This window comes from Somniosus microcephalus, chromosome 1, assembly GCF_052327205.1.
Source record: "Somniosus microcephalus isolate GS21.2 chromosome 1, FLI_Smic_1.0, whole genome shotgun sequence".
NCBI lineage: Eukaryota > Metazoa > Chordata > Chondrichthyes > Squaliformes > Somniosidae > Somniosus > Somniosus microcephalus.
Genome location: NC_140987.1, coordinates 95,896,693 through 95,968,781, shown reverse-complemented (window position 1 = coordinate 95,968,781; position 72,089 = coordinate 95,896,693).

Here is a 72,089-nt window from a genome sequence, read left to right as displayed (position 1 = left end):
TCTGGCAAGAGTGTCATTAATAAATGCAAATTGGGGTCCCAAGGCGTATATGGACCCCAATGGAATTTTACCTCACTTGAGTGTGGCGCCCACCATGGCCACCCTGCCAGGTGAACCTGTTGGGAAGCTAGCGAGGCTCGAAAAACTAACTTTAAAAAAAAAACTTTCCATAGTGAGGCCCGGAGAAGCAAGCAAGCTTCTTCACAGTGCAGAATGGTTGGATGTAGATTTGCACCCATGACCTCCCATATCACTAAGCTCTCAATTTAAGTTGCACTGCTTAGGTATGGTCAAGTGCTTCCTCACAAAGGGAAGGATACTTGGAAGGACAGTTAACCCTGGGACATTCTTACACACCTCCTTGCAGGTGGCCCACAGAGGCAATGATCGAAACCTGGAAGCAGGTCACTCATCCTATTGGCAGCAGGACTATTTAACCAAAGGAGACCATGGGGGGGAAAAAAAGGTGACATCATTTCAAAAAGTGAGGAATTTGTACATTCACCCCCAAAAAAAATTCACAGCAGAAATCAGTAAAGCAGTTTTATGTACTTACATTGTGACCTCTGCTATTTACCTCTGGGTTCTGGCGCTAGAATTGGCAGAAACCTGGGGGAATAGATGGGGAATAAGAACGGATGTCAGCAATGGATGTGTACAAACTGCATTTTTACAACAAATAATAATGCTGAGCAGTAAACATTTTAATAAGTCTTATGACACATGCAATTATGTCATGTCCATCTGTCAAAGACTCTCAGCCAAAACATTAACCTGTGTTTTTATTCTACATATACTGAGAGACTTGTCATGTATTTCCAGCATTATCTATTTCATTTTTTCAGCCTTGAGGTTTTTTTTCATCAGCTCTTATTTAGAAGATATTAAAGGCATATACTTAAAAGGTAAAAAAGTGAATCACTCAAGGGGTTAATAATTTCAATACACAAAGATTTCAAAAATTCTCCCTCCTCACACTAAAAACCAGTAAATGCAGCTCTCAAGGTCATTAATCTCGAGAAATTATTGTACTAAAATCACTAGAGAACAATAAAGGATCGGGACCATTTTGGTTTTATTACATAATAGTTATTTATAACAATTTTTTTAAGCAATTTGCAATGCAATATACAGGATTGTTGGTAATGAAACGGTAGGTCAGGTAAGAAATTCTCATTGTATTATAGCATAAGACTCCCAAAACTGTCAGTTGAAATGCTTTATTTTTTTATTATTCCCAAAAGAGTTGGGGCTGGGTAGGGCGCATTCCGTAGGCACCGACTTCTCTCCATTACCTCACTCACGTGGGCATTCTTATCTTAGAAGCCTAGACAGCAAGTGTCATCAAGCCATCATGGACAAACCTGTATTGTCCTTCACAATATCCACACACATGCACAATATCCAACAAGTTAATGGGTAGTAATCTTTTCCCTAAACCAGAGACAGAGTAGTAGCAGCCCTACTGCTGACCCAGTTCATATCAGCTAACTGAGCAGAAACCAAAGACGAATCTAGAACCTGGAATATTCCTGGCCAGCAAGGCTCACTGCCACATTGCACAGTGCCTTATCCAACTGAGCCATCAGGAAAGCAGAAGCGTAAGTTACTGCTTGTCTACCAGCTTCTGGGTTGCCATTGTTCCTCTCTTCCTCTTCAAAACACAGTTTTTAATGTTTATTAATCCCTCTCCCTTCCCAGTTCATGGATCCACTCTTACACCCCCCCCCCCCCCCACCACGCTTCAGTTTACTCTGGTATTCCTCTTCCTCACTTTCCTCTAGTTCATACTGGCAGTATTCTCCCCTCTATCCTGCGTTCGTGTGTACATTTTTTCTTCTCTTTCTCCCCCAACTTCATGCTGGTTTCTTCTCTTCCTTTCCCCCTCCCCAGTTCACACAACTCTGCTCCCTCTCCCCAGTTTATGTTAGCACACATCCTCTTCCCAGTTCACACTAGCACTCTTCCTCCTCCTCCCCTCCACGCTGAAATTCACTCCTCCCCCCGTTCAGAATGGCATTAGTGTCCGGCTCCACCCAGTTCACATCAACACCGTCTGCGCTAGCACTCTTCCCACTCCTCCCCCAATCTCACTTGCAGATCTCTCACCTTTCCTCTCTCCCGAATTCATGGGCCAATTTTCCCTGATGCTCCCACTCACAGTTCCTTGCTCCTACCTGATGATAAAACTACCAGCCCATCTCCAACCTCTCTTTCATCTCCAAAGTCCTTGAACGCGCTGTCGCCCCCCAAATCCGTGTCCACGTTTGAATCCCTCCAACAGGTTTCCGTCCCTGCCACAGTACCGAAAAAGCTCTTATCAAAGACATAAATGACATCTTATGTGACTGTGACAGTGGTAAACTATCCCTCCTCGACCTGTCTGCAGCCTTTGACACGTTTGACCACACCATCCTTGCCCAATGCCTCTCATCCATCGAGCAGCTGGGTGGGACTGTCCTCGCCTGGTTCCATTCTTATCTATCCAGTTGTAGCTCGAGAATCACCTGCAATGGCTTCTCTTCCCGCTCCTGCACCGTTACCTCTGGTGTGCCCACAGGATCGATCCTTGGCCGCCTCCTATTTCTCATCTACAAGCTGCCCCTTGGCGATATCATCTGAAAACACAACGTCACTTCCCACATGTATACTGACAACATCCAGCCCTACCTCACCACCACCTCTCTCAACCCCTCCACTGTCTCTAAATTGTCTAACTGCTTGTCCAACATCCAGTACTGGATGAGTAGACATTACTTCCAACTAAATATTGGGAAGACCAAAGCCATTATCTTTGGTCCCCGCCATAAACTCCGTTCCCTAGCCACCGACTTTATCCCCCTCCCTGACAACTGTCTAAGGCTGAACCAGACTGTTCGCAACCCAAGTCGGTGATGAAAAGAAGTTTCCCCGAAGATCCGATGGCCTTCGCAGCCGCGGAGCGCCCGTTAGACCCGGTCCTCCTTCGCCAGGAACGCTGCAGGAGCTTTGGTTTTTTGGGGGCGAAAAGCTGCAGGGAGAGCTGGGTGGGAATGTAAGTTGTGAGGAGGATGCAAGGAGGCTTCAAGGGGATATAGACAAGCTAAGTGAGTGGGCAATAACATGGCAAATGGAAGATATTGTGAAGTTATCCACGTTGGTAGGAAAAATAGAAAAGCAGAATATTTTTTTAAATAGTGAGAGATTGGGAAATGTTGGTGTTCAGAGGGACCTGGGTGTCCTTGTACAAGAATCACTGCAAGTTAACATGCAGGTACAGCAAGCAATTAGGAAAGCAAATGGTATGTTGGCTTTTATTACAAAAGGATTTGAGCATAAGAGTAAAGACGTCTTACTTTGCGACACCGGGGCGCAGTGTAGCATCCTACCTTGCTTCGTGACCTGCGTCGAATCTCGATAGTCAAGCTGGGGGCCACGGCCTTTCCCTCGAGGCGGCTAATGGCGCAGCCATTCGAACTTTCGGAAAGCGGCGGGTCCAAATGTGTTTCGGTGGTCAGCGCTTCCATTGGGAATTCGTCACGGCCAAAGTCTCGCAGGCCATCCTAGGGGCGGATTTTCTGTGTGCCAACGGCCTCCTCGTCGAAGTCCGGCACCGCCGGTTGATTGACGCGGCCACCTTCCACTCGATCCGTGCCACCGCGGTAACGCCATGTCGCGCTCTGTCGCCTGCGCGTTCCCATCTCCGGATGACTTCACTCGGCTCCTCGGAGAGTTCCCGGAGCTGACCAGGCCCACTTTCTTCTCCTCGGCCACGAAGCAAGGTGTTGAACATCATATCACCACTACTGGCTCCCCGGTTTATGCACGGGCTAGAAGGCTTGAACCCGGCAAGCTCGCGGCTGCGAAAGCGGAGTTCGACACGATGAAGCGGCTGGGGATTATTCGCCGGTCGAATAGTCCCTGGTCTTCGCCTCTCCACATTGTTCCGAAACCGGGTGGCAGCTGGCGGCATGCGGCGACTACAGACGCCTGAACGACGCCACTACTCCTGATCGGTACCCAATCCCGCATATTCAGGATTTCTCGGCCCATTTGGAGGGAAATTCCATCTTTTCAAAAGTCTACCTTGTCCGTGGACATCACCAGGTTCCCGTGCACCCGCAAGACGTCCCGAAAACCGCAGTCATCACCCCGTTCGGCCTTTTTGAGTTCCTGCAGATGCCCTTTGGCTTAAAAACGCGGCACAGGCTTTCCAGCGCTTGATGGACTCCGTGCTCCGAGACCTAAACTTCATCTTCGTCTACCTCGACGACATCCTCATCGCCAGCGCTAGCAAGGAAGAGCACATCTGCCATTTGCGTACCCTCTTTACACGCCTGAGTCAACAAGGTTTGATCATCAACCCGGCCAAGTGCCAGTTCGGCCTGCAGTGGGTCGATTTCTTGGGACACCGCATCGCATCAGACGGCGCCGTCCCCTTACTGATGAAGGTGGAGGCTGTTACCTCTTTCCCGCGCCCGCCAACCGTCAAGGCCCTGCAAGAGTTCCTCGGGATGGTCAATTTCTATCACCGATTCGTCCCTAAGGCGGCTCTGCTTATGCAGCCTTTGTACGAGGCCCTCAAGGGCAAGTCCGGTAAGGATCCAAATCAGCTGGACGGCTGAGATGGACCAGGCGTTCGTCAACACCAAGAGCGCCTTGGCCAACGCAACCATGCTGGCGCACCCGCTTCCAGGTGCCACCATCGCCCTTACCACCGACGCATCAGACTACGCCATCGGCGCAGTGCAGGAGCAGTGGGTGAACGGCACGTGGCAACCGCTGGCGTTTTTCAGCCGTCAACTACGGAGAAATGAAAGAAAATACAGCACTTTCGATCGGGAGTTGCTGGCCCTTTTTCTAGCCATCCGCCATTTCTGGTTCTTATTAGAAGGACGTCTCTTCACGGCTTTTGTCGACCACAAGCCACTAACGTTCGCCATGGCCAAGACCGCCGAACCGTGGTCAGCTCGTCAACAACGTAACCTGACGTTTATTTCTGAATTCACCACGGACATTCAACATGTGTCTGGTAAAGACAACCTGGTAGCGGATCGCCTCTCCCGCGCGACGGTCCATGCGGTTCACCTTGGGATCGACTACGCCCTCATGGCTGCGGATCAGGCCTCGGACCCAGAGGTCCAATCATACAGATCCGCCCCCTCTAGTTTCCAAGCGGCCGACGTCAGTTTCCAGGCCGCAGGCACCACGCTCCTTTGCGACGTCTCCATGGGCGTTCCCCGACCTATCGTGCCAGTCGCATGGCGCCGGAAAGTGTTTGACGCCATACACGGGTTGTCGCACCCTGGTATGAAGGCTTCACAACGGCTAATGTCGGCGAAATTCGTCTGGAAGGGTATGCACCTGGATGTCTGTGACTGGGCCAACACCTGCGTGGTCTGCCAGAAGGCCAAGGTCCAGCGTCATGTAAAAGCTCCAGTGGCTACGTTCACTGTTCCGGAGCGTCATTTCGACCACGTGCATGTGGACCTTGTGGGGCCACTTCCGCCTTCCCATGGTTATACGCATCTCCTCACCATGGTGGACCGCACCACTAGGTGGCCAGAGGCAATTCCTTTGGTTTCCACCACTTCGGCAGACGTCGCTAGAGCTTTCATCGCCTGTTGGGTTGCTCGTTTCGGGGTACCAGCGGACATCTCTTCCGATCATGGGCCACAATTTTCCTCGGAGCTCTGGAACGCTGTAGCTCAGGGGCTCGGCACTAAACTTCATCGCACCACCGCCTATCATCCACAGGTGAATGGCCTGTGCGAGCGATTCCACAGGTCGCTTAAAGCCGCCCTACGGGCCAGTCTTCAAGGTGCGGGATGGGTGGACAGACTCCCGTGGGTCCTTTTGGGTCTTCGTACGGTGCCCAAAGAAGACCTCCAATCGTCCTCGGCGGAACTCATTTATGGCCAGCCTCTCCGAGTACCAGGTGATTTCCTCCCTTCTCCCACAGAGCCATGGTCCACCACCCAGCAACTCGTCAGCCACCAGGAAGCGGCCAGATGCTTCGCTCCGGTACCTACATGAAATCACGGCCTACACAGCTCCCACGTGCCGGCTGAGCTGAAGAGCGCCGAGTACGTATTTATCCGCCACGACGCTCACCGGGATCCGCTCAAGCCCCCTTACACTGGTCCTTTCCGCGTCATCGAATCGGGAGACAAATCCTTTTCGGTCAACATCGGAGGAAAGCCGGATCACATTTCGGTGGACTGGTTGAAGCCGGCTCACTTGGACCTGGACCGCCCAGTCGTCATCACTAAGCCGCCGAAACGTGGCCGACCGCCCACAGCCGCCGTGCCAGATCAACCACAGCCGCCCGCCAGCTCGACCACCGTCCATCAGCTTCCTCTGCAGGGTTACCGAAGTCACTCGGACAGACTTGTCAGGCCTCCTCGACGCCTCACTTTTGCTGTTAAAGACAATTCTGGGGGGGCGCATGTGGCGGAGCCACCAAAGGACTCAGATCGTTTGTATATAATTCCTTTAACAACATGTTAGCTACAGCCTGAGTCTGTACCTTTATTTATGCTGTTTAACTGTACAGAGCGTGGTTACTTTAACAGCGTGGTTAAAACGTGATGATATCACGCCGTTCATCATGTGATCCCCCACTGGCGGGAAAAACGTGATGACGTCAGTCACGGGACTGCCCGGCAGTCCTCGTGGAGCCTCCGAAGAGAGCAGACCTACATTCGATGTTATCCTGCAGTTTCTTGTTAAAACCTGTTTGTTTCATTAAAGTTCGTTTTGTTTGATCGCCTGAGTAGAACTCAGTCTTTTAGTTAGGAACCCACGTTCCTACAGGACCACCTTAATGTGTGCTCTTTGTGAGGAAACACTGATTAGCTTCCCAATCATTCCTCCAAGTTTTAACTGGTAATTCATATACAAGAGTTTTTTATTGAAGGCTCTAGTTAATGAATCAACTACCTGGTGACAACATGCTGCTGGAAATGTTAGTTTGCTCCCACAAGCCCCTCATCCAATGATCTAAACACTCCCTCACGGGAAACAAATATTCACAGCCTAGAGGCTTAAACTCCATCAAAGCAGACTCGTTATATCTGGATTCCAGGATAAGATTTGCTTGTGGGAGACGACTTGTAATTGGTAGAACTGAGGTCCAGATTGTGTACAAATATTTAACTAAGTGGACCAATTTGGACAAAAGCATGGAGTAACAGCATTTCAGAAATTTCTAAAAATGATGAAGAATATACTGGCAGTTTTATATTCAAATAACAATAACATGCATTTATATACAGTAGCACCTTCAACATAGGAAAATCTCTCAAGGTGCTTCACTGGAGTGTAATCAGACAAAAACTGACCAGACCAAAGTAGGATATATTAGATGGGGTGTATAAAAGTTTGGTTAAAGAGGTAGGTTTTAAGGAGGGTCTTAAAAGGAGGAGAGAGAGCTGGAGAGGAGGAGAGCTGGAGAGGAGGAGAGAGAGGTTCAGAGGCAGAGAGGCTCCTTCAGTTACTAGAGAATCATCAGTTAATTGGTTATACATTTTGGTGTTGGAGATTTCAACTCATCGGGCGTTCACATGCATTTTAGGCCACACATATTCTAAACTATGCTGCATGCACTTCTGCGTGACTGGCCACTAAAATGGCGAAATCTCAAAGAATTCACAATTCTCACGAGATCTGGCCATTGAAATACTATATGCCGGTTCAGTTCTCCCTTTCATGTACTGTTTAGCACAGCGCTGTCCAATACATTTGCCGCTAACCAAAATGTGGCTAATTGGGAATCCAGATGTGGCTTATGTTTTATTTACTAATCAGAAATGCATGAGTAATAAGCACCATTATTGGACACGTGATCTCAATACTCATTTGCACAGCGTATGCATGTGTACTTTAACCTTTTTGTGCTTTTTTTGGTAAAATGCCAAGACGAAAAGCAGAATGCAAGTGTCTTTTAATCATTGTGAGTGCTTTGCTTCTTTGGTTACTGAATGATAGTAGATGTTTGTTAAATAAATATACACGTGAAGTGCATTTACCTGCACTCCAACATACACTGTTAGAGTGTATGTAAGGCGTTTCCTGCTAAAATTAGTGCATGGAGCTAAAGCGCTGTTGCCGCACCCACACCTGTGGCTAGTTAGCAATTTCTATTGGACAACACTGGTTTAGGAGAACTCGCACGTGAACTTCCAACAGGTAAGCAAACTTGGCCTACTGCAACTGAATCCTGCTCTCCTACTATTTTGGTCAAAGGATCCCCCCCTCCCCGACCTAGAATCATAGAATGATACAGCACAGAAGGAGGCCATTCAGCCCAACGTGCCTGTGCCGGCTCTTTGGTAGAGCTATTCAATTAATCCCACTCCCCTGCTCGTTCCCCATAGTCAAAGTCATAACGGCACAGAAGGAGGCCATTCGGCCCATCGGGTCCATGCTGGCTCTCTGTAGAGCAATCCAGTCAGTCCCATTCCCCCGTTCTATCTCCGTAGCCCTGCAAGTTTATTTCCCTCAAGTGCCTATCCAATTTCCTTTTGAAATCATTGATCATCTCCTCTTCCACCACCCTCGTCGGCAGCGAGTTCCAGGTCATTACCACTCGCTGCGTAAAAAAGTTCTTCCTCACATCCCCCCTGTATCTCTTGCCTAAAACCTTAAATCTGGTGTCCCCTAGTCCTTGTACCATCAGCTAAGAGGAACAGCCTTTCTCCGTCCACCTTATCCAAACCCGTCATAATCTTGTACACCTCGATCAAATCTCCCCTCAACCTCCTTTGCTCCAAGGAGAACAGCTCCAGCTTCTCCAACCTAACTTTATAGCTAAAATCCCTCATCCTTGGAACCATTCTGGTAAATCCCATCTCCACCCTCTCAAGGACCTTCCTTCCTAAAGTGTGGTGACCAGAACTGGACGCAATACTCTAGTTGTGGCCTAACCAGAGCTTTATAAAGGTTCAGCACAACTTCCCTGCTTTTGTACTCAATACCTTTATTTATGAATGGTGTGGAGATGCCGGTGTTGGACTGGGGTGGACAAATGTAAGAAATCACACAACACCAGGTTATAGTCCAACAGATTTATTTGAAATCACAAGCTTTCGGAGCGCTGCTCCTTCGTCAGGTGAAGTGGAGAGATGCATAAAAACACAGCTTATATAGTCAGAGAATAATGTCAGATGTTTACAGGTAATCTTTCTAACTGCCATTTATCACACCACATTCTCTGACTATATAAGCTGTGTTTTTATGCATCTCTCCACTTCACCTGATGAAGGAGCAGTGCTCCAAAAGCTTGTGATTTCAAATAACGCTGTTGGACTATAACCTGATGTTGTGTGATTTCTTACATTTATTTATGAAGCCCAAGATCCCATATGCTTTGCGAACTACTCTCTCAATATGTCCTGCCACCTTCAAAGAGCTATGCACATGAACCCCCAGGTCCCTCTGTCCCTGCACACTCTTTAGAACTGTGCCATTAAGTCTATATTGCCTCTCCCTATCCCTTCTGTCAAAATGCATCACCTCACACTTTCCTGTATTAAATTCCATCTGCCACTTGTCTGCTAGCCTATCTATGTCCTGTTGCAGTCGATTGGTATCCTCCTCACTGTTTGCCATGCCTCCAAGTTTGGTATCATTGGCAAATTTTGAAATTTTACTCTGTATTCCAATATCCAAGTCATTTCTATATATCAAAAAAGCAGTGGCCCCAGCACTGACCCTTGGGTAAGACCGCTGTCTACCATCCGCCAGTCTGAAAAACAACCATTTACCACGACTTGCTGTTTTCTGCCCTTAAGCCAATTTCTTATCCAAGCTGACACTGACCCTCCTATTCCATGAGCTTCAATTTTGTAAACCAGCCTTTTATGTGGTACTTCGTCAAACGCTTTCTTAAAATCCATATAGACAACATCCATTGCATTCCCTTCATCAACCTTCTCTGTTACTTCATGAATAAATTCCTGTAAAAAATGTTTTTATTATTCGTTCATGGGACTTGGGCATCGCTGGCAAGGCCAGCATTTATTGCCCATCCCTAGTTGCCCTTGAGAAGGTGGTTGTGAGCCACCTTCTTGAATCGCTGCAGAACATTTGGTGAAGGTACTCCCAGCGCTGTTAGGGAGGGAGTTCCGAGGTCGATGCTGGGTGATCCATCCGATTTTATTCTTATTGTAAATTTATTCCCTTCAAGTATTTACCCAATTCTCTTTTGAAAGTTACTATTGAATCTGCTTCCACCACCCTTTTAGGCAGTGCATTCCAGATCACAACAACTCGCTGTGTAAAAAAATGTTTCCTCATGCTGCCTCTAGTCCTTTTGCCAATGACCTTAAATCTCCGTCCTCTGGTTACCAACCCTTCTGCCACTGGAAACTGTCTCTTTATTTACTATATCAAAACCGTTCATGATTTTGAACGCCTCCATCAAATCTCCTCTGAACCTTCTCTGCTCTAATGAGAACTCCAGCTTCTCCAGTCTCTCCACATAACGGAAGTCCCTCATCCCTGGTACCATTCTCTTTAGTCTCGTCTGCACCCTCTTCAAGGTCTTGACATCCTTCCTAAAGTGTGGTGCCCAGAATTGAACACAATATTCCAGCTGAGACCTAATCAGTGTTTTATAAATCACCAGGAAGCAAGTAAGTAATTGGTTGGTGAGTATTTCTCTCTTTTTTTAAACTTTAACTCTGGTTTATAGTTTCTAAGGTCTCTCTAGTGTAGCAGGGACTGTTGGTAAACCAGTTAACTGTAGTGTAATTAGTGGGATTGTGTGATTTAATTTAAACTCAATTAATTAAAGGGTAAGTCATGGCAGGACAGCCGGACCCCGTGATCTGCTCCTCCTGCGATATGTGGGAACTCAGGGACGCTTCCTGTGTCCCTGACAACTACATGTGCAGGAAGAGCATCCAGCTGCAGCTACTGACAGACCGCATTGCGGCACTGGAGCTGCGATTGGATACATACTGGAGCGTTCATGATGCTCAGGACATCGTGAATAGCACATTTACGGAGTTGGACACACCGCAGGTAGAGGTTGGACAGGAAGAAAGGGAACGGGTGACCAACAGGCAGAGTACTATGCGCAGGCAGGTAGTGCAGGGGTCCCCTGTGGCCATCCCCCTCTCCAACAGATACACCACTTTGACTACTGTTGGGGGGAATGGCTTATCAGAGGAAGGCAGCAGCAGCCAACTTCCTGGCACCAGGGGTGGCTCTGCTGCACAGAATGGGAGGAAAAAGAGGGTAGAGCTATAGTAATAGGGGATTCAATTGTAAGGGGAATAGCTAGGCGTTTCTGCGGCCGCAAACGAGACTCCAGGATGGTGTGTTGCCTCCCTGGTGCAAGGGTCAAGGATGTCTCCGAGCGGCTGCAGAACATCTTGGAAGGGGAGGGTGAACAGCCAGTTGTCGTGGTGCATATAGGCACCAACGATATAGGTAAAAAGCGGGATGAGGTCCTAAAAGCGGAATATAGGGAGTTAGGAGATAAATTAAAAAACAGGACCTCAAAGGTAGTAATCTCAGGATTGCTACCAGTGCCACGTGCTAGTCAGAGTAGAAATAGAAGGATACTTCAGATGAATACGTGGCTAGAGGAATGGTGCCAGGGGGAGGGATTCAAGTTCCTGGGACATTGGAACCGGTTCTGGGGGAGGTGGGACCAGTTCAAACCGGACGGTTTGCACCTGGGCAGGGCTGGAACCGATGTCCTAGGGGGAGTGTTTGCTAGTGCTGTGGGGGAGGGTTTAAACTAAAATGGCAGGGGGTTGGGAACCTGAGCAGAGAGACAGAGGAAAGGGAAACAAGGATAAAAGTAAAAGATAGGAAGGAGAAAAACAAAAGTGGCAGTCAGAGAAATCAACGGTTTAAATCAAACATGGCCACAGAAAATAATAATTCTAATAGGTCGAAGAGCGTTAAAAAAACAAGCCTGAAGGCTTTGTGTCTTAATGCGAGGAGCATTTGTAATAAGGTGGATGAATTGGCTGCGCAAATAGAAGTAAACAAATACGATTTGGTTGGGATTACGGAAACGTGGCTCAAGGAAGGCCAGGACTGGGAACGCAACATCCAGGGGTATTCGATATTCAGGAAAGATAGGCAAAAAGGAAAGGGAGGTGGGGTAGCATTACTGGTTAAAGAAGGGATTAACACAATTGTAATGAAGGATATTAGCTCTGATGAGGTGGAATCTGTATGGGTAGAATTGAGAAATACTAAGGGGAAAAAAACGTTAGTGGGACTGCTTTATAGACCTCCAAACAGTAAGGCGGAGGTTGGGGATGGCATTAAAAGGGAAATTAAAGAAGCATGCAATAAGGGCACAGCAGTCATCATGGGTGACTTTAATCTACATATAGATTGGGCCAACCAAATTAGTAACAATACTGTGGAGGAGGAATTCCTGGAGTGTTTACGGGATGGTTTCCTGGACCAATATGTCGAGGAACCAACCAGAGATCAGGCCATCTTAGACTGGGTATTATGTAACAAGGAAGGATTAATTAGCAATCTTGTTGTACGAGGCCCCTTGGGTCGGAGCGATCATAATATGATCGAATTCTTCATTAAGATGGAGAATGAAGTAGTTGACTCGGAGACTAGGGTCCTCAATTTAAATAAAGGAAACTACGATGGTCTGAGGAGCGAGTTGGGTAGGATTGATTGGGGAATGGCACTCAAAGGGTTGACGGTGGATAGGCAATGTCAAACATTCAAAGACCGAATGGATGAACTACAGAATTTGTTCATCCCAGTTTGGCATAAAAATAAAACAAAAAAGGTGACCCAACCATGGCTAACAAGGGAAATTAGGGATAGCATAAGGTCCAAGGAGAGGGCATATAAATTGGCCAGAAAAAGCAATAATCCTGAGGATTGGGAGCAGTTTAGGGTTGAATAAAGGAGGACAAAGGGATTAATTAAGAAAGGGAAAATAGAATATGAGAGTAAGCTTGCAGGGAACATAAAAACTGACTGTAAAAGCTTTTATAGATATGTGAAGAGAAAAAGATTGGTGAAGTCAAGCGTAGGTCCCTTGCAGTCAGAATCGGGGGAATTTATAATGGGGAACAAAGAAATGGCAGACCAACTAAATACATATTTTGGTTCTGTCTTCACAAAGGAGGACACAAATAACCTCCCAGAGATGCCGGGGAACATAGGGTCTGATGAAAGGGTGGAACTGAAAAAAATCAGTATTTGTAGGGAAATGGTGTTAGGAAAATTGATGGGACTGAAGGCCGATAAATCCCCAGGGCCTGATAATCTACATCCCAGGGTACTTAAGGAAGTGGCCCTAGAAATAGTAGATGCATTGTTGGTCATCTTCCAGAACTCGATAGACTCTGGAACGGTACCCATGGATTGGCGGGTAGCTAATGTTACCCCACTATTCAAAAAAGGTGGTAGAGAAAAGGCGGGGAATTATAGACCGGTAAGCTTGACATCGGTAGTGGGGAAAACGCTAGAGTCCATTATAAAAGATGTAATAGCAGAGCACTTGGAAAGCAGTGACTGGATCGGACAAAGTCAACATGGATTTACAAAAGGTAAATCATGCTTGACTAATCTACCGGAATTTTTTGAGGATGTAACTGGTAAAATAGATAAGGGAGAACCAGTGGATGTGGTGTATTTGGATTTTCAGAAGGCTTTCGATAAGGTCCTGCATAAGAGATTAGCGTGCAAAATTAAGGCACATGGGATTGGGGGCAAGGTATTGACTTGGATAGAGAACTGGTTGGCAGACAGAAAGCAAAGAGTTGGAATAAACGGGTTGTTTTCTGAGTGGCAGGCAGTGACTAGTGGGGTACCGCAAGGATCGGTTCTAGGACCCCAGCTGTTCACAATATATATTAATGATCTGGACGAGGGAATTGGATGGAATATCTCCAAATTTGCAGACGACACAAAGCTGGGTGGGAGGGTATGCTGTGAGGAGGATGTCGTGAAACTCCAGTACGATTTGGACAGGTTGGGTGATTGGGCAGAAACATGGCAAATGCACTATAATGTGGATAAATGTGAGGTTATCCACTTTGGTGGCAAAAACAGGAAGGCAGATTATTATTTGAATGGCAATAGATTGGGAGAAGGGGAAGTGCAAAGAGACCTGGGTGTTCTTGTGCACCAGTCGCTGAAGGTAAGCATGCAGGTGCAGCAGGCGGTTAAGAAGGCAAATGGTATGTTGGCCTTCGTAGCAAGAGGGTTCGAGTACAAGAACAAGGATGTCTTGCTGCAGTTGTACAGGGCCTTGGTGAGACCACACCTTGAGTATTGTGTGCAGTTTTGGTTGCCTTACCTGAGGAAGGACGTTCTTGCCATGGAAGGAGTGCAGCGAAGATTCACCAGGCTGATACCTGGGATGGCAGGAATGACGTATGAGGAGAGATTGTGTCGATTAGGCTTATACTCACTGGAGTTTAGAAGATTGAGAGGGGATCTCATCGAAACCTATAAAATTCTGTCAGGCCTGGACAGACTAGATGCAGGAAGGATGTTTCTGATGGCCGGGGAGTCCAGAACCAGGGGTCATAGTCTAAGGATAAGGGGTAAGCCATTTAGGACTGAAATGAGGAGGAATTTCTTCACCCAGAGAGTGGTGAACCTGTGGAATTCTCTGCCACAGAGGGCAGTGGAGGCCAGTTCATTAAGTATATTCAAGAAAGAGTTAGATATATTTCTTAAGGTTAAAGGGATCAAGGGATATGGGGAGAAGGCAGGGACAGGGTACTGAGTTTGCATGATCAGCCATGATCTCATTGAATGGCGGAGCAGGCTCGAAGGCCCTACTCCTGCTCCTATCTTCTATGTTTCTATGTTTAGCATAACTTCCTTGAGCTTTTGCACTCTATTCCTCTATTAATAAAGTTAAGATCCCATATTTTTTTTAAATCAGCCTTCTCAACTTGCCCTGCCACCATCAAAGATTTGTGTACATACACCCTATTTCTTTTTAATATTCAGCTGAAGCTCCACTTCTCGCTAGTTCAGATTCTTTCCGTATAGAGTTTTGCCTCATAGAAAAGTGCAATATTTTCACTTTGTACAATGGGTCCATGCAGGTCTCTAAAGGCAAGACTCTATTGAGTTATGAAAGCCATGATGCAACAGAGGCCAAACCAAAATGTGACCAAGCTCACAAATAAGGTCAATGAATTTATCATATATTAAATCTTTGTAATAAATTACAGACCTGATCTTCCTCAATGAATTCATACATACTTTATATCCCAAATCCATGCAATGGACTTAAAGATTGAGATACAGGTGGAAAATTTTAAATTATAAATACTCCTTTAAAATCGGTCCCCAGTGGCCACCATCAAAAGGTGTACATACTCCCCTGGAAAAACTCATTTTTAAAAAAATATTAAAAATGATGCATTCTGATTAATTTTACAATAGGCTGAATCATAACCCCCAAAAACAGGTGGGTTGGGGTCAGGTGAAATGTTAAAATTTTAAAAATCTCAAACCTGAGCCCAACCCGCCCACTTGCGGGTTTAACAGAGGCGGGAAGGTGGAGGGCAGCCAACCTACTCCCAGGAGGCGGGTTGGCCAATTAAATATTTTGAAGAGGCTGGGAGCCTCTGATGTAACCTGCTTTGCAGGTTTAACCCTGGCAGCCAGGTTTCCCAGGCCTTGGGAAACTTGGCAATTGAAGGGATGAGAGGACAGCTTTGGGGAGAAGGCAAGTGCTTCCCCCCCACTGACCCCCAAAGCTCCACCCTCATCACCCCACCACCAAGGGATTGGACCGCCTTCCCCCACCGCGCTCCCCCCCCCACCCGACACACCTCCGGAGTGCTTCCCGCCCGACTGGAAGTCAAGCCCGTCAATCAGACTGACTTCCCGGAGGAGCAGGGGGGACCTGTCAAAGCAAAACTACGCACGCTGTGGAGTCAAAACATGCAGGGAAACCCGAACTTTCGGGCTTCCTGACAGAAACTCCCCCACCAGTCAAGATTCCGCCCAATATATGTACTACATAGGTGATAAATGTTTAATGTGTGAAAAGACACATTTGTCAATTTATATAAGGTCGTCCATTTAGGGCTATAAGAACAGAGGGCATTTTTACTATGAAAGCTCATCACTTTTGAATTCAATCGTTTTTAATAAACAGTTCCAATATTTTATTGAGAAACCTTCAATATAACTATTCAACTTATGTAATTGTGACCAGTTGCAACTCCATTACACATAAAATTCACTCCATATAATTGAAACATATGTAAAGTTAGCAAAGTAAATTACCACATCTCCAAGAGGCTGCTCAACTAAAATGCCCTTGCTGCGCAGTTTTCTTCACATGGGCAAATACTGAAAATGACATGGTCATCGTACACGACGATCCACCATGACAGTTACCTGCAATTTAATCACCCATGACAGATTTGGCCCCAGCAAATCCAACCCTGTACAGAGCCTCAAAATAAACTCCGCCATTTCAATAAAATAAGGTTTCTGCCCCAAATGAAATGACCCCAGCACTAAAGCTTTAACATCTATTTCTGAGTCATGTTTCTATTGGCATGATCAGCAGATCACTGGTATTGAAACAGAGAGAAAATGCTCACTCAAAGAAGTGCACTAATCAACACACAGTTGCACTTGTGCATGTACCCTTCTTTCAGCTGATTTTTCCCTCAATTTCAAAATCTATAATCCACCTGATTGCACCAGCAAAAAGTACACACATGCTTATGCCCATAGTCCCAGAAATGTCTCAATTTACACCAGGAACCCCAAAACTCAGGACATAAAGGAGCCCTAGATCGACTGGTCAATTTGGTTGCACCTTGAGCGATATCTTCACTAAAATTTTTCCTATGGTTAGAAGATCGATACTATGAACTCAGTTTTCAAATTCAACACAATTGGGCAGTTATAATGCATATGCTGTGTTGGTGCAAAATGGTTTCCCCTTTGTACTGATACAAGATCAGTAACATAGCAAAGCATTCTCATGGTTCAATGGGTAAGTGCACCAGGTGGAATGGTACTGAGCCAAACAGAACCGTAATATCCCATGTCGGATTCCTGGTCTTGTTTGAGCTTACTGATCTCAAGGATGCTATAATTTTCTTCAGTAATCCTGGATTTGAGGAAGAGGTGCAGGGGAAATCAGACAAGGCTCTGACTCTTGATTGTGATCCAGTGAACTCTGCTAGAAAGCGCATGTGTATGGGTATCAGATGATGCCAGGACTGGGTTCAGCTTTGATGTGACCGATAAACAGCCTACCAACAATCTGTCTAGGCATAAAGAATGGCCACTTAGACAAGGTACTGGAGAGCTACTGACAACATGGAGCTGTACCCCAACACAAGTTAGCACTTTAAAATTAACGGGAGAAGTTATAGAGTTGAAATAACTGCAGTATAAATTAACTAGGCTGAAGTTACTTTGATTCAGCATTTTCTAGCAGTGTGAGACTACCTGATATTAGGAATGTTAGTACTGACAAATGGAACACTTTTCCACTTTTAGCACCAAGTGTCAGCACCAAGCACCCTGAATCAGACAACACACCAGATGCAGAACAAAGCTCCCTCTTTGCTTCAACAGCAAGTCTTAAACTAACCACAGAATTATATTCTTCACTGCACAATTGTCACAATCCCATTTTACACACCAGTCATCCTTGTAATGATCAGTAACCTGTCATTCTAGAATGGTACACTAGGTGGAGCTGTATGTTGCTGTATGTAGGAGCTGTATGTATATAAGAGTGGGACTACCTATGATGCACTAGGCTACCCACAAGGCAGTAGTCAAGATGGATGCTGTAGAAGTCCACATGGCATGAATAAAGTGACTAGCTCAAGCTAGCTGTTCATAATGAAAACGACTAGTTATTAATGAACATAACAATGGTACCAGGATTGGTAAAATCTGCTGAATATTGTGAAACGTGACATGGAGACTTTGAAGCCACCGGAGGGTTTAAAACTCACGGGGAATGTCGACTGCAATTGGCGGACTTTCAAACAACAATTCGAACTCTACATTGCTGCCATCGGGTTCGGTACGAAGCCAGACGCAAGGAAAATAGCGTTGCTGCTTACGGTTGCAGGCCCACAGGCGATAGAGGTATTTAATACGTTTGTATTTGATCAAGCGGAGGACAGAGAAAAACTGGACCATGTGCTGAAGAAATTTGATACACATTGTTCTCCCAAAAAGAATGAGACCTATGAGAGGTACGTGTTCTGTTCACGGACACAGCAGCAAAAATGAGATTTTTGATAGCTTTATGACCAATCTGAAACTGAAAGCACAGACATGTAATTTCTCTGAACTGACATCATCCATGATTCGTGACCAGGTTGTGTTTGGTATTCATGATAAAAAGGTCAGGGAACGTTTTGAGAGAAACCAAACTAACATTCGAAAATGCTGTGAAAATATGCCAAGCCAGTGAGCTAGCTCAAAAGCACGTGAAGACTTTCAGTGAAATTAATAATGATGCGACTGTAATGAGTGATAGTGCTGCTGTCGGTGCTGTGTCCTACAAAGGAAAGAAACGTGGGCAGAACAGAAATGAAAAGCAATCGGAGGATGGAATTTTTAATTGTAAACGCTGTGGTTACAAACACCAGTCACGACAATGCCCTGCGTTTGAAAAAATGTACACAAAATGTAATGGACAGAATCACTTTGCCAAACAATGCTTTTCAAAAGTAAAAACAAAGAAAGGGCAACAAGTCAATGTGATTGAGGACACTGATTTAAGTGAGACATTTTTTGTATGAATGGTGTAATTTGACAACATAGAAAAGGATACAGAAAATGTGCAGCCCTCAGGAATGGACAATGCTGAACATAAAGTTAATGCAGTAAAAGAGGACAAATGGATGATGCCACTGCAGGTAAATGGAGCATTAGTTAAATTGAAACTAGACACTGGGGCAAAAGCAAACTTAATCAGTATGAGTGACATTAACAATATGAAAGAAAAGCCCAAAATACAGAAAAAGTCAGTACTACTGAAGAACTATAATAGACAGAAAATAGATAGCTTCGGTGTATGCAGACTTAAAGTGACAGTCAAAGACAAAGTGCATCATCTCATGTTTTCTGTTGTGGCTGAAGGACTTGATTCACTACTAGGTGACAAAGCTTGTGAGGACTTAGAACTGGTCAAGAGAGTCTACCGTATAAACTGTGCCATAAGCAGACCAGATGACTCAGTGGATTCTGTAGTGAATAATTTCGGGTCTATGTTGATGACATCATCATCTGGGGCTCCACACTGAAAGAACACAATGAGAGACTGACTAAAGTGCTACAGCGCATACGCCGGAATGGACTGAAGCTCAACAAAGCCAAGTGCCAGTTTGGCGTCCAGGAAGTCACTTTCCTAGGAGATAATCTATCTGGTAAAGGGATAGAGCCAGATATGGAAAAAGTAAATGCCATACTCAACATGCCCCGACCCACTGACAAAAAAGGAGTGCTACGCATCATGGGGATGATAAAACTTCATTGGAAAGTTCATTCCTAACTTGTCAGCCAAGACAGCCTGTCTGTGAGACCTGCTACATAAAACAAATGAGTTCGCATGGACAGAAAGACATGAACAAGAGTGGATGATGAACCTCAAAACAGTGCTGACAACCACACCTGTACTCACCTTCTTTGACCCAACAAAGAGAATCAAAGTGTCAACGGATGCATCAAAAGATGGCCTAGGCGCGGTCTTGCTACAAGCAGAGGGTGAAGATTGGAAGCCTGTTGCCTATGCCCCCGTTTAGTTTCTCTCCGCTGCCCTGTTCTTGAGCACCGACCGCGCCCTGTGCGCTCCACCCCCTCTCTCTCTTGTTTTCTTTTCCCGGCGACGCTGCGCAGCCCGCTTTGTAGAGCCGCTCGATCGAGCTTGAGCCCGCCACAGTCCGGAAGGGTCAGCGCGCTACCTGCTACCAGCACGATTTGCTGGAACACCTTAACTGGGGAGCCAAGCACAGCTCTCCACAGTCTCTCCCGCAATTCTCCGAACACCGATGAATTCTTTGGGCGGTTGCCCTCGGTCGACGCCCGTTGCTCAGACTACGACCTTCCAGGACCCTCCTCTCAGGCGAGATCCCCGTGAGATGATGCCACACTGCAGGTGAGTTCGAACTTACTCGTCGCCACTGTAAAGTCCGCGCCTCAATAATACACGGACTTCGGGAGAACAGTTTAACAGGTACTTTACTGAACAGGAGGCAGCGTCAGACTGAAAATACAGAAGCCTGCTAGGGCCTTTTATACAGGGGTGGTCACTGCCGGTACTGCAGTCTAAGACCAATTATTCCCTTATAGGTACATACACAACAGTGATTGACTACTATTCTAACTATTCTGAGATGGCGCTGCTCTCAAGCACCACAGCAAGCAGTGTCATAATGCATGTGAAATCCATCTTCGCCAGACATGGAATTCCCAGGATTGCCGTTAGCGACAATGGTCTGTGCTTCAACTGTAAGGAGTGGCAACAGTTTGCAGCACATTATGACTTTCAGCACATCACAGCCAGTCCTTTGTATGCTCAGTCGAATGGTAAGGCAGAAAAAGGCGTTCAAGTTCTCAAACAGCTACTGAAGAAAGCGACAGAAAGCAAGTCTGATCCTTATCTCGCCCTGCTGAGCTACTGAGCCTCACCTTTAGACTCTGGTTCTTTACCTGCTGAACTCCTAATGAGTCGCAAGTTGCGCACCACGCTACCCTGCTGCGCAAAAGAAAAGCAGAGTAAGGAACTGAGACAGAGACTTCAACTGTTAAAGCTGAAACAGAAATCATACTATGACAAGTCATCCAAAACTCTGAAACCATTGACAAGGGATGATGTTGTCAGGATTGAGGATCCAGATGCATGGAACAGGAAAGCTACAGTTCTTGAGGAAGTAGGACCAAGGTCATACACTGTTAGAACTGAGGAAGGACAGATTCTCAGGAGGAACCGCCATTCCCTCCTAAAAACACAAGAGACTATCCAAGAGCAGATTGATGACAATGCCGCAACTGCATCTTGTCAATCACCACCAGAACAATCTAACACAAACACATGCAGGCTCTCATGAAAACACATCAGACTTACCCGTGCTGAGAAGATCCACACGTGAAGTAAAAAAGCCTGATAGACTTAATCTTTGAGTATAAAGTAAAGCTTTGAAAATGTGTTGACTGTTGTGAAAATGTTTATGTTTATAGAGCACTAACAAAAGTGTTACTGATATCATCTTTATCGTTTTTCTTGAAAGTTGATTGATATTGATTTTGTTTAACCTCAAAGAAAGGGGGATGTAATGATCAGTAACCTGTCATTCTAGAATGGTACACTAGGTGGAGCTGTATGTTGCTGTATGTAGGAGCTGTATGTATATAAGAGTGGGACTACCCACAATGCACTAGGCTACCCACAAGGCAGTAGTCAAGATGGATGCTGTAGAAGTCCACATGGCATGAATAAAGTGACTAGCTCAAGCTAGCTGTTCATAATGAAAACGACTAGTTATTAATGAACATAACAATCCTAATATCCTTTGAGTCAGAAGGCTAATTTATAACCAGATATACGCTGTCGACTAGTGGTTTTCAAACTTGTTAGTGTTCAGAACCTCCACCAAATATTGAAACACACCCAGGAATCCTTTATCCTAACCACCGAAAGAAAAAAAGTGGCATCATTACAGAAAATGTTTATTAGTATACAGCAACAAAAAGAAAATGCTGGTGAGTCAATGCAGAAATCTGATGTTGGACAGACAGAAATTCGATAACCATGAGGACTCCAGTTTAAAGGCTTATGCTGTGGACTCATTTCTTAACAACAGAGTTTAGGCTGCTGAAATTCATTACAGGCAAAGAGCAGATGTCTCAGAGGTGAAAGAACAGTGTGCTAATGCACTATGCCACCTTGTTCATCTGGTGTTTGTTTTTTAAACAAAAGAGATAGTAAATTAGAAAAAATTAAATGAAAGTTGCTATTTTTTCAATATTGATTCATTTACTAATAATTAAACATGATTTATAGTTATAATTTACTCAATAATACATAATACTGTATAGACTACACAGATCAGAAACTGGTTCATTGTTCAACTGCCAAAATACAAGATGGCCTATAACATCATGCTAAATACCTTCAGCTCCTATACCACAACTAACATTAATACCATGGCCGAAGATAGCAAGTTAATTTCTAGAGGAATAGAATTAAGGTCAGAGAAGTTATGTTCAACTTGTATAGCACCTTGGTTAGACCACACCTAGAGCACTCTGCACAGTTCTGGTCTCCATATTACTAAAAGGATATAGAGGCACTGGAGAAGGTGCAAAAAAGATCGACAAGGACGATACCAGAACTGAGGTGTTATAACTATCAGGAAATACTGAACAGGTTTGGGGTCTTTTCTCTAGAAAAAGAGAAAACTGAGGGGTGGCCGAATAGTGATCTTTAAAATTATGAAGGGGTTTGATAGGGTAGCCACAGGGAAGATGTTTCCACTTGTGGGAGAGTCCAAAACAATAGGACAGAAATATTAGATAGTCACTAATAAATCCAATAAGGAATTCAGGAGAAACTACTTTACCCAAAGAGTAGTTAGAATGTGGAACTTGCTACCACATGGAGTAGTTGAGGCAAATAATATAGATGCATTTAAGGGGCAGCTAGTTAAGTTCTATTTTTTTTAATTCGTTCCTGGGATGTGGGCATCGCTGGCAAGGCTAGCATTTATTGCCCATCCCTAATTGCCCTTGAGAAGGTGGTGGTGAGCCTCCTTCTTGAACCGCTGCAGTCCATGTGGTGAAGGTACTCCCATAGTGGTGTTAAGGAGTGAGTTTCAGGATTTTGACCCAGCGATGAAGGAACGGCAATATATTTACAACTCAGGATGGTGTGTGACTTGGAGGGGAACTTGGAGATGGTGTTCCCATGCGTCTACTGCCCTTGTCCTTCTAGGTGGTACAGGTTGTGGGTTTTGGAGCTGCTGCAGTGCATCTTGTAGATGGTACACACTGCAGCCACGGTGCACTGCTGGTGGAGGAAATTAATGTTTAAGGTGATGAATGGGGTGCCAATCAAGCGGGCTGCTTTGTCCTGGATGGTGTTGAGCTTCTTGAGTGTTGTTGCAGCTGCACTCATCCAGGCAAGTGGAGAGTATTCCATCATACTCCTTACTTGTGCCTTGTAGATGGTGGAAAGGCTTTGGGGAGTCAGGAGGTGAGACACTCGCCGCAGAATACCCAGCCTCTGACCTGCTCTTGTAGCCACAGTATTTATGTGGCTGGTCCAGTTAAGTTTCTGGTCAATGGTGACCCCCAGGATGTTGATGTTGCAGGATTCGGCGATAGTAATGCCGTTAAATGTCAAGGGCCGATGGTTAGGCTCTCTCTTGCTGGAGATCATCATTGCACGGCACTTGCATGGGGCGAATGTTACTTGCCACTTATCAGCCCAAGCCTGAATGTTATCCAGGTCTTGCTGCATGCGGGCACGGACTGCTTCATTATCTACAAGGCACAAGTAATAGCTCCAAATTTGCAGACGACACAAAGCTGGGTGGGCGTGTGTGCTATGAGGAGGATGCCGAGAAACTCCGGGATGATTTGGACAGGTTGGGTGATTGGGCAGAAGAATGGCAGATGCAATATAACGTGGATAAATGCGAGGTTATCCACTTTGGTGGCAAAAACAGGAAGGCAGATTATTATCTGAATGGCAATAGATTGGGAGAAGGGGAAGTGCAACGAGACCTGGGTGTCCTTGTGCACCAGTCGCTGAAGGTAAGCATGCAGGTGCAGCAGGCAGTTAAGGCGGCAAATGGTATGTTGGTCTTCGTAGCCAGAGGGTTTGAGTACAGGAACAAGGATGTCTTGCTGCAGTTGTACAGGGCCTTGGTGAGACCACATCTTGAGTATTGTGTGCAGTTCTGGTCGCCTTATCTGAGGAAGGATGTTCTTGCCATGGAAGGAGTTCAGCGAAGATTCACCAGGCTGATACCTGGGATGGCAGGAATGACGTATGAGGAGAGATTGGGTCGATTGGGCTTATACTCGCTGGAGTTTAGAAGAATGAGGGGGGATCTCATTGAAACTTATAAAATTCTAACAGGACTGGACAGACTAGATGTTCCCGATGGTCGGGGAGTCCAGAACCAGGGGTCACAGTCTAAGGATAAGGGGAAAGCCATTTAGGACAGAAATGAGGAGGAATTTCTTCACCCAGAGAGTGGTGAACCTGTGGAATTCTCTACCACAGAAGGCAGTAGAGGCCAATTCATTAAATATATTCAAGAAGGAGTTGGATATATTTCTTAAGGCTAAAGGGATCAAGGGGTATGGGGAGAAAGCAGGGACCAGGTACTGAATTTGGATGATCAGCCATGATCGCATTGAATGGCGGAGCAGGCTCGAGGGGCCGAATGGCCTACTCCTGCCTTCTATGTTTCTATCTGAGGAGTTGCGAATGGAACTGAACACTGTGCAGTCATCAGCGAACATTCCCACTTCTGACCTTATGATGGAGGGAAAGTCATTGATGAAGCAGCTGAAGGTGGTTGGGCCTAGGACACTGCCCTTAGGAACTCCTGCAGTGGTGTCCTGGGGCTGAGATGATTGGCCTCCAACCAGCACAACCATCTTCCTTTGTGCTAGGTATGATTCCAGCCAGTAGAGAGTTTTTCCCCGATTCCCATTAACTTCAATTTTAATAGGGCTCCTTGATGCCTCACTCGGTAAAATGCTGCCATGATGTCAAGGGCAGTCACTCTCAACTCACGTCTGGAATTCAGCTCTTTTGTCCATGTTTGGACCAAAGCTGTAATGAGGGCTGGAGCAGAGTGGTCCTGGCGGTACCCAAACTGGACATCAGTGAGCAGGTTATTGGTAAGTACCGCTTGATAGCACTGTCGACAACACCTTCCATCACTTTGCTGATGGGACGGCAATTGACCGGATTGGACTTGTCCTGCTTTTTGTGGACAGGACATACCTGGACAGTTTTCCACATTGTCGGATAGATGCCAGTGTTGTAGCTGTACTGGAACAGCTTGGGTAGAGGCGCAGCTAGTTCTGGAGCACAAGTCTTCAGCACGACAGCCGGGGTATTGTCGGGGCCTATAGCCTTTGCTGTATCCAGTGCGTTCAGCCGTTTCTTGATATGGAGTGAATCGAATTGCTCAAGATTGGCTTCTGTGATGGTGGGGACTTCAGGAGGAGGTCGAGATGGATCATCCACTCAGCACTTCTGGCTGAAAATGGCTGCAAACGCTTCAGCCTTGTCTTTTGCACACGCATGCTGGGCTCCGCCATCCTAGAGGATGGGGATGTTCATGGAGGCTCCTCCTCCCATCAGTTGTTCAGTGGTCCACTACCATTCATGACAGCATATGACAGGACTGCAGGCAGAGCTTTGATCTGATCCGTTGTTGTGGGATCGTTTCGCTCTGTCTCCAGCATGCTGCTTCCATTGTTTAGCATGCATGTAGTCCTGTGTTGCAGCTTCCCCAGGTTGGCACCATATTTTTAGGTACACCTGGTGCTGCACCTGGCATGCTCTTCTGCACTCATTGCACCAGGGTGGTCGCCTGGCTTAATGTTAATGGTAAAGTGAGGGATCTGACAGGCCATGAGGTTACAGATTGTGGTGGAATTCAATTCTGCTGCTGCTGATGGCCCACAGCGCCTCATGGATGCCCAGTTTTGAGTTGCTAGATCTGTTCTGAATCTATCCCATTTAGCACGGTGGTAGTGCCACACAACACGATGGAGGGTGTCCTCAGTGTGAAGATGGGGCTTCATCTCCACAAGGACTGTGCGGTGGTCACTACTACCAATACTGTCATGGACAGGTGCATCTGTGACCGGTAGATTGGTGAGGACAAGGTCAAATAGGTTTTTCCCTCATGTTGGTTCTCTCACCACCTGCTGCAGGCCCAGTCTGACAGCTATGTTCTTCAGGACTCAGCCAGCTCGGTCAGTAGTGACCAAGGGCGGTAGGTGGTAATCAGCAGGAGGTTTCCTTGCCCATGTTTGACCTGAAGCCATGAGACTTAATCCGGAGTCAATGTTGATGAGCCTCAGGGCCATTCCTCCCAACTGTATACCACTGTGCCGCCACCTTTGGTGGCTCTGTCCTGCCGGTGGGATAGGACATACCCAGGAATGGTGATGGAGGAGTCTGGGACATTGGCTGAAAGGTATGATTCTGTGAGTATGACTATGTCAGGCTATTGCTTGACTAGTCTGTGGGACAGCTCTCCCAATTTTGGCACAAGTCCCCAGATGTTAATGAGGAGGACTTTGCAGGGACGACTGGGCTGGGTGTGCCGTTGTCCTGTCCGAAGCCGGTGCTGAGGTCGAACTGGTTTTATTCTTATTATTGTTTCTTGTAGCGGTTTGTTACAACCGAGTGGCTTGCTAGGCTATTTCAGAGGGCAGTTAAGAGTCAACCACATTGCTGTGGTTCTGGAGTCATATAGGGCAGACCAGGCAAGGACAGCAGGTTTTCTTCCCTAAAAGACATTAGTGAACATTAGTGATATCCAAAATATAAAATAGCATAAGGTCAACCTAGAATATTACTTCAAATTAATCTAGGAATATGTTGTGTATTTTGAATGTTGTATTTGAATTGTCCCACATAGCTTATCGTAGTTGTGATGTGCAATACACTATGGGAAATAGAGTGCATTTAGTTGAGAAGATTCTCTGGAAAGGAGGGCTGTTAACTGAACTCTGCGTAACTTGGACGCAACGCTACAGAGACTGAGGGATTACGGACTCAGAGTTCGCAGGGATAAATGCGATTTTTTTCAGGCATCAGTTGAGTACCTCGGTCATGTGATCGATGCCACAGGCCTTCACAAGGCACCATCCAAGACCAAGGCAATCGTGGATGCCCCAGCACCTGAAAATATCAGCCAGCTGCGTTCTTTTCTAGGGTTACTGAACTACTATGGATGGTTCATACCGAACCTAGCCTCGATGCTGAGGCCGCTGCATTGGTTGCTATGTAAAGACAAGTGGGAATGGACTAACAAGTGCCAGGAGGCGTTCATGACAGCAAAGGACACGCTCCTGAAGTCAGAGGCTTTGATGCATTTTAACCCTTCATTACCAATACAGTTAGCTTAGCGGTTGTTTCTTATATCATGCCAAACGGAGAAGAGAAGCCGATAGCATTCGCATCTAGGACTTTGAACAGAGCTGAAACGAACTACGCCCAAATAGAACGAGAAGCACGGAGCATCATTTTTGGTGTTCGCAAGTTTCACCAATATTTGTACGGGAGACAGTTCACCCTACTAACAGATCACCGCCCTCTCACGACCATCTTCGGGCCACATACAGGGATTCCGTCACTTGCTGTGAGCAGAATGCAAAGGTGGGCGCTGTTGTTGTCTGCACACACATTTGACATTAGATATCGCAAGTCTGACCTGCATGGCAATGCCGACGGTCTTTCCAGGTTGCCGCTGCCTGTCACCAAGCCTATGACGCGTAGCATGGACATCTGCTATTTTATGCAGGTGGAGAACGCACCTGTTACTTCGACACAGGTCCGACGAAACACCAGAAACGACCCAGTGTTGTCTGCAGTGCTGAACATTATCGTCAGGGGCAAGCTTGACAGCGATGACCCAAACCTGAAACCATATCTCTTAAGGAGAAACGAACTGTCGGTGCAGTCTGGATGTTTGCTGTGGGGGAGGAGAGTGGTTATTCCACCATCACTACGGAAACCAGTGTTACAGCAACTACACTCCGGACACTGTGGAATGGTTCATATGAAAGAAATAGCGAGGAGCTACTTCTGGTGGCCGGGTATGGATGGACAGATTGAGGACAAAGCTAAAACCTGTTCCTCATGTCAGAGAGTTCGTAATGTGCCACAGCTTGCACCTCTTCACCCCTGGGACTTTCCGGAGGAAGCATGGCACCGCATTCATGTAGACTTTGCAGGTCCATTCGAGGAGAGAATGTTCCTGGTGGCTGTTGACGCGCACAGTAAGTGGCCAGAGGTTGTTATAATGAGGTCCACCACTGCTGAGAAGACCATCGAGAAGTTAGGTGAGGTATTCAGCCGATTTGGATCTCCGATGCAACTTGTCTCAGGCAATGGTCCACAGTGGGTGTCACAAGAAATGGCTACATTCCTGCAGGTGAATGGCGTACAACATATCAGGGCTGCACCATACCACCCTGCGACCAATGGTCTAGCTGAGAGGTTTGTTCAGACCATGAAACACTCTCTTAAGGCATCGCAAGGCCAGGGAACGCTTCATCAGCGCCGGAATAGTTTCCTGTTGAGTTACAGAAATACACCACATGCGACCACAAAAGCATCACCTGCCACTCTACTGCTCAAAAGAGAGCTACGAACCAACTTCGACCTGCTGAAACCGCCAAAGGTGAAAGACGTGGTACAGTATCAGCAGGACAAGCAGATCAAGCGACGTGAACAACGCTCCAAAGACAGAGTCTTCAGTCCAGATGAACATGTGTTGACATGGAACTACAGTGGTGGACCTAAGTGGGTTCCTGCTACTGTCATTGCACAGACTGGTCCAGTATCCTACACTGTACAGACACCCGAGGACATTGTCTGGAAGAGACACACCGATCAGCTTCTACGAAGTGCAGCAACACCCACTGAACCACCAACAGCAGTTTATCTGCCATTGGGTGACGCTGTGGGTCATCCGCCTTCTACACCGAGAGGCTCACCTTCTGAGGAAGCAGCCGCTTCAGCCCCCATCTCATCAGCAAGGGAGACCTGTATACAGGCACCTCAGCCACCTACACCTGTGTTGACGTCACCTGTGAGAGACAATGAACTGGAGAGCCAGGTTGACCGCCGGTATCCTACCAGAGAGCGGCGGGCCCCTATACGTTTGAACTTATAGTTCAGAGGCTTACCCTTTATCTGGGGCAGAATAATCCCCATGGGTATAGCTATGGTTGGAGGAAGTCTACCCTCGCTCCCAGGTTATTGTGTTTTTAAAATTTTGTGGTTTTATTGGGACATCTAATGTAAGAGGGGAGGAGATGTTGTGTATTTTGAATGTTGTATTTGAATTGTCCCACATAGCTTACCGTAGTTGTGATGTGCAATGCACTATGGGATTTAGTTGAGAAGATTCTCTGGAAAGGAGGGCTATTAACTGAACTCTGTCTCCTGCGTACTCTTAATTTTTATACAAGCAAGGTTATTAAACTTTTGGAATTTAACAGAATACACGACTGTAGGACTTTTAATTAGCGAAAAGCAAATTTAAAACAGATCAGAATTTCTTTACTCAAAGATTGCCAATTGTTTTGAAAAACATGTCAGACAGGATGGCAGAGGCAAAAATATTAAGAGTCCAAATGTATCCTATTGTGGGACAGTTGAGCAGCGAGACAGAGGAGCTTTATTGGGCCAAATGACCTTTCGTTATCATTGACTTTTTTTATATTCTTAAATGGTCATACTGTCCAACAGTCCATCTGTCTGCACCCACCCCACCCCAAGTCCAATGCAAAGGCAAGAACATATGCAAAGTGTTGTCTCACAATTTAAGAGGGCTTGTATGTAGGCCTTTGCTAACAGAACTGTTTTTTGACTTGTGGCTACCTTACACTAATGAAGTTGAAACACTTGGGGGGAGAAATTGGTCACCTTAGCGCCTCCTGTTTGCGCCTCCGGGGGGGAGCGATAACGGGCGCAAATGGGTTTGCGAGCGGGTGCGCCGAATTGAGCGACGCCCGCAAAATTCCCTGCTGCTTTTGTGCTGGCACGAAGACTAAACGCCTCGGTCCCTAGCACCCACCGCGGTGATCACGACTTCATCTGGTGCATAGCACCCTATATTCGCCCCGGATCTGAAATTTGCTTCCGCCCCCTGCAGCATCGCCGGGCGTCAACAACAGCAGCTGCAGGAGGCGTTGTCACCGTGGATGGCCGCTTGGGGAGCTGTAATTAAAGGCAGTGGTGGTCAGGTAGGCCAAAATGTTATCACCCCCACCTCAGTGTGCTGTTTTTTGAATTTTTTCCATCCCCGATTGATGCCTTGCACTCGGAGTGCTTGGGGCTGCTCTTCGCGGATTGCAGGTGCCATCGCTGACCATTCCTCAGCCTTACCTTGAAATGACCTCAGCACTGGCCCTTCCCTTTAAGAGGAAAGGAGCCTGTGAATCCAGCAGCACTGCACGGGACATTGTGCAGCGTTCTGCCGCTATTGCCCCTCTTGCTCTGTTTAGCGCTCTAAGGGAAGTGGTGGCGCTTGATTTCCCTCCTGGAGCACTAAACTGGAAGTTCGCATCCAGTTCAACTGTGTAGCACCCGGCGATACCTTTGCACTCCCGCAAAAGTTATCGTCTTAACGGGGCGCTACGCAATTCCTAACCCTAGGTGCCAAAATGCTCTACATTTGTTTCATTAATATAGCTTTTTCTATTTTGATTAAAGTAAAATGGATGGGCGGGGAAGGGGAAGGGGAAGTGGTAAGAGAGGTTTGTACCCTTGTTTTAAGAGGCTTAGGCCTAGAAATTCAATTAAGCCCAAAAATGGGCGGTGCCACCGCGGGCCAAGGTTAACGGCTGCCCGCTAAAAGAGCGCAGTGCTGCCTGCTGATTTAAATGAGCAGAGTGCAGAATATCCTGTGCAACATGCTCTTTCCGGTGGTAACATCAGCAGGAGGCAGAAGGTCGCATCTGAAGGATCGGTGCAGCATTCCTCGGGCAGTCACCTATTAACAGTGAATGTGCTGTTTGGGATAATTTAGTGGCGGTTCCTGGGTTTTGCTTGGTCAGGAGGTATCGAGTCCACTGATAGCCCTTGTAGGGTTGGAACATTGTCTGTTGTGGCACATTAGGAGGCTCCCCTTTTACTTACTCGGACATTTGTCTGTGTCTTGTGTGGATTTCACAATGGGTACCAGACTGCCTTTTAAAAAAAATTTGTTTATAGGATGGGGGCGTCGCTGGCAAGGCCAGAATTTATTGCCCATCCTTAGTTGCCCTTGAGAAGGTGGGTGAGCCGCCTTCTTGAACCGCTGCAGTCTGTGTGATAAAGGTACTCCCACAGTGCTGTTAGGTAGGGAGTTCCAGGATTTTGACCCAGCGACGATGAAGGATCGGCGATATACTTCTGAGTCAGGATGGTGTGTGACTTGGAGGGGAACTTGGAGGTGGTGGTGTTCCCATGCGCCTGCTGCCCTTGTCCTTCGAGGTGGAAGAGGTCTCGGGTTTGGGAGGTGCTGCCGAAGAAGCCTTGGCGAGTTGCTGCAGCGCATCTTGTAGATGGTACACACTGCAGCCACGGTACGCCATTGATGGAGGGAGTGAATGTTTAAGGTGGTGGATGGGGTGTCAATCAAGCGGGCTGCTTTGTCCTGGATGGTGTTGAGCTTTAAGTGTTGTTGGAGCTGCACTCATCCAGGCAAGTGGAGAGTATTCCATCACACTCCTTACTTGTGCCTTGTAGATGGTGGAAAGGCTTTGGGGAGTCCGGAGGTGAGACACTTGCCGCAGAATATCTAGCCACTGACCTGGTACTCCTACCTTTGCTGGCTGCTATAGGCCCACAGATGTTTGCTGTGTGGGGGTTTGTGCTCCACCATGGTGCTGGAAGGGGATAGGGATGCACTGTCTTGCAGCTAGCAGTGTCAGTGCAGCGGCAGTGGCGAGAGGATAGAGAGCGGCCCGAGAGTGGGCCTGAATTAAAGTAGCGGCGAGAGGATAAAGAGCGGCCAGAGAGCGGAGCTGAATTAAAGCAGCGGCGAGAGGATAAAGAGCGGCCCGAGAGCAGACCTGAATTAAAGCAGCGATGGCACGAGGCTCCGATTCAAAAACAACATCAAAGAGTGATGTCACAGGAGAGCAGGTAGGTGATTGGTTGGTGAGCATTACAGCTCATTTTGCTCTTGAAGTTAGGGAAGGGGGTTAAATTAAGAGCGGAGAAACTGTAACTTGCTAGTACTTATTAAATTAATAACTTATAATCAAACAATAAACCTAAAATATCAATTGAATAAAATCTTTAACTAATTAATTAATAAATAAAACAAGGTTAGAGCTGGCAGAGCAGGTGGTGTGTTGTAACTGCAGCATGTGGGAGTCTGTGGAGAGCATCGCAATCCCGAGCAACCACATCTGCAGTAAGTGTCTGCAACTCGAGAAACTTCGGCTCATCATTGTTGAGCTGGAGTACGAGCTGCAGACATTGCGATGCATCAGGGAGAGGGAGAGTTACTTGAACACTTGTTCCAGGAGGCAGTCACACCCTTTAGGTTAAGTAATACTTTAAAGTTTGTCAGTAGTCAGGGACAGGAGGGTGTGACTGCGAGTCAGGAAGGTATGGAGACCCACGATGTAGTGATGGAGGAGCCTCAGCCCTGGACCTTGTCCAACAGGTACGAGGTACTTTCTACCTGTATGGATGAAGAAAAGGGCTGCAGGGAGGATGGGTAAACTGACCACGGCACTGTGGTACAGGGGGCCATCCAAGTGGGGGGAGAAGGAAGGAATGTGGTAGTAGTAGGGGACAGTATAGTCAGGGGAATAGATACTGTTCTCTGCAGCCGCGAAAGAGAGTCCTGAAGGCTGTGTTGCCTGCCCAGTGCCAGGGTTAAGGATATTTCCTCGCGACTGGAGAAGAACTTGGAATGGGAGGGGGAGGATGCAGTTGTCGTGGTCCATGTAGGAACCAACAACATAGGTAGAACTACGAATGAGGTTCTGCTGAGGGAGTTTGAGGAGCTAGGGTCTAAATTAATAAGCAGAACCACAAGGGTAATAATCTCTGGATTAGTACCTGAGCCACGCACAAATTGGCATAGGGTCAAGCAGATCAGAGAGTTAAATGCGTGGTGTGGGGAAAATGGGGTTTCGATTCATGGGGCACTGGCGCCAGTACTGGGGAAAGAGGGAGCTGTTCCGTCTGGACATGCTCCACTTAAACCGGGCTGGGACCAGTGTCTTGGCGAATCGAATAACTGGGGCTGTAGATAGGGCTTTAAACAAAATAAAGAGGGGGGGTGGGCAGAATTTAGAAATCTAAAAAGAAAGGTCAAGGCAATGGAGCAGTGTAGCGATTTGGGTAAAAATAAGCAGAGTGTGACAGGAAGGGAGAGAGAGCTTAATGGTAGCAGTGCAGCAGAGAATAAGGTCAAAGCAAGGAATAATGGTAAAAAAATTAAATTAAAGGCTCTTTATCTGAAATCACAAAGCATTCGTAACAAGATAAATGAACTAGTGGCACAAAGAGAGATAAATGGGTTTGATCTAATAGCCAGTACAGAAACATGGTTGCAAGGTGGCCAAGGTTGGGAACGAAATGTTTCAGGGTGCTGGACGTTTCAAAAAGACAGGCAGAATGGAAAAGGAGGAGGAGTAGCCCTGATAATAAAGGATGACATAAGAAAGGATCTCGGCTCGGAAGATCAGGAAGTAGAATCAGTATGGGTGGAGATAAGGAATAACAAGGGGCAGAAAACGCTGGTAGGAGTAGTATATAGGCCAGCTAACAGTAGCTATACCGTTGGACAGAATATTAATCAACAAATAGTAGGAGCTTGCAACAAAGGTAATGCAATAATCTTGGGGGACTCTAATCTTCATATAGACTGGACAAATCAAATTGGCAAAGGTAGTCTGGAGGACGAGTTCGTGGAATGCATTTGGGACAGTTTCCTAGAACAATATGTCTTGGAACTAACCAGGGAACAGGCTATTTTAGATCTTGTATTGTGCAATGAGACAGGGTTATTTAGCAATCTCATATTAAAGGATCCTCTGGGGTAGAGTGATCATAATATGATAGAATTTCACGTTAAGTTTGAGAGTGACTTGCGTAAGTCCGAAACTAGAGTCTTAAACTTAAATAAAGCCAATTACATAGCTATGAGGGGTGAGTTGGCTAAGGCAGATTGGAAAAATAGATTAAAAGGTATGGCGGTAGATAAGCAATGGCTAGCATTTAAAGAAATATTTCATATTTCTCAGCAAAAATACATTCTATTGAGAAACATAAACTCTACGGGAAAAGTGATCCAACCGTGGCTAACTAAAGAAGTTAAGGATAGCATTAAATTGAAAGAAGCTTATAATGTTGCAAAGAATAATAGTAAACCTGAGGATTGGGACAGTTTCAGAAACCAGTCAAGATTGACCAAAAATTTTAAAAAAAGGGAAAAAATAGAATGAGAGAAAACTAGCAAGAAATATAAAAGCAGATTGTAAGAGTTTCTACAAGTATGTAAAAAGGAAAAAAAGAGTAGCAAAAGTAAACGTTGGTCCCTTAGAGGCTGAGACAGGAGAAATTATTATGGGGAATAAGGAAATGGCAAAAACGTTAAACAAATATTTTGTATCTGACTTCACAGTAGAAGACACAAAAGCATACCAAAAATGGTGGGGAACCAAGGGTCTAATGAGGATAAGTAACTTAATGTAATTAATATAAGTAGAGAAAAAGTACTAGAGAAACTAATGGGACTAAAAGCCGACAAACCCCCTGGACCTGATGGCTTACATCCTAGGGTTCTAAAAGAGGTGGCTGCAGAGTTAGTGGATGCATTGATTTTGATCTTCCAAAATTCCCTAGATTCTGGAATGGTCCCAGCGGATTGGAAGGTCACAAATGTAACACCGCTATTCAAGAAAGGAGGGAGAGAAAAAACAGGGAACTACAGGCCAATTAGCCTGACATCAGTCATCAGGAAAATACTGGAATCCATTGTTAAGGAAGTGGTATCAAGTCACTTAGAAAATCATAACTTGATTAGGCAGAGTCGACATGGTTTTATGAAAGGGAAATCGTGTTTGAAAAATTTATGAAGAGTTTTTTGAGGATGTAACTAGCAGGGTAGATAAAGGGGAACCAGTGGATGTAGTATATTTGGATTTCCAAAAGGCATTCGATAAGGTGCCACATCAAAGGTTATTACACAAGATTAGGGCTCATGGGGTTGGGGGTAATATAGTAGCATGGATAGAGGATTGGTTAATGGACAGAAACCAGAGAGTAGGGATAAACGGATCTTTTACAGATTGGCAGGCTGTAACTAGTGTGGTGCCGCAAGGATCAGTGTTGGGGCCTCAGCTTTTTACAATCTATATTAATGACCTAGATGAAGGGACCGAGTGTAATGTATCCAAGTTTGCTTATGATACAAAGCTAGGTGGGGGGCAGGAAGCTCTGAGGAGAACACAAAGGCCCCGATTTTCTGGCCGCCGTTGGACGGCTTTTCATGCGGCCGGGGGCCAAAAATCGGCGACAAAGCGGGTCGGGACCCCCCCCACCTAATTCCCCGCCCTGTCCGACTTTCGGACCGCCGTTTCCCCGCACCCTGCTTCAGTCCCGGCCGCCGCTGGCGGGACTGGTCATCGGCACACTAATTACCAATAATTACCTCGTTGAGGTAGATTTTCCGGGGCCGTTGTGACTTTGGGGCTTTCCCCACATGAAACCCGCCTGCGGGGAACCCCGCTGCTGAGAACTGGTGTGAAGCTTGCCGGCTTGCTAGCTGTCAGCTGCAGGTCAATGAAGAAGCTGCAATTTAAAGGGACAGCACTTGTATGTTGAAGGACCTTGTTGCTGAAGGTTTGGGGCTACTTCTTCAAGGCTTAGGCACAGCTGTGGAAGGTTGGAGCCTCACACACTTCCCCAATGTGATCTCCTGGGAAGCCCCTCTCTCCACCCTCACTCAGCGCTTCCTCAGCGGAGGCATCTACGAGAAGCATGGGACGCCTTTTTTTCCTTCCCTTCTTGCCATTAGAGGATCTCCAGCAGCAGAGGCAGCAGCAGCAGAACCAGGAACAGCAGGATGAGCACCAGGAGCATCAGGCTGCTGCTCACTCACCTGAAGCTGCACAGGCCAGAAGGGGCCAGCGCTTGGAAGTGGCTTGAGAGCACCTTGCTGCGCTTTAGGGGGCCATGGGGACCCCTTTCTGCACTGGCAGTCCTGCTCAGAAGGACTTCCATGAAGATCTGGTTTCTCTGTTCAACAGATGGCCAACGCTCCTCAAGAGATGTCATTCTCTTATGAGCACTCACCATGTTTTCCGTACCCTGGCGAGTTATCTCCTCCATGGAGGTTGCCAACCTTTCCATGGTGATGCGTTCATGCGCCAATGACTCCACAAAGGCTCTGCTCATGGTCGCTATGGACTCCTCCATTCGCTCCACACTCGCAGCGACCCTGGAGACAAAACCTGCCAGAGACTCCTGCATCTGTGCATGGAGATCCATCACCTCTTCTCTTGCAGATGGACCCAGAGGCAGAGGGTCAACATGCAGCTGAGCTGAGCTGAGCTGGCAGAGTCCTGCGCCCTCCGACGAGGACTCTCCACTGCTGTCCCTGTCTCCAGAATCTGCTGAGGCTCACTTGTGAGCTGTGAAACACCAGGAGACAACACTACTCTATGTCCCGAAGGTCCCCCCGAGGTGTGAGTGTCTGCGCTGGTGCTGGGTGCGCTTACTTCTGCTGACGCTGCGCCCTCAGAGGTTGGAGCTTCCTCTGAGGAGTCTGGCTGCACAGCCTCTTCCTCCTCCACAGTGAGGACGGGGGCTCTGGATGGTACTGTAGGGGAGTTAAGGAAGGAGTTAGAGATGTAATGCCAAGGTTCTTCTGGTGACTCCCAGCGAGTTGGCATCTGCTGACACCTGCATCCATGCAGCATTGGTCTCAGTGAGAGGCCTCTTCCTTCCTGACCTAGGGAAGAGGACCTCCCTGTGGGCCCTAACCCCATCCAATAATGCCTGCAGTGAAGCCTCGTTGAATTTGAAGGCAGCTCGGAGTCTGGCACTGCCCACAGCTGCTGCAGGCTCCTCTGCCATCCTGTATGGTTCGTTTGGAAGCCTTCAGAGGATGCAGTGCTTGCTATGGGCCTTGAAAGCACCATGAATGATGACATCATACTGTGGGGATTTCTGACTCGAATTGGACAATTAGCAAAGCTTCCCACGTGCTGGGAATTAATTGGCCACTTGAGGGAAAATTGCGTGGAGCTGGCTGACACTTTATGTGCGTCAGAAACCCCACATTCGGGGAAATCCAACCATTCCCCACACAAGCCGAAAATCGGGGCCAAAGAGTCTGCAAAGGGATAAAGATAGACTAAGTGAGTGGGCAGTAAGGTGGCAGATGGAGTATAATGTAGGGAAATGTGAGGTTATTCACTTTGGTAGGAAGAATAGAACAGCAGAATGTTTTTTAAATGGTGAGAAACTTTCAAATGTTGGTGTTGAGAGAGATTTGGGTGTCCTCGTGCAAGAAACACAGAAAGCTAGCATGCAGGTACAGCAAGCAATAAGGAAGGCAAATGGCATGTTGGCCTTTATTGCAAGGGGGTTGGAGTACAAGAGTAAGGAAGTCTTGCTAAAATTGTACAGGGCCTTGGTGAGATCACACGAGTACTGTGCACAGTTTTGGTCTCCTTATCTAAGGAAGGATATACTTGCCTTGGAGGCAGTGCAACAAAGGTTCACTAGATTGAATCCTGGAATGAGAGGGCTGTTCTATGATGCGAGATTGTGTAGAATGGGCCTATACTCTCTGGAGTTTAGAAGAATGAGAGGTGATCTCATTGAAACATACAAGATTCTGAAGGGGATTGACAGGATAGATGCCGAGACATAGAAACATAGAAAAATAAGAGCAGGAGTAGGCCATTCGGCCCTTTGAGCCTGCTCCACCATTCAATATGATCATGGCTGATCCTCAATCTCAATACCATATTCCTGCTCTCTCCCCATACCCCTTGATGCCTTTCGTGTCCAGAAACTTATCTATATCCTTCTTAAATATATTCAGTGACTTGGCCTCCACAGCGTTCTGTGGTAGAGAATTCCACAGGTTCACCACCCTCTGAGTGAAGAAATTTATCCTCATCTCAGTCCTAAGAGAGCTTGTTTCCCCTGGCTGGAGCGTCTAGAACTAGGGGGCATAGTCTCAGGATAAGGGGTAAACCATTTAAGACTCAGCTGAGGAGGAATTTCTTCACTCAGAGGGTTGTGAATCTTTGGAATTCTCTGCCCCAGAGGGCTGTGAATGCTGAGTCTTTGAGTATATTCAAGGCTGAGCTAGATAGATTTTTGGACTCTAGGGGAATGTAGGGATATGGAGATCGGGCGGGAAAGTGGAGTTGAGTTCGATGATCAGCCAAGATCTTATTGGCCCAGAAATTCCAGAACGGGGCTTGCAGCGCGTGCAAGCCCCGTATTTACACTTACCCCGCGCTACTGACGATCAGCTCCAGGGACGCCTGGACTTGGTGAATGAAAAAGAAGAATCCCGGGCAGCGTATGACGTCACGCCGCCCAGGAGTGCAGCCAGCGCGAAGCCAGGAGCGTGCAGTGTAAGTGAGACATGCCCCTTGAGGTCTCAGTTTCACTGGACACGCCCCCAATGTTTCTGTCAAGCTGCTAAGGATTTTTACATGCAAAGCAGCAGTTTAAATAGGTTTTTGGAAGTTTTTTGAAGATTTTGGTAACTTTTATAAACTTTTTTAAATGTTTACATTATTTTGAGTAATCTGAAGTAGTTTTAAAGAGAATTAAAGCAATTTAAAGACTTTTAAAAGCCCTAAAAGAATTTTTTTAATTCCATTTATTTATTTAGCAATGTCGTCGTCATACGTGTCTTCACACTGTTCCCTTTGGGGAACTGTATGAAGCGGTGGAAGGATTTATGGCCGTGATTAACGCTCATTCCGTGACCGTAACCATCTTTGAACCAGCCATTAGGGCGGTTAGTCCTATGGCGGGAGGGTTTTACGGGCTCCCACAAGCTATACAAGGAGGGGGGGCCACCCACACCCACGGACGCAAATATCCCACTGGATGTCAACCCAGAATTTAGAGCCGGAGCTCCGACTCCACTTGCCGGGACTGTCTGGAGCGGGGTTCGAAACCCTACCCTGATCTGGCCCAGCGGCGGGGATCCTACCGCTATGACAAAGGCCCAATCCGATTAGCAACGTGAAATGGCAGCATAGGGCTCCAGTCACGGGGAGGGAAAAGGCGCAGGAAACGCATGGGTGTCACCTTTTGTGCGGAGTGGGCCTTTTGCGTAGCAGTAAGCATCCCCGCCGCTGGGCCAGAAGGAGTAGGGTTTTGAACCCCACTCCAGACAGTCCCGGCAAGTGGAGTTGGAGTTCCAACTTTAAATTCTGGGTGGACATCCAGCGGGATACTTGCGTCCGTGGGTGTTGGTGGCCCCCCCCCCCCCCTCAGATGGGTTGTGGGAGCCCGTAAAACCCTCCCGCCATAGGACTAACCACCCTAATGGCTGGTTCAAAGATGGTTACGGTCACGGAATGAGCGTTAATCACGGCCATAAATCCTTCCACCACTTCATACAGTTCCCCAAAGGGAACAGTGTGAGGATACGTACGATGATGACCTCTTGCGCAATGCACCTCCTTGGACCCTCAGTCGCAGATGCGAGGGGGCAAGTCGTGCAATTGTTAAATTTTTCATTTTATTGACATGTAAAACGTTGGCCCAGTAATTCCCTTCCAACTGCGCGAGTACGGTCGGGGTACTTACGCATCTGGCCGGATGAAATGCCGGTTTTCAGCATGCACAGTGCTTTTGGGGAAAACCGGCATTTCCTGTCCTCTGAACGAAGGGGTTCAGAGGCAGAACGCGTGCGACTGCACAGGCAGCGCGTGCGCAGTATAATTCGCCGCTTTCATTACTGCTTTCAGTGAGGTCAAGTCCTTACAACTTACACATGAAAAAAGCATGGGTACAGTTGCTCCAGAAGCTGCGGAGGAAGATATTTCTTATCGTGGAGCTTCTGAAAGTATGTATGTCTGTATATATTCCTTTGCGTGTTATGTATATATTCCTTTACTTATGTGTATGAATGTATTATTTAGTTATGATTTTCGGAGAAAGTAACTTATTTGAAAATCATAATTAAAAACATACATACATATACGTAAAGGAATATATGTGGACATACATACATAACTCATTCTCACATTCCATTCACACAGCCACAATTGCTCCTTCTACCTACCGTTCTGAAAACCCTTTATAAAAAATTAAAAAAAAATTTAACTTTAAAACTTAATTTCTTAAAATAACTTCCCTCCCTTTCCCAAACAAAAATATTGCATTTCAGAAGCTCCACGATAAAATGTTTCTTCCTCCGCAGCCAATGAACCACTTTACACTTGCTTTTTTCAAGTGTAACTTCTGAGGACTTACCCTCACGGATTTCATGAATGAAATCTACGAAGTTCACTGCGCAAGCGCTGCCTGTGCAGTCGCACGCGCTCGAGGTCTGGAAATGCCGGTGTTCCCCGCATGCGCTGTTCATGCTGAACGCCGGCATTTCCAACGGCCAGATGCGCGAGTACCCCGAGCGCACTCACGCCTTTGGCCGCGAATTTCTGGCCCATTGAATGGCAGGGCAGGCTCAAGGGGCCGTATGGCTTACTCCTGCTCTTATTTCTTATGTTCTTATGTTCTTATCACATAGGGGATTTCACTCCCTGGTGAGTGGGTCTTAAAGCACAGGCTCAGGTCTGGAGGGACTCTGACTATAAACACCACAAAGACTGGCATAGATTTCGTTAAACCGTTGCCTGAGAAATCAAATGAAATAAATTTTTAAAAAGGGAAATATGAACCTCTTGGTCACGAATTTACTCGTATAAATCGTGCAGAACAAAGTTCAATTAAATTTTTAACAACAAGACTTTTGAAGGACTCTTGGTGAGAATATGGTGTTAAAATCTTCCTTAATTCTTGGTATTTTAAAAACAGACTTCAAAACTTTGCATATTATTTCATCAGTTCCTAAACTAGAAACCCAATGTATAAAATTTAAGAAAATGCTGCTTTGATTTTTTTCCTGAGATTCTTACAACTGTAGTACAGTATAGTTTATTTTAAAAGTATTTACCACCTGTAATGTTTGACTGACATGGGGGGGGGGGGGTGAATGCATCTCATTGGAAGCAATTTTCACTAGGGTTGCAAAGGGGTGGAAAGTTTCCGGGAAATTTTCCACAGGAAGTTTAGCTTGGGAATTTTGCCCAAAAAAGCACATGCTAGCATAATGTTGTTTTTTTTGTATTTCTTTTTTTTTTCCCCCACAGGTCCTCTCTTAAAATTACTAACAGAGATGGAATCTTAATTATTAAGGAATTTCTTAATCAATATATGTTTATCTTCTTACTTGGCTTGTTTTAATAATTACAAGTTTTGTGTGTGACTGTGAACAAATGTGTCCTGATTGGTTGGATGAGTGGATGAGCGATTAGCTCCCTCTATTTGTAATATTTGCATATCGAATTGTGATTGGCCTGCAGGCATCTGTAAGACTGCTATAGTTTTTTTAAGATCCAGGTTAGGGGTCCTGAGGGAAGTCATCTTGTTTTCTGCTGATGTTGTGATGATGCAGTAAGTAAATCAGACTTTATACCAAATAAACCAGTAACTTGTTGAACTCTGTTGTCCTTCAATTTAAAATATACAAAATAATACACTATTGGTGATGTAGCGTCGTGTGTGTACAGGTCATGCTTCCATCACATGGAGCATCAGCAAAAATGTACTCACCCTGTTGCAATCGTGCTGATCGACCGCAGTTCGACACAGAGATGAATGCCCTTTATTTCTCTGCATAGAACAATGCCACGTTTACCGTCGGATGTGTGGAAGCATTTTACCCCAGGCATTAAAGATGGAAAGACTGTGTACATGTGCAAACACTGTAGAAAGCCATATGTAAAGAATGCCACAAAGATGCAGCAGCATTTATCCAAATGCAACAACTTCACTCAAAGCTCACAGCAGTCAGCCCAGAGTTCCTCTGCTTCCATTCAAGAAGATGATGGTTCTCATTCAGCATCAGGCTCCTTATCATCAGCAACTCCTGGCCCACTTGGAAGGTTCTTTGATACAATGGATAACCATAGCCAGAAGAATGCAGATGAGTGCCTTGCTCGAGCTGTATATGCAACAGGCTCACCCCTCATGCTCACAGCCAATGTGTACTGGAAGAGATTTTTCAATGTTATTCGCCCTGCATACTGTCCTCCCACCAGACATGCTTTGTCTACTTATTTGCTGGAGGCTGAGTATAACAGAGTCCAAGGAAAGCTCAAAGAAACGATAGCGATGGCAGACTGTGTTGCAGTTATCTCAGATGGGTGGTCAAATGTACGAGGGGAGGGCATCATAAACTACATCGTCTCCACTCCTCTCCCAGTGTTCTTCAAGAGCACAGACACGAAGGACAACAGGCACACAGGCACATACATTGATGATGAGCTGAAAGCGGTCATCAACGATCTTGGATCACAAAACGTCTTTGCAGTAGTTACTGACAATGCTGCGAATATGAAGGCTGCTTGGGCTCAAGTGGAGGAGGCTTACCCTCATATTACGTCTATTGGGTGCGCAGCTCATGGGCTTAAACTGCTCCTCAAGGACATCATGGGTTTGAGAACCATGGAAGCACTGTACAAGAGAGCCAAGCAAGTTGTTAAGTATGTCAGGGGAAAACAGGTAGTTGCAGCAACCTACAACTCCAAGCAAATGACAAAGAACAAGAACACCACACTGAAGCTGCCCAACAACACTAGATGGGGTGGTGTTGTCATAATGTACAACAGCCTTCTGGAGGGTAAGGAGTCGCTGCAAGAAATGGCAATATCCCAGTCTGGGGATATGGAAACCACCATCAAGAAAATACTGCTGGATGATGTGTTTTGGGAGAGAGTGGTTAGCAGCCTTAAACTACTCTCACCAGTTGCATCTGCACTTGCTCAGATTGAAGGAGATGACACTGTCTTGTCAGATGTTCTCAGGCTTTTTACTGATTTAAAAGAACAAATCAGCATTGCCCTACCCACATCCCTGCTGCTCAAAGCAGAGGAGAAGGCAATTGTTCAATTCATACAGACGCGTCAAGAATTTTGTGTCAAGCCGATTCATGCTGCAGCATACATGCTGGACCCAAAGCATGTTGGGAGACCAAAACTTTCTGGAGAACAGATCAACAGCGCTTACAGTGTGATTTCTACCCTCTCACACCATCTCAATCTGGATGTGGGCAAAGTTCTGGGAAGTCTGGCAAAGTTCTCTACCAAGCAAGGTCTTTGGAATGGGGATGGGATATGGGAATCATGCAAGCATATCAGTGCACATACCTGGTGGAAGGGACTTTGTGCATCTGAGGCCCTGTCACCTATTGCATCGGTGATACTCCAAATCCCACCTTCATCAGCGGCCTCTGAACGAAACTGGTCACTTTTTGGGAATACGCATACAAAGGTGCGCAACAGGCTGACTAACAAGAGAGTGGAGAAACTGGTGGCTATCCGGGCGAACCTACAACTTATTGAGCCAGATACAGAAGTGTCCACCACACAGCTAGACACTGACACAGAGGAGGAAATGGACACGTCAGAGCCAGATAATCAGGAGGAGCAATGAGGAGTAGAAGACTCAAGAGTAGAAGACTCAAAGGGACAAAATAAGGACAAATTACAGGCTAAATAAGCTGACGCTCTTTTTATTTTATTTTAGATGGGTCTTTTTTGTGGGGGTTCAATAAAGTTCAAAATTATAACCTAAATAAAGTTTTGAAAGCCTGTTTTTATTTGTATGGAACAGTATGTCTATTTTGAAGACAAAGATAATATAAGGGTCAGAGACAAAAACCATCAGTGTGCAAAAAAACTCAAAATTCCCAAAATTTCCCATGGAAAGTTTCCTCTTTTAAAAATTCCCAGAATTTTGCAACCCTAATTTTCACGCCAATTACATAGTTTGTGCTCTCCGTAGTTACCAGTTATCTCAGCAGCTGTTTACTGTAACTTTATAGCTTACCGCCACGTTCTGCCGGCTCTACACGCTGTCAACGACTGCGCGCATGGGCAGTAAGGGCGTTAAGAGGAGCGGCAACATCCAAAATCAATGAATGTGTGTCAACTTGCGGTGAGCGCAGGCAACTGCAGCACTGCCGACCTGCCCATTATGGAGGCCGCCGTGTTCCACACCTGAAGTGGGCGGAAGCAAGACGGATGCCATTATTCTTCAAAACCAGCCTTAACGGCCGGCATTAAAGGTTTGAATTTCTCTGCCTCACTCTCTTCCTCTCCTAACAGGTCACCCACAGGTTATACATATCCTGCGGTAGATAGATAACTTGCTTCCAGATCAATTGCTCATGATATTTTTTGCTGGCTGCCTGAAGGCATATAATAGTCCAGTGAGGAGTCCTTCTCCCCTTTCCCCAAATGGTGCCTGGTATCTGTTCTGTGCCTCTCCACATGATATAGATCAAATTGGGAACTAAATAAAATGGGCATCAAACTTACATGCCACTCTACTGCCCCACACATTAATTCTCCAAATTGCACTACTACCATGTTCATCCTCCCTGAATGCTTATTTATCCAAGAACTATTACCCATAATTCTCAATGGATTCCTCTCTTGCCAAAGGCAATCAGATGCTTTGTTCAAATAAAGCACATAAAGCCCATTATTCTGAATTTCACAAACTCAGCCTTAGAGTATCAACTTCCATCTGATCTTACTTCTGTCTACTTATGCCACTAGACTGAGACAATCATGAAGTGGTTTAACAAATCCCACGCCCTATATATTTTGACATCTCGGCATCCTTCCACCCCCTCCCACAATCAATGGATTCTAATGATAGCTTCTAGCCACTGATACATGAATAAAGAAGGATACTGCAAGCTTAGCGGTAACTCTCTCTTGTACTCCAGTGCGTACTATGGTAGCTTCAAGTAAAAATTGGGATCAAGGTGTTTAAATATTTACCTCGCTTCTGTACTTAAAAATAGTTTTGAGTCAATTCTGCCTAATTTCTGAAAGGCTGAACTGACTGAAAGCAGCTTTTCAAACATAGTTTACTTATGCTCACTTCTGTACAGACATTTTCAAAGAGGCCCGTAGCTAGCCAAGACCCTTAAATTATGCCTTACCAATCTTGCAATAGTGTGTGTCTCAAGTTAGTTTGTTTCTAACGGCAATTGAAATGCTCAGAAGTCATACATGGTATCACATCATTTCAAATATTGTGGTAGTCATCAAATCCTCAATCATTTTGAAGTTACATTTTCAATCATGGATTCATGTCACAAAATTCAAGTCTCTGGAATGTTATCATGCATTGCAGAACTGTTAGTGCACTGAGGAGGCATGTTTTAAAATCTCTGTACGCCACACTTTTATTAAATAATAGAAGAGTCCTGATATTAAAATGAATTTTGACATAAATATTGATTACTGAAAAAACATTATGCCACTCCTAAAAATGATGCGCTTTACACGGGTTTCAAACAGAATAAAAGCACTGAGAATTGTTGCCGGTATTACTATTACATTGCCAACACAAAATAGTGAGCGATCTCTGCTCCTGTTATTGATATACTCAGCATAGTTGCTAGGGGTGATCCAATGTTCTATTACTGCTGGAGTCAGTTGCTATGCAACACACAGAATATGCTACAGAGCTAAACATGACTGTTGGGCCCTTGTGCCTCAATTGTTCCTCACAACCATCACTGGGTAGAGTTTCCGTTTGGTTGCGCTGGTTTTTTCGGCACAATTCGCACGAAATCGCAAAAGATCGTGGTATATTAAGCACAAATTACGTTCAGCGCAAAACGAATTTCCACGATCTTTTGTGCTAGTTTAACAAACATCACGCTAGAAGCCGGCGCCACCCCACCCACTAAACTGGCCAGCCTCCTGGATGATTTAATCAATATTGGGAGTTTCTGTTAATTGCACTCATTTGCAGGCCTTAGAGGAGGCTCTAAAATTAAGCTGGTTCTTTTGGGCGCAAGGACACGAATAGGCACGTTTTAAAAGCTTCTGAATTTTTTAAAAATTTATTAAGAAACAGACTACTGTACCCCAATTTAAATAGCAAATTTTAAGTCATTTTCACTCATTTAAAATTGTGTTAATCACAGATGGTGGACTGACACTGTGATTAACCCATTTTCAGCTGTGTTGATCAAATTGCACCAAGTTACCACTCTTAAATATATCGAGGAATATTTTTAAAGCAACATTTAAACAAAATGTTTTAAAGCACTCTGGTTCAGGCAGATTGGGGAGCAAAATTCAGTTGCTTTGCGCCTCAGGGCGCTAATGGGGCGCAAAGCAACTAGCACCAGGACGCAGCGGCACTAACGCCTCCCGCAAAATTCAGCGGGAGGTTAGTGGCGGAGGCAGCCGGTAGTGCCCTGCAGCGCTGTGCCTCTGGCGATGATGTCATCATTATGCGCAGCACCCCGCTCGCAAACTTGGGTTGCGCCCCGACGTACTACCGGACGCTATGTGCGGCGATATTTTAAGGGGTGGTGCCAGGCGGACATTTTTTTGCTGGCCGCGTGCCAGCACCTGCCCTCCTCCCACGGGGTGCCAACCGCGATCTTTTACATAAGAACATAAGACGTAGGAAACATAGAAACATAGAAGATAGGAGCAGGAGTAGGTCATTCGGCCCCTCGAGCCTGCTCCGCCATTCAATGTGATCATGGCTGATCATCCAAATTCAGTACCCTGTCCCTGCTTTCTCCCCATAACCCTTGATCCCTTTAGCCTTAAGAAATATATCCAACTCCTTCTTGAATATATTTAATGAATAGGCCTCTACTGCCTTCTGTGGTAGAGAATTCCACAGGTTCACCACTCTCTGGGTGAAGAAATTCCTCCTCATCTCCGTCCTAAATGGCTTACCCCTTATCCTTAGATTGTGACCCCTGGTTCTGGAGCAGGAGTAGGTCATTTGGCCCCTCGAGTCTGCTCTGTCATTCAATAATATCATGGCTGATCTGAGCTTGGCCTCAACTCCACTTCCCTGCCCGCTCCCCAATAACCCTCGACTCCCTTATCGTTCAAAAATCTGTCTATCTCCACCTTAAATATATTCAATGACCCAGCCTCCACAGCTCTCTGGGGAAGAGAATTCCAAAGATTCACGACACTCTGAGAAGAAACTCCTCATTTCCGATTTTAAAATTTCCCCTTATTCTGAAATTATGTCCCCTAGTTCTAGAATCCCCCACGAGGGGAAACATCCTCTCTGCATCTACCCTGTCAAGCCCCTTCAGAATCTTATATGTTTCAATAAGATCACCTCTCATTCTTCTAAACTCCAATGAGTATAGACCCAACCTTTCTTCATAAGACAACCCCTTCATCTCCGGAATCAACCTCGTGAACCTTCTCTGAACTGCCTCCAATGCAAGTATATCCTTCCTTAAAAAGGTGACCAAAACTGTACGCAGTACTCCAGGTGTGGTCTCACCAACGCCCTGTACAATTGTAACAGGTCTTCCCTACTTTTATACTCCATTCCCTTTGCAATAAAGGCCAACAGGAGCCGGCACCTCACTCCCTGGTGGCCCAGCTGGGCCCCGGTTCGCGCTGCGCAAGACCCCTCCCCTTTAATAAGGGGAAGGCCTGCAGTACTGCGGCGCGACGTGCTGGTGTGCGTGGCGCTGTGGCACGTAGCACTGGGCTATTGAGCTGGAGCGCCCCAAGAGGGAGGAGGAGCGCTTCCAGTAGCACCCCGCCTCCTGCTTGGGGCGCTACCATCCAATTTTGGCCACGGGGGCGCTAACATTTCGGGGGCGCTACTTTTAGCACCCCAGCGAAGTTAGCGCCCCAACCCAATTTTTCCCCCTTTGTGTTTAGCAATATGCAAATAAGTTTAAGCAGAAACTCGAGAGAGAAAAAAAAACTTCAACGCCTTCCACCATCATCCCTTTTGTCATTTAAACTTTCCTGCCTTCCACCCTATCACGGACCTTCCCTTTTGTTCTTTCCTCCCCCCCTTCTCAGATCACCGACTGTGGCCAAAGCGAAAACTCTACCCCCATAAATGGCCTACTCCTGTTCCTATGTTCGTTGGTACATCCAATCCACCTTCCTGCTATCCTAGCAGCTGTAACCAATGAACATAGGAACAGGAGTAGGCCATTTAGCCCCTCGAGCCTGTTCTGCCATTCAATGAAATCATGGCTGATCTGTGACCCAACTCCATGTACCTGCCTTTGCCCCATATACCTTTGGTTAACAAAAATCTATCACTCTCAGATTTAAAATTAACAATTCCTCTAGCATTAATTGCCCTTTGTAGAAGAGGGTTTCAAGCTTTTATCACCCTTTCCGTGTAGAAATGTTTCCTAACTTCACTCCTGAAAGACCTGGCTCTAATTTTTAGACTTCCCAACCAATGGAAATAGTTTCTCTCTCTCTACACTATCGGTTACCCTCAATATCTTGAAAACTTCGATTAACTCACCACTCACCACTTAACTTTCTCAATTCCAGGGAATACAACCCTAGTTTGTGCAATCTCTCCTCATAATTTAACCCTTAAAGTCCAGGTATCATTCTGGTAAATCTACACTGCACTCCCTCCAACCTTCCTAAGGTGTGGTGTCCAGAACTGCTCACAGTACTCCAGTAGACCATTACCATCTCCTTTTGCTTTGTACAATCATACCTTTTGTCACTTAATCATTCCTGCCTTCCACCCTATCACAGACCTTCCCTTTGTTCTTTTCTCTCCTCCCCTCCCCCCTTTCCCTGCCCTTGCTTAAAAACTGTTAAATTTCTAACTTTTTCCAGTTCTGATGCTGCCTGACCTGCTGAGTATCCGAGGTAATATAGGCCTGATACCTTTAACTATCTTATGTACCTCTTCTGTTTTTATTTTTATCAGTGCTTTGTTTATCTATAGAATAACTTCTACTGCCTTTTGTTCTAATCCTCTAGATATAAAGGCCAGCATTCCATTAGTCTTTTCGATTATTTTCTGCACCTATCCATGACATTTTAATAATCTATGTAAATGGACCTCCAAGTCTCCTTGGACCTTCACTGTTTCTAGCTTTTCAGCATTTAGAAAGTACTCTGTTCTATCGTTTTTAGGTCCAAAGTAGATGACCTCACATTTGCCTACATTGAAATCCATTTTCCACAGTTTTGCCCATTCGCTTAATCTATTAATGGCCCAGATATTCCGATCCTTACGGGTGGGTACACGCTGTGTACCCACCCGTAAGGACATCGGAAATGCCGGTTTCAGGCATGCACAGCGGCATTTCCGATCTGTCAAGTCCCTCCGGCTGCCCTGGAGAAGGGCCTCTGCGGGCGGATAGTTCCGCTTTTTGGAGACCCTCCGCCCGCAGAAAACACTTACAATTCTTACGCTGGGTAAAAGCAGGTGTAAGGCCTGCTTTTACCAGGATAAGAGTTCAAAAAAGTTAACAAAATACTTTTTAAAAAGTTTTTTTTCAAAAAATTAAATTTTTTGTTTAAACTACTTAATTTATTGTAATTTCAAATCATTTTAAAAATGTCATTAAAAAAAAATGTATTTAAAGTTTTACTATATTTTTGAGGTGATCTCCATTCATATATTTTACAGGTCTTTCTGTCAAGTGTATGATGGGAGATTCCCTTCTTTGATTGGCTCCCCATGGCCCACGTGATGCCAGGGACGCTGCGAACTACCTGCGTCTCTGGGATACGTGGGCCCTGCGCACTTGGAGTTTGGAGAGGCCCAGGAACGGGAGCCCTCAGGTAAGGGTGTAGATTTTTCCAGATCGCAAGCCTCCGCCCGCGGGGGGCCTGCGATCGGAAAATACGGGCCAATATCTTTTTGTAATTTTATGCTTCCATCTACACTGCTTACAATGCCGCCTAGCTTTCCGTCACCGGCAAACTTGGATATGTGGCTTTCTATCTCATCATCTAAGTTGTTAATAAATACAGTGAACAGTTGAGGCCCCAACACAGATCCCTGCGGGACACCACTAGTCACATCCTGCCAACTAGAGTACCTGCCTATTATCCCTACTCACCGTCAACTGCCGCTCAGCCAATTTCCTAACGAGGTAAATAATTTGCCTTCAATTCAGAAACTTAACTGGACCAGCCACATAAATACTGTGGCAACAAGAGCAAGTCAGAGGCTGGGTATTCTGCGGCAAGTGTCTCACCTCCTGACTCCCCAAAAGCCTTTCCACCATCTACAAGGCACAAGTCAGGAGTGTGATGGAATATTCTCCACTTGCCTGGATGAGTGCAACTCCAACAACACTCAAGAAGCTCGACACCATCCAGGACAAAGCAGCCCACCTGATTGGCACCTCACCCACCACCTTAAACATTCACTCCCTGCACCACCGGCGCATCGTGGCTGCAGTGTGAACCATCTACAAGATGCACTGCAGCAACTCGCCAAGGCTTCTTCGGCAGCACCTCCCGAACCCACGACCTCTACCACCTAGAAGGACAAAGGCAGCAGGCGCATGGGAACACCATCATCTGCAAGTTCCCCTCCTGACTTGGAAATATATCGCAGTCCCTTCATCGTCGCTGGGTCAAAATCCTGGAACTCCCTCCCTAACAGCACTGTGGGAGTACCTTCACCGCACGGACTGCAGCGTTCAAGGCGGCGGCTCACCACCACCTTCTCAAGGGCAATTAGGGATGGGTAATGAATACTGGCCTTGCCAGCGAAGCCCACATCCCAGGAACGAATATTTTAAAAAAGCTTCAACTTTAGCTAACAGTCTTTTGAGGGACTTTATAAAATGCCTTCTGGAAGTCCAAGTAAATAACATCCATAGACATTCCCCTGTCCACTACTTTACTCACCTCTTCAAAAAATTCAATCAGGTTTGTCCGCCATGACCTACCGTTTACAAATCCATGCTGGCTCTCTCTGATCAGTTGAAAATTTTCAAGATGTTCAGTCACACTATCCTTAATTATTGGCTCTCTTAATTTCCCAACAACACGTTAGGCTAACTGGTCTATAATTCCATGCTTTCCCTCTCTCGCCTTTCTTAAATGGCAGAGTGACATGCACAATTTTCCAATCTAAAGGAACGGTTCCTGAATTGAGAGAACTTTGGAAAATTATAGTTAGAGCATCTGCAATAGTCTCACCTACTTCCTTTAAAACCCTGGGACGGAAACTATCTGGTCTGGGTACTTATCACTCTTTAGTGCCATTATTTTCTTCATTACTGTTATTTTGCTTATGTTAATTTTGGTGAGTTCCCTCCTTGATTCAATATTCCTTGGGATGTCAGGCCTGCTATCCTCGTCCTCTACTAATTATTCAGTAATTTTTAATTTTTTCGTTCACGGAATGTGGGCATCGCTGGCAAGGCCAGCATTTATTGCACATCCCTAATTGCCCTCGAGAAGGTGGTGGTGAGCTGCCTTCTTGAACCGCTGCAGTCCGTGTGGTGAGGGTACTCCCACATTGCTGTTAGGGAGGGAGGTCCAGGATTTTGACTCAGCGGCGATGAAGGAATGGCGATATACTTCCAAGTCAGGATGGTGAGTGACTTGGAGGTGGTGGTGTTCCCATGCGCCTGCTGCCCTTGTCCTTCTAGGTGGTAGAGGTCGCTGGTTTGGGAGGTGCTGCCAAAGAAGCTTGGCAAGTTACTGCAGTGCTTCTTGTAGATGGTACACACTGCAGCCACGGTACGTCGGTGGTAGAGGAAGTTAATGTTTAAGGTGGTCGATGGGGTGCCAATCAAACGGGCTGCTTTGTCCCAGATGGTGTCAAGCTTCTTGAGTGTTGATGGAGCTGCAATCATCCAGGCAAGTGGAGAGTATTCCATCACACTCCTTACTTGTGCCTTGTAGATGGTGGAAAGACTTTGGGGAGTCAGGAGATGAGACACTTGCCGCAGAATACCGAGCCTCTGACCTGGTCTTGTTGCCACAGTATTTATCTGACTGGTCCAGTTAAGTTTCTGGTCAATGGTGACCCCCAGGATGTTGATGGTGGTGGATTTGGCGATGGTAATGCCATTGAATGTCAAGGGGCAGTGGTTAGACTCTCGCTTGTTGGAGATAGTCATTGTCTGACACTTGTGTGGCACGAATGCTGCCTGCAACTTATCAGCCCAAGCCTGAACGTCGTCCAGGTCTTGCAACGCTTCATTATCTGAGGAGTTATGAATGGCACTGAACACTGTGCAGTCATCAGCGAACATCCCCATTTCTGACCTTATTTTGGAGGGAAGGTCATTGGTGAAGCAGCTGAAGATGGTTGGGCCTAGGACACTGCCCTGAGGAACTCCTGCAGCGATGTCCTGGAGCTGTGATGATTGACCTCCAACCACCACAACCATCTTCTTTTGTGCTAGGTATGACTCCAGCCAGTGGAGAGTTCCCACCCCACCCCCCCCCCCCCGATTCCCATTGACTTCAGTTTTACTAGGGCTCCTTGATGCCACACTCGGTCAAATGCTGCCTTGATGTCAAGGGCAGTCACTCTCACCTCACCTCTGGAATTCAGCTCCTTTGTCCATGTTTGGACCAAGGCTGTAATGAGGTCGGGAGCCGAATGGCCCTGGCGGAACCCAAACTGGGCATCAGTGAGTAGGTTATTGGTAAGTGCCACTTGATAACACTGTCAATAACACGTTCCATCACTTTGCTGATGAGTAGACTGATAGGACGGTAATTGGCTGGATTGGATTTGTCCTGCTTTTGTGGACAGGACATACCTGGGCAGTTTTCCACTTTGCTGGAACAGCTTGGCTAGAGGTATGGCTAGTTCTGGAGCACAAGTCTTCAACACGGCAGCCGGGATGTTGTCAGGGCCCATAGCCTTTGCTGTATCCAGTGCGCTCAGCTGTTTCTTGATATCATGTGGGGTGAATCGAATTGGCTGAAGACTGGCTTCTGTAATGGTGGGCACCTCAGGAGGAGGGAGATATGGATCATCCACTCGGCACTTCTGGCTGAAGATGGTTGTGATATACCTATCAATTCATCCAATGAAAAGCGACGAGTTAAGAAAGTAACTATAGGTTTTTATTGGCTAAATAACAGAGCCCGCCCTCGTGGGTGACTGGATCCAACAAGGAGGAATACCAGCCAGTCGACCACCTTTATACCTGGGCAGGTAGGTGGAGCCATGGGCGGGGTCAGCAGTGGTCAGCCCAGGTATAACAGCGTGACAAGAGGCGACCTCGTATAGTGATACAACAGTGTGAACAGTGATAACGATATAACAGTGATAACTATAGTGTAACGATAGTGAACGATAAAAGTGGTTTACCAAAATGTGGTAAACCACTTTTATCGTTCACTATCGTTACACTATAGTTATCACTGTTATATCGTTATCACTGTTCACACTGTTGTATCACTATACGAGGTCGCCTCTTGTCACGCTGTTATACCTGGGCTGACCACTGCTGACTCCGCCCATGGCTCCACCTACCTGCCCAGGTATAAAGGTGGTCGACTGGCTGGTATTCCTCCTTGTTGGATCCGATCACCCACGAGGGCGGGCTCTGTTATTTAGCCAATAAAAACCTATAGTTACTTTCTTAACTCGTCGCTTTTCATTGGATGAATTGATAGGTATATCAATTTTATTGGCTAAATTTTAAAATGTCGACACCTGGACAGTCAAACGACCAGCCAAGCGACCAGCCAGACGCCCAGCTACAACAGCCACAGCAGCCTGCCTGGCTGCGAGCCCTCAGACCACCGTACCTGGATCTAAATCCACAGGCAGCAAACTCAGCCCTCGACTTTGAACACTGGCTGAGCTGCTTCGAAGCCTACCTGGGAGAATCCGGCGTGCCTCAGAAATCCATGCTGAGAGTTCTGAACGCCCAAGTGAGCCCTAAAGTATTCGCACTCATCAGGGACCTCAAAACATACGAGGACGCCATCAACCGGCTGAAAAGACAGTACCAAACCCCGGTAAATTCCATGTATGCCAGACACCTCCTAAGATCCCGCCCGCAACAGCCAGGAGAGCCCGTGGAGGAATTTTTACGGGTGCTACAAGCACTCGGCAGAGACTGTAACTTTAAAGCGGTAACGGCGGCAGAAAATACTGAAGACAATGTTCGCGATGCCTTCGTGAAAGGCCTGCGGTCCGACTACTCACGGCAAAGACTACTGGAAGCAAGGGACCTCGACCTGGACAAAGCTGCAGCCCTCGCTCTCTCTCTAGAAGTGGCCCATCGGGACCTCGAGGCCTACTCAAGGTACTGTAACTCGCGACCCTGGGACTTGGGACCGACCCCGACCGCGATACCCCCCGCAGCACCCCCCCTGGGACCTACCTCAGCGTCGGCGTCCCAGACCCGATCGAGACCGCCACCCCCGGTACCAGCTCCGACATCGGACCCCCGCGATCGGGCCGCCGGCTGCTTCTTCTGTGGCCAGGCGAAACACCCGAGGTCGCGCTGCCCAGCCAGGAACTCTACCTGCTCAAACTGTATGAAGAAAGGCCACTTCGCTAAGGCCTGCAGAGGTGGATCATCAGAGGCCAGCAGTGCCTCATGCGAGCTGTGGGGGCGGCCATCTTCCTTCAAGGCATCAGAGGCCAGCATCCCCACATGTGAGTCATGGGGGCGGCCATCTTTGATACAGGCAACCGACACCAGCAGTGCCTCATGTGAGTTACGGGGGCAGCCATCTTCTCCGCCATTTTGTCCAACCTCGTGGGAGACGCCATTTTACCCACCACGCTCGACCGCCACCGTGCCTCTAGACCCGACTACCACCTCACCCGCAGACTACAACGACTCGCTCAGCTATACACTAGCCTCCGTCTCACTGGACCAAGCCCGCCCGCATCACCTGTCCAAGTCAATGATGGACATCAGAGTAAACGGCCACGCCACGACCTGCCTGTTCGACAGCGGAAGCACGGAGAGTTTCATCCACCCAGACACGGTGAGCCACTACTCCCTCCCTGTCCTGCCAACGCGCAACCGGATCTCGATGGCATCGAGATCCCACGCCACAGACATCAGCGGCTACTGTGTTGTGACCCTATCGGTTAAGGGTACGGAGTATAAAAATTTTAAACTCCTCGTCCTTCCCCAGCTATGCGCCGCCGTCCTACTAGGGCTAGACTTCCAATCCCACCTCCAAAGCGTTACGCTAGCATACGGCGGACCCCTCCCCCCCACTCACAGTCGACAACCAACAGATTTTAAACCGCCCACCGCGTAACACCTGCGGCCTATCCACCCTCAAGGTCCCGCCACCTTCCCTGTTCGCTAACCTCACCCCCGACTGCAAACCCGTCGCGACCAAGAGCAGGCGGTACAGCGCCGGGGACAGAGCTTTCATTAGCTCTGAGGTGCAGCGTCTCCTGAAGGAGGGCATCATCGAGGGGAGCACCAGCCCCTGGCGTGCCCAGGTCGTGGTCGTTAAGACCGGCAATAAAAACCGCCTGGTCATCGACTACAGCCAGACCATAAACAGGTACACCCAGCTGGACGCATACCCCCTTCCCCGCATATCTGATATGGTCAATCAGATTGCGCAGTACCGGGTATTCTCCACCATCGACCTTAAGTCGGCCTATCACCAACTCCCTATCCGCCCTGAGGACCGCCAGTATACAGCCTTCGAGGCGAACGGCCGCCTCTACCACTTCCTTAGGGTTCCCTTCGGCGTCACCAACGGGGTTTCGGTCTTCCAAAGGGAGATGGACCAGATGGTTGACCAGAACGGGCTGCACGCCACGTTCCCCTACCTAGATAACGTCACCATCTGCGGCCGCGACCGGCAGGACCATGACGTTAATCTGGAGAGATTCCTCCGTACGGCCCAATGGCTGAACCTCACCTACAATAAGGAGAAATGTGTGTTTAACACCTCGCGCCTTGCCATCCTCGGCTGTGTAGTAGAGAACGGAGTCATCGGCCCCGACTCCGAAAGAATGCGTCCCCTCATGGAGCTACCCCTCCCCCACTGTCCAAAGGCTCTGAAGAGAACCCTGGGGCTCTTCGCCTACTATGCCCAATGGGTGCCCAATTATGCAGACAAAGCCAGACCCCTCATGAAGTCCACATCCTTCCCCCTTACGGAGGAAGCGTGCGCAGCCTTCTCCCTCATTAAGGGAGACATCGCCAAGGCCACAATGCACGCAGTGGACGAGTCCATCCCCTTCCAAGTGGAGAGCGATGCATCCGACTTCGCCCTAGCCGCTACCCTTAACCAGGAGGGGAGACCAGTGGCCTTCTTCTCAAGGACCCTACAGGGCCCTGAGATCCGACACTCGTCGGTCGAGAAGGAGGCCCAAGCGATTGTGGAGGCGGTACGACGCTGGAGGCATTACCTGGCAGGCAAACGATTTACCCTCCTCACCGACCAACGTTCGGTCGCTTTTATGTTTAATAACAAGCTGAGGGGCAAAATCAAGAATGACAAGATATTGAGGTGGAGAATCGAACTATCCACCTATGATTATGATATCTTGTACCGGCCAGGTAAGCTGAACGATCCCCCTGATGCTCTGTCACGAATTACATGCGCCAGCGCGCAAAGTGATAGACTTCAGACCCTCCACAACGACCTCTGCCACCCCGGGGTCACCAGATTTTACCACTTCATTAAGGCCCGCAACCTGCCATACTCCATCGAGGAGGTCAGGACCATGACCAGGAACTGCCAGACCTGTGCCGAGTGCAAACCGCACTTCTTTAGGCCGGACAGAGCAAGCCTGATCAAGGCCACCCGCCCCTTCGAGCGCCTGAGCATCGACTTTAAGGGGCCCCTCCCGTCCTCTGACCGTAATGTGTACTTCCTCAACATCGTTGATGAGTACTCCCGTTTCCCCTTTGCCTTCCCCTGCCCAGACATGACCAGTACCACGGTCATCAAATGCCTGAACGACCTCTTCGCCTTGTTCGGGTTCCCAAACTATATACATAGTGACCGGGGCTCCTCCTTCATGAGCGAGGAACTCCGTCAGTTCCTACTAGCGAGAGGTATTGCTGCAAGCAGGACCACCAGCTACAACCCCCGAGGGAACGGCCAGGTAGAAAGAGAGAACGCGACGGTATGGAAGGCCGTCCTCTTAGCCTTAAAGTCTAAGGGCCTCCCAACCTCCCGCTGGCAGGAAGTCCTCCCGGCAGCCCTGCACTCCATCCGGTCACTACTTTGCACTGCCATTAACGCCACCCCCCATGAACGAATGTTTGTTTTCCCCAGGAAGTCGACTACGGGAACCACACTACCAACCTGGCTGACCTCCCCGGGGCCCGTCCTGCTGCGAAAGCACGTGAGGACCCATAAAACGGACCCCCTGGTCGAGAAAGTGAACCTCCTACACGCCAACCCCCAGTACGTCTATGTGGCTTATCCGGACGGGCGGGAGGACACAGTCTCCTCACCCTCGGGCATTCCGGAGACACCACCTTTACCCCCCCCCCACCCCCCAATTCCAGCTCAGGTAGATGGCATGCCGGAACCCCACGAGCCTTCGCCGACCACGCAGACACCAGCATCAACACCGGAGAATGCAACACCGCCGCTGCGACGATCAGAAAGGCTTACGAGGCCTCCGGACAGACTGACTTACCAGAACTGGTAGTACACTTCACCCCGCCGGACTCAAATCTAAACAAGGGGTGAATGTGGTAAACCACTTTTATCGTTCACTATCGTTACACTATAGTTATCACTGTTATATCGTTATCACTGTTCACACTGTTGTATCACTATACGAGGTCGCCTCTTGTCACGCTGTTATACCTGGGCTGACCACTGCTGACTCCGCCCATGGCTCCACCTACCTGCCCAGGTATAAAGGTGGTCGACTGGCTGGTATTCCTCCTTGTTGGATCCGATCACCCACGAGGGCGGGCTCTGTTATTTAGCCAATAAAAACCTATAGTTACTTTCTTAACTCGTCGCTTTTCATTGGATGAATTGATAGGTATATCAATGGCAGCCGGGATGTTGTCAGGGCCCATAGCCTTTGCTGTATCCAGTGCGCTCAGCTGTTTCTTGATATCATGTGGGGTGAATCGAATTGGCTGAAGACTGGCTTCTGTAATGGTGGGCACCTCAGGAGGAGGGAGATATGGATCATCCACTCGGCACTTCTGGCTGAAGATGGTTGCAAACGCTTCAGCCTTGTCTTTTGCATTCATGTGCTGGGCTCCACCATCATTGAGGATGGGGATATTCATGGGAGTCTCCTCCTCCCATTAGTTGTTTAATGGTCCACCACCATTCACGACTGGATGTGGCAGGACTGCAGCTTTGGTCTGATCCGTTGATTGTGGGATCTCTTAGCTCTGTCTATAGCATGCTGCTTCTGCTTTTTAGCATGCATGTAGTCCTGTGTTGCAGCTTCCCCAGGTTGGCACCTCATTTTTAGGTACGCCTGGTGCTGCTCCTGGCATGCTCTTCTACACTCCTTATTGAACCAGGGTTGGTCCCCTGGCTTGATGGTAATGTAGAGTGAGGGATATGTCGGGCCATGAGGTTACAGATTCTAGTGGAATACAATTCTGTTGCTGATGGCCCACAGTGCCTCATGGATGCCCAGTTTTGAGTTGCTAGATCAGTTCTGAATCTTTCCCATTTAGCACGGTGGTAGTGCCACACAACACGATGGTGGGTGTCCTCAGTGTGAAGACGGGACTTTGTCTCCACAATGACTGTGCGGTGGTCACAATGCTGTCATGGACAGATGCATCTGCGACAGGTAGATTGGTGAGGACGAGGTCAGGTAGGTTTTTCCCCTCATGTTGGTTCTCTCACCACCTGTCACAGGCCCAGACTGGCAGCTATGTCCTTCAGGACTTGGCCAGCTCAGTCAGTATTAGTGCTACCGAGCCACTCTTGGTGATGGACACTGAAGTCCCCCACCCAGAGTACATTCTGTGCCCTTGCTACTCTCAGTGCTTCTTCCAAGTGGTGTACTGATTCATGAGCTGAGGGAGGGCAGTAGGTGGTAACCAGCAGGAGGTTTCCTTGCCCTTGCTTGACCTGAAGCCATGAGACTTCACGGGGTCTGGAGTCAATGTTGAGGACTCCCAGGGCCACTCCTTCCCGACTGTATACCACTGTGCCGCCACCCCTGGTGAGTCTGTCCTGCCGGCTGGTGGGTCAGGACATACCCAGGGATGGTGATGGAGGAGCTTGGGACATTGGCTGAAAGGTATGATTCTGTGAGTATGACTGAAAGATATGATTCTGTAAGTATGACTATGTCAGGCTGTTGCTTGACTAGTCTGTGGGACAGCTCTCCCAATTTTGGCACAAGTCCCCAGATGTTGGTGAGGAGGACTTTGCACGGTCGACTGGGTTGGGTGTGCCGTTGTCCTGTCCGAAGCCGGTGTCTACGTCGATGCCGGGTGGTCCGTCCGGTTTTATTCTTATTATTGTTTCTCGTAGCGGTTTGTTGCAACTGAGTGGCTTGCTAGGCCAGTCAGCTGTGGGTCTGGAGTCACACATAGGCCAGGCCAGGTAAGGATGGCAAACTTCCTGCCCTAAAGCACATTAGTGAACCAGATGGGTTTTTACGGCAATCCGATAGTTTCATGGTCACCATTACTGATGCTAGCTTTTTGTTTAAATTCCCCAGCTGCCGTGGTGGGATTTGAACTCATGTCTCCGGATCATTAGTCCAGGCCTCTGGATTACTAGCCCAGTAACATTACCATTATGCCGCCGTTCCCTAATGTCTGTCATTTCTTAATTTTCATTTACAATATCAATGTTACCAGTTTTCAAGAGGCCCAATTTGCTCCTGACCACCCTCTTTTTCCTAACATAATTGTAAAAAAATGTTTGTTGATTTTGATATCCCTTGCAAGTTTCTTTTCATACTCCTTTTTGTAGCTCTTACTGTTTCGTCACCTTTTGTTGTTCTTTGTACCTCTCCCAGTTGCCAGGATCTGTGCTAGTTTTTGCAATTTTGTATGCTTTTTCTTTTAGTTTTATGTTGTTCCTTACCTCTTGAGGCACCCAAGGCTGTTCTTTTTGCACACCGAGCTCTTGCCACTTAGGGGTATAAACTGGTTCAGTATCACATTAAATTAGTTTTGGAACACCTCCCACTAATCTGTCATTGTACCCATTAACTGATTTTTCCCCTTTACTGTGGACAGTCACTGTCTCATCGCATTGAAGTCAGCCTTACCTCAATCTAGAATCTTAGTAGCTGTTTCGTTTTTCTCCCTTTCAAACACTAGTTAAACTCGATCATATTATGATTGGCTTTAGATAAATGTTCACGCAACGTTAGGCTGTTAACTAAATCTGTCTCATTCCTCATTGCCAGATTTAATATGGCCAGCCCCTTTATTGGTTCTAAGACATATTATTGCAGAAAACTGTCCTGAACGCACTCAGAAATTCACTACCTTTCTGGAATGAGCTTGTCTGCTTATCCCAATCTATATGAAAGTAAAAATCCCCCATTAAAACCACATTGCCTTTGCTACATGCTTATCTAATCTCTGCATTTATACATTCTACCATTTCACAACTGCTACCAGAGGGCCTATACTCAACTCCCACTACAGTCTTAAATCCTTTTCTATTTCTTAATTCTACCCACAAAGTCTCCACTGCCTGGTTACCTCTCGTTATATCCTCTCTTATTACTGAAGTGATTTCATCCTTAATCACTAAGGCTACTCCTCCTCCACTACCATTTTTCTTATCTTTCCTGTAGACCTTATAACCTGGTATATTTAGTTCCCAGTTCTGACCATCTTGCAGTCATGTCCTAGTAATGGCTACCATGTCATACCCTCCAAGTTGAATTTGCGCCTACAATTTATTCAATTCGTTCTTTATACTCCAAGCGTTTGTATAAAGAACACTTATTGGGGCCACACACCCGAACCTGTCCTTTGGCTCTAATGTTTTACTCACACATTTCTTATTACTCTCTTCTGGATTAGTTACTTTACATAAGAACATAAGAAATAGGAGCAGGAGTAGGCCAATCGGCCCCTCGAGCCTGCTCCGCCATTCAATAAGATCATGGCTGATCTGATCCTAACCGCCAATCCACTATCACAGAACCATCTCCTGAATCTAACAGAATTAGACACACGAAATAGGAGCAGGATCAGGCTACACGGCCCCTGGGCCCGCTCCGCTACCCACAGGGCCATGACTGATCCGAACCTAGACTCATGTCCAAATTCCTGCCCGCTCCCCGTAACCCTTAATTCCCTTTACTTCTAGGAAACTGTCTATTTCTGTTTTAAATTTATGTAATGATGTAGCTTCTACAGCTTTTTGGGGCAGCATATTCCATGGACCTACCACCCTCTGAGTGAAGTAGTTCCTCCTCATCTCAGTTTTGAAAGAGCAGCCCCTTATTCTAAGACTATGCCCCCTAGTTCTAGTTTCACCCATCATCGGGAACATCTTCCCCGCATCCACCCGATCCAACCCCTTCACAATCTTATATGTTTCAATAAGATCGCCTCTCATTCTTCTGAACTCCAATGAGTAGAGTCCCAATCTACTCAACCTCTCCTCATATGTCCATCCCCTCATCCCCGGGATTAACCGAGTGAACCTTCTTTGTACTGACTCGAGAGCAAGTATGTCCTTTCTTAAGTATGGACACCAAAACTGTACGCAGTATTCCAGGTGCGGTCTCACCAATACCTTGTACAACTGAAGCAATACCTCCCTATTTTTATATTCTATCCCCCTAGCAATGAAAGCCAACATTCCATTGGCCTTCTTAATCACTTGCTGCACCTGCATACTAACCTTTTGAGTTTCGTGCACCAGGACCCCCAGATCCCTTTGTACTTCAGTACTTTCCAGTTTCTTGCCATTAAGATAATAACTTGCTCTACGATTTTTCCTGCCAAAGTGCATAACCTCACACTTTCCAGTATTGTATTCCATCTGCCAAATCTCTGCCCACTTACTTAGCCTGTCTATGTCCCCTTGCAGGTTTTTTATGTCCTCCTCACTCACTACTTTCCCTCCCATCTTAGTATCATCTGCAAACTCTGATATGTTACACTTGGTCCCCTCCTCCAAATCGTTAATATAGATTGTAAAGAGTTGGGGACCCAGCACTGACCCCTGCGGAACACCACTAGTTACTGATTGCCAGTCTGAGAATGAACAATTTATCCCAACTCTCTGCCTTCTGTTAGATAGCCAATCCTCTATCCATGCCAGAATATTACCCCCAATCCCATGAATTTTTATCTTAAGCAATAATCTTTTGTGTGGCACCTTGTCAAATGCCTTTTGGAAGTCTAAATACACTACGTCCACTGGTTCCCCTTTATCCACCCTATACGTTACTTCCTCAAAGAACTCCAGCAAATTTGTCAAACATGACTTCCCCTTCATAAAACCATGCTGACTTTGTCCTATTAAATTATGATTATCTAAATGTCCTGTTACTGTCTCCTTAATAATGGACTCCAAAATTTTACCTACCACAGATGTTAGGCTAACCGGTCTATAGTTTCCAGCCTTCTGTCTACTGCCCTTTTTAAATAAGGGTGTTACATTAGCAGTTTTCCAGTCTGCCGGGACCTTTGCCGAGTCCAGGGAGTTTTGGAAAATTATTACCAATGCATCCACAATCCCTACCGCCACTTCCCTCAAGACCCTAGGATGTAAGCCATCAGGTCCAGGTGATTTATCCGCCTTGAGTCCCATTATTTTACCGAGTACCACTTCCTTAGTGATTTTGATCGTGTTTAGCTCCTCCCCCCCTTTAGCCCCCTGTTTGTCCAGTGTTGGGATATTCTTAGTGTCTTCTACTGCAAAGACTGATATAAAATATTCATTCAGTGTTTTTGCCATCTCCATATTTCCCACCATTAATTTCCCGGTCTCATCCTCTAAGGGACCAGCATTTACTTTAGCCACCCTTTTTCTTTTTATATAAGTATAAAAACTCTTACTATCTGTTTTTATATTTTTTGCTAATTTACTTTCATAATCTATCTTCCCTTTCTTAATCAATCTTTTTGTTATTTTTTGCTGTCTTTTAAAGTTTTCCCAATCCTCTATCCTCCCACTAGATTTGGCTACCTTATATGCCCTTGTTTTTATTCGAATACTATCCTTAATTTCTTTACTTAGCCACGGATGGCTGTCTTTTCTTTTACACCCTTTTCTTCTCAGTGGAATATATATTTTTTGGAAGTTGTAAAATAACTCCTTAAATGTACACCACTGATCATGTATCGTCTTACCCTTTAATCTATTTTCCCAATCCACTCTACTTGATGTGCCTTCAATAACCACAAAACTAGTAGTTATAAACTTTAACAAGTTGGCTTTTAATCACTAAGATCAGAGCTAACATCTCAACACACTGACTGGCTCGCAGGAATGAGTCAGGAAAGAGAAAGTGAAACTATACACCGTGTGGGGGAGGGTAATATACATGAGTGCAAAACGAATACAGGCAAGACAAACAGATTTCATTACACTGCTCAATTCCGCTCTCATACCTTCATAGTCTCCTTTATTCAAGCTTAGCACGCTTGTTTGAGATCCAACCTTCTCACCCTCTAATTGAATATGGAATTCAACCATGTTATGGTCACTCATTCCAAGGGGATCCTTTACTAGGACATTTTTAATTAATCCCGTCTCGTTACACAGGACCAGATCTAAGGTTGCTTGCCCCCTGGTCGGTTCAGTTACATACTGCTCAAGAAACCCATCCCTAATACACTCAATGAACTCATCCTCAAGGCAGCCCTGCCCAATTTGATTTGTCCAATTAATATGATAGTTAAAATCCCCCATAACTATAGATGTTCCCTTATTACAAGCCTCAACTATTTCCTGATTGATACTCAGTCCAACAGAGTTGCCACTGTTCGGAGGCCTATAAACTACGCCCACTAGTGTTTTTTTCCCCTTATTATTCCTTACATCTTTTAGTTTTCTCTTTAGTGCGGAAAGCCCAATTTATGACTATTACTCTCTGCTCTTCCCTTTCGTTTGTTTTAGAACTATTATTTATACTACCTTTTCTACCCGAGCCCTCTACCCACCCCATCCGCTCCCCCCGCCATACTAGTTTAAAGTCTTTGTGACTGTAATGTATGTACCTTTAAGGGGGGAACTACTTTCTACAGCTCATGTATACTGTAGTACCGGCAGTGACCACACCTGTATATAAAGCTGAGTCGTAATCTGTTGTTTCAGTTGCAGTTTGAACCACGTTGAGTAAACACCTGTTGTACCGTTCTCTGCAGTCCTTTTCTTATTATTACACGGACATAACAGTGGCGACGAGCAAGTTCGAACCTACCTGCAACTCTGCATCACCTCCCAGGGATTCGCTCCTGGAGAACGGTGGAAGAAGGTCGAGTCCAGAAGCACGGGCGTCGACCACGGGCAACCGCCCAGTCATCCAGCGGAGATTTGAGCATCGCAGGGGAGGCTGTCGAGAGCCAGGCTTGGCTTTCCAGTCACGGTCGTCCAGCGAAACGGGCTGGCAACAGGTACTGCGCAGACCCTTCCCGGACAACGACGGGCTAGAGCCCTACCGAGCGGCACAGAAAAAGGCCGAGCAGTGTCGACGGGGGAGAGAGAGAGAGGGCAGAGTGCATAGGGCACAGCCGGTGTTCAGGACCGAGCGGCGTCAACGGGGGAAGAGAGGCGAGAGAGAGCAGAGCGCAGCCGGTGGTCAAGGGCCGAGCAGCGTCAACGGGGGAGAGAGGCGCGCAGGAAAACGCGAGGCGCTGCCATTGCCACGAGGACCGCAGAGAGCGGCATTGGCAGCAGCGCAGGAGCAGCGTGCGAAACCCACAGGGCGTCGCCATTTGCCACGAGGACCGTCGAGAGCGGCGTTGGCAGCAGCGCAGGAGACGCCATTTTAAACCGCAGCGGCGAAGAAAGGAAAGCGCGGGAGATGCCATTTTAAGCCAGTCTAACCACACCCAAAAATGCCGAAGAGTGGCAGTATCACAGCGTTTGACAATGAAGTCGAAGATTGGACGACATATGTCGAACGCATAGAAGTATACTGCAAGGCGAATGAAGTGCCAGATGACAAGAACGCGCTGGTATTGTTGAATTCAAGGGTGCCAAAACGTATGGCTTACTACGAAACCTAGTAACCCCAGAGAAGCCAGTAGAAAAGGATTTTGAAAACACAGTGTCAATCCTACAGGACCACTTAAACCCCACACCGCTGCTGATAGCAGAAAGATTTAAGTTTCACAAAAGGAACCAGCATAAAGATGAAAGTAATGCTGAGTATTTAACGGAACTGCGCAAGCTATCGAAACACTGCCAGTTTGGAACGGGACTAGCAGATACTTTAAGGGGACAAGTTTGTGTGTGGGCTTCAAAGTGAAGGAACCCAGAAACGGCTTCTATCAGAAAAGGATCTCACGCTGGACAAGGCTTTCAACATTGCAGTATCACACGAAGCAGCAGCACGGGGCGCTGCAGAGATACAACGGAGACCGCAAGAATATGGCACAAATGAAATGTCATACGGAACAGTGAAGTGCTATCGCTGCGGCAGAACAACACACGACCATAATGATTGCTGGTTCAAGGACAAAGTGTGCAGACAGTGTGGAAAAGTAGGACACATAGCAAGAGTCTGCAGGTCGGGTAAGAAAACCAGCAGCAAGAAATCTCCACAGGAGAAGTACAAGAAGGTACATAAGGTGACGGAGAGTAGTTCAGACGAACAGAAGAGTGATAAGACTCCGGAAGCAAGGAGCTGGGTTGTCTGAAACTACATGATGTGATCAAAACGGAGGATCACCAAACTATCTGGGTCACGCTCAAGATAGCAGGAGTCCAAGTGAAAATGGAATTGGACACAGGATCAGCCCTAACAGTCATAAACCGAAGGGACTACAAGCGGCTTTTCTCACATATACCCTTGAGAGATACAAAGATTGTCTTGAAGACGTACATGGGGCAAAAAGTCTACCCCAAAGGAAAAAATAAGGGTGAACGTTATATATAACGGCAAGGAAACACCAAAAATGGACCTCTATGTATTGCCAGATGGAGGGCCACCAGTACTAGGACGTGAATGGATCCAGAAGATACAGCTAGATTGGCATTCCATACAAGCACTGACTGTAAATGCCAAAAAGGATGACGACGTCACACCTGGACGACTGTCAAAAATGCTAACTGACGCACAAGAAGTGTTCCAGCAGGGACTCGGAACACTAAAAGGCATAACAGCGACGATCAAAATAGAGGAAAATGCAAGCCCAAAGTTTTTTTTTTTTTTAAGGCCAGACCGGTACCTTATGCGATCCGCCCAGCCGTCGAAGCAGAGTTGGAAGGTTTGGAACGTTCAGGAGTACTGTCCAAAGTGGACTGGAGCGAGTGGGCTACACCCATCGTTCCTGTAATGAAGAGGTCGTTGAGTAATACGCCTGGGGAACCAAAGAAGGTTCGCATCTGTGGGGACTTTTAAGGTGACAGTGAACCCAGTCCTTCACACTGTACAATATCCGCTTCCGTGGATTGAAGATATTTTCGCCTCGCTATCTGGATGGAAACGCTTCACTAAGATTGATCTGGCCCAGGCGTACCTGCAAATGGAGGTAGAAGAAGCCTTGAAACAGTACCTCACGATCAACACTCATAAAGGTCTCTACCAATACAACCGGCTGGTGTTCGGGGTAGCATCAGCTCCGGCTATTTGGCAAAGGGCAATGGAACAAGTCCTGCAAGGGATTCCAGGGACCCAGTGTTATTTGGATGACATCCTGGTCACGGGCGAAAATGACAGTGATCACCTCGCCAACCTGGAGCAGATGCTCACTAGATTGAAGGAATATGGGCTCCGAGCTAATCGCCACAAATGCGAGTTTTTCCAGAAGCAGATCTCGTATTGTGGCCACGTTATTGATAAAGAGGAGTTACATAAGTCCCCATAAAAGATTGAGGCAGTAGTCAAGGCTCCAGCACCGGAAAATTTGTCACAACTGAGGTTGTTCCTCGGGCTGGTGAACTACTACCATAAGTTCTTGCCAAATTTGTCTACCGTACTACATCCACTGAACACCCTACTGCAAACGGGGGTACCATGGAAGTGGAGTGACGAATGTAAACGAGCTTTCCAGAAGAGCAATGCATTGATCACATCAAAAGAGGTGTTGGCTCATTTCAACCCAGCACTACCAATTCGGTTGGCGTGTGATGCATCACCCTATGGCATTGGAGCGGTGCTGTCGCACAAATTCCCGGACGTCTCGGAGAGGCCAGTAGCCTTTGCGTCTCGGTCACTAACCTCAGCCGAGCGTAACTACGCCCAGATTGACAGGGAGGTCCTCAGCCTAGTGTGGGGAGTGAAAAAGTTCAATCACTATCTGCACGGGCAGAAGTTCACCTTGCTGACTGACCACCAGCCACTTGTCTCTATCTTTAATCCAAAGAAAGGCGTTCCGGTGATGACTGCGCAACGGCTCCAAAGCTGGTCCCTTTTTCTAGGGGCGCACCAATATGAAATCGAGTATAAGGGCACGAAACAGCATGGAAACGCTGATGGGCTATCACGCCTGCCACTGCCTACTGCGGAGGAAGCACCAGCAGTGGATCCTGTCGAAATATTTTATTCGACTATAATTGAATGCTTGCCAGTAACTAACACTGGTATAGAGGAGACCCGAAATGACCCGACACTGTCTCGGGTATATGATTTGACGGTGAAGGGATGGCCAGCACATGGCGACTCACTGTTGCCAGCATTCTCATCCAGAAGAGAACAGCTGTCAGTATGCCAGGGGACCTTGATGTGTGGATCCCGAGTGGTAATTCCACCCAAGTTAAGGGAGAGAGTGCTCAATGAGCTTCACGAAGGTCATCTGGGAGGGGTGAAAATGAAAAGCCTTGCTAGGGCTTATATGTGGTGGCCGGGGATCGATCAGCAAATCGAGGACCTGACAAAGAGCTGTTCAGGATGCCAGAAGGTCCAAAATGCACCACCACATGCCCCTCTACACCCATAGGAGTGGCCCTCATCTCCATGGCAACGGGTGCATATTGATTTTGCTGGTCCATTCATGGACTCAATGTTTTAAATAGCTGTGGATGCGCACTCGAAATGGCCTGAGGTGATCAAAATGTCCTCCACCACCACGGAGAAAACTATTGCAGTCCTACGGACCATTTTTGCCAGGAACGGCTTGCCAGAGCAGATTTGCTCTGATAACGGACCACAGTTTGTGTCCGAAGAGTTTCGAAGATTTATGAAAAGGAATGGGGTAAGGCATTACACATCCGCCCCGTATCATCCAGCCACAAATGGATTGGCTGAGAGGTTCGTACAAACCTTTAAAAAAGCAGTAAAGGCCATGTGCGATGACGACATTCCACTGCAGCATAAGGTGGACAATTTCCTGTTAGCCTACAGAAATGCGACACATGCAGTCACCAACCAAGCCCCGGCCATGATGTTCTTTAACCGAAGGTTGAGATCTCGTCTGGATTTGCTCAGACCAAATGTACGAAGAGATGTTGAGAGTAAGCAATTCCAGCACATCAATGAGAAGCCGACAAGGAGCTTCAATGTAGGGCAACCAGTCTTGACCCGCGACTATCGAACAGAGAAATGGCAACCAGGAACGATGCACACGGCAGGGGCCACTAATGTACAGTGGACGTTGGGGAGAGCATCGTGAGACGCCATGCTGACCAGATCCTAGAGTCACAGGAACGAGTCAACCCCATGCCTCGCCCATACATACCTGGTGATGAACCCAACGTACAGGTAGCATCTACCCCAGAAACAGTAGCATCGGAAGCTGATGAACCAACCGACGACAGGGGGCCAGAATCGCCTCTGCACCAAGAGCAAGACACTCGGGAAAGGCGCTATCCAGAAAGGATCAGGAAGCCTCCCCAAAGACTGAATTTATAAATAGACTATTTTCAGCTAATGTTGCATGTTAAAAGTGTTAATTGTAATTAGTTTGATATTTAATTGTTAAATGAGTGTTATGGTACTGTTAATCTAAAAGGGGAGGAATTGTAATGTATGTACCTTTAAGGGGGGGAACGACTTTCTACAGCTCATGTATACTGTAGTACCGGCAGTGACCACACCTGTATATGACGCTGAGTAGTAATCTGTTGTTTCAGTTGCAGTTTGAACCACGTTGAGTAAACACCTGTTGTACCGTTCTCTGCAGTCCTTTTCTTATTATTACACGGACGTAACAGTGACCATCCTATTTATCCTTTCCGCTAGGACCCTGGCCCCAGCCTGGTTCAGGTGGTGCCTGTCCCAACGGTACAGTTTCTGCTATCCCAGTACTGGTGCCAGTGTCCCATGAAATGGAACCCTTCTTTTCCACAACACTCCTTTAGCCACATGTTCACCTCCCTAATCTGCTTATCCCAACTCCAATTTGCACATGGCTCGGGTAATAATCGAGAGATTATAACCCTTGACGTCCTGTTCTTTAATTTAGCTCCGAGCACTCTCCAAACAGGACCTCTTGCCTACTCTTTCCTATGTTGTTGGTCCCAACATGGACCACAATGACTGGATCCTCCCCATCCCTCTCTAATATCCTTTCAAGCTGGTTTGCGATGTCCCTCACCCTGGCACCTGGTAGGCAACATGCCATGTGGGACTCTCGATCCTGCTTACAAAGAATGCTATCTGTTCCCCTAATTATTGAATCCCCTACAACTACAACATTACGCTTCCCCTCCACCTCCTCCTCCCACCTTTGGACAGCCTCCGGCTCCAAGGTGCCATGGTCAGCATTCTGACTTTGTCCTTATCCTCATCCTCACAGGTAGCAAGTACACTGTGCCTGTTGGATAGGATCAGTTTCTGCGGATCCTCTTTATCTCACCTAGGGTTCCTCTTACTCTGTACACTATCGGTCACACCAATCCCATTCTGATTCTGCACACCTCTACGAGGTGTGACCGAGGTCTAGAGCAAACTGTCCAGATACTCCTCCCCCACTCTTATGTGTCGGAGTGTCGTCAACTCGCATTCCACCTCAATGACTCTGAGCCGGAGAGATTCAAGACAGAGACAGCTACTGCATACGTGTTCACTCGGGACAGTCTCACTGTCTACAAACTCCCACATACTGCAGTCCAAACACACAACCTGCTCTGCATATCTTAGTCCATATTATTTATATCTACATTTTAGTATGTTGCAAGTCGTTTTCTTTTTTTTTTACACACTTTTTTTGCACTAAGCACTAAAACACTGGACAAATTTTAAATACTTACTGCCTCAAGCTTCACAAACCACTTCATTTATGGGAGACAAAAAGCATCTCTTTCCCCCTCTGCACCGAATTCCCAACTTTACACTGTTTACTTTTATACAGCTTTTCGAGCCACACCCAAGTTACCAAGTGCTCACTCAGCTTCCTGCTCACAGTAATTACCCCCATACAGGCAATCACTTATAGCTGATGTGTTTTTCTTCAAGCATTGTCCAATTTGACCTTGAAGCATTCCAAGTTACTTGTACCAACAATCTTTCTTCGTAAACTGTACCAGAAACTGACCACCCTCTCAGTGAAGTAATGCCTTCTTACATTGCACCTGAAACTACCCTGTCCAGTTTATACTCCTGTACCCTTGTTCTGCTATCTTTTACAAAATCAAGTAGCTTGGAATGATCCTTTTCATACCCGAGCCCATACCTCAATCACATCGATCCTCAGTCATCTCGTCTCCAACGAGAAACGTCCCAACTTGTGAATCTATCCTCAGATGTTCTAGTCTGTAGTACTTTGCACCTTTATCAAATTGGGCACCTCTCGAAGAAATACATGTTATTGGTTGCAACTGCTATATCTTTCTTTGCAGTAAGCGTTCCATAACTGCACACAATACTCTAAAGGTGGCCTGGCCAACACGCTATACAGTGGAAGGCTAACTTTATTTGACCTACATACTATTGCTCTTTTTATACAACTCAATATCCCATTTACTTCAACAACAGTCAGACATTGACTTGAACTTGAAAGATCTATTGACTAGTACTGTTAGAACTATTTCTTGATTTGTCTTTTTTGACTTTGCACTTAACTATATTAATCTGCAGCTGAAATTTGTCCACCTCCATTCCCAAACAGTCAAATACCCCTCTAGCTTGCCTCTATCTTTGACCATGATGTTTTTGACGTCATCTGGAAATTGTGATGGAGCTACCGACACCCTATTTCAGATCATTTATGAAAATATTGAAAAATACTAGTCTCAACACCAAACCCTGCGGCATCTCACTAGTTGCACCCCTCCACCCAGAATAACACTCATTTACAAAGACCCTCTGTTTCCTACTGCCCATCCATGATTCCATTCACTGCATCACACTGCCACAAACACCAACCTTAAATTTTCTCAACCTTACCAAAAGCTTTTCTAAAATCCAAGGAAACCACATCTATATTGTTGTCGGGTGTGCGTCTGTCCGGCTATGCGCTCGAAAGTTATAGAGCGTACCTACGCGCGCGTTACCTCCGAAGAAAGCTTACGCTTCCGGGACGGTCGTAAGCGTATTTACTTTTCGGTCGCACGAAAATTGTTCGCGCCTCATGCAAAAAACCTTCAAAATTAAACTCATTATCTGCTACTTAGCATTGATTGACTGACGTCAAGGTTCCGCCAATCCTGTGCCGTCACGATTGACCAATCCTACAGTACGGTCCCCTGATGGTTGGCCAATCGGTGTGTGTGTATGTGGGCGGGACTAATCGTTTTCATCTCAGGGATGTGGCAGCCATTGTTTCACTGCCATTACTTCAGCTTCCAGCTCAAACTACTTTGATCATCCAGCTTTGAAAAAGTTAGTATCTCTTTTAAAAATAACATAAGATTTACCAAAAACGTTTCATAAGTACTTTCACTTTCATCTTTCAAGGTATTAAAAGGTAGAAATGTTGCCCGGCAGCAGATTCACAGAGGGACAGACAGACAGGGCCTGAAAGCCTGGGACTCCATTTAAAATGTTGCCCGGCAGCAGATTCACAGAGGGACAGACAGACAGGGCCCCAAAGCCTCGCACTCGATTTAAACCGCCCGGCCCAAAACAGCCCTGGCAAAGCCGGGCTCCCCCCAGCTAGTTAGTTATATATTAAGAGTAAGATATAACAGATAGTTAGAGTTTTTATAGTTATACTAGCTGGAGTGCCCAGCGGTGCCGAGGCTTTTTCGAGGGCATGTTGTTGTTGGAAGAGAGAGAGAGCGACGGGGGGGGGGGGGGTGGGGGGGGGGGGGGAAAGAGAGAGAGAGAGAGCGACTGGGGGGGGGGGGAAGAGGGAGGGAGGGGGGGGAAGAGGAGGGAGGAGGGGGGGAAGAGGGAAGGGGAAGAGGGG